We start from the raw sequence: 72,089 nt of genomic DNA, 5'->3' as shown, positions 1-72,089 counted from the left end.
ACCAGACCAGTCCCCATGCTGCCAGTCACAGAAACCAAGATTGGGGGCCAGTTGAATGGGGGTTATTTGGGATTAATCTGTCTGGGCCATAGCTCCCAATGGTGTACATGGGGGGCTGAGTGTGTGGTGGACAGGGTTGGGCAGGGCTGTAGCACCCATGCTTTGCATAAGAGACAGGGCTGAAGTACAAGAAAATAAAAATAAAGAAAAAAAGTTGTGTGCCCCCCAAGTGAGATACATTTGGTCTGCAGATTGGCTGGGAGGCCTTTTGGGTCTTAACCAGACTTGCCTACAGGCCTGGGGTTTGGATCTGTGTCTGACTTGTGTTATCTTCAACAGGATGCTTAGCACAAGGCTACTCTGACCCTGTCTACGTATCTAGCCATCTAGCATGTTAGGCCAGCGATGCTGATACGGAAATAGTAGAAACATGCAAGTGCTTCTTGAGGCCTCCCAGCACATTTTCCAGCATCCATGCGGCCACATGGAGGCCGTCGATCGACCTGGATTCAGAGAGGGAGCACTGCAAGGTGAGAGAAGGCATGGGTGCAGGGAGGGCATTGGAACAGTTGCTGCAACCAATCCACCCTCTTGAAGGGCACACTTTGATATACTGTCAGTGCACTACTGTGGACACACGCAGATGACTGTTACATAAAGTCCTAAAGAAATCTGTGATCTTTCATTTTAAGATGTATGGTTATCCTGCTAGAAAGAAATACGCAACATTTATTTCAACATTTCTTGTTATTCTGCAGTAAGCCTAGCTTTGAAGAAAATTTATAAGATGCGCATTAGACCAATATTATTTATCACTGTGAAACATGGTTAGGGCTCAAATACTTTCACCTTAAAATAAATAAAAATAGATAGATAGATAGATAGATAGATAGATAGATAGATAGATAAGGGTTTACTGGGGCCAACGCCATGGCTAAGTCATTGCCTACAGTGATGGCATCCGGTATGGGTGTCAGATTAAATTCTAGCTGCTGCATTTCTGTTCCAGCTCCCTGCTAATGGCCTAGAATAACAATGGTGGATGGTCCAAGTCCTTGGGTTTAATTCAAAGGGTCTAGAAAACTTGACAACAGATTGTGGCCCTTGTAGATACTGAACCTCCAGCTTGAGTAGCAGACCATAGTGTTGAAGAGCAAAGGCCTTAAGTTAGATCAGCCCCACAAGGCTAGGCAGGTAAGTAGGAGTGAGGTGCCTATTGTTTCCAGAGGCCAGGGCCAAATGATGGGTCAGGAAGTTCAAGTTAGGCAGAAGTTAATAGGTAGCCTGCTTGCCAGGAGCCTGTGACATCACCTTGATACTAAAGCAAGACTCTGGCCCAGAGAGCAACATGGGATGTTCAGAACTTAAATGTTGGGTCAGGAAAACACTTGATTTCAGACAGCAATCCTGGGAAGAGAGAGAGGTCATCTTTTAGTGGGGTCACTTCCTCCCTCAAACACACACAAACTCTTGTCTTGTTTCTTAATGTCATGGGTCCACATACATCTTTGTTTATAGTTCCCAGAGAACCTCTCTCCAAGGAGATTTGTCAATGTGCCACCCTAGCACTGCTCTCCAGAAGTTCTGGTCGTGTGTCTTTGCACAGGTGTGTTTTGGTGACTTCATTCGACTTTCTGATGGGCAGCCAGGATCAATAATGATTCACGTCGACGCTCCCTTTCTCTCTAAATCCATCATGTGGGAATAAGAGCCTACTCTCCACATGCTCTGTCTTAAAATTCATAATTTTTCTAGTAATTTAATACATCTCACAGGTCAATATTAAAGCAAACATATTATCAGCAAAATATACAAATCCCATCCTTTCTGCTTGTCTTCTTCCCCGTAAGAATGAAAAGTGTATGTTTTTTTTTATGTTCATGGAGATGGTTTTTCTGTTCAACATTTGATCACATATTGCTATCACCCAGGAGAAGGGCTGCTTTGGGCCCTTGCTTGTCATTACCATGGCTAAGCTAATTAAAATTAAGGCTAATCTTGGTACTGCAATTAAATGGTGGGTCATACAAGGCTGAGTTGCTGTTGCCACATTGTACATTGTATAGCAGGAACAGCCCCAGGCAGGAAGCCAAAACTCTTAGGTCAAAATGCTAATGTGATGGTGTGATTACCTAAGGTGGCATTGCAGTCCCCCTCTCCATCAAATTCGTCTGTTGAAGTCCTAACCCTTGGCACCTTAGAAAGTGTCCTTCTTTGGAGAAAGAGAACTGAGAGAAGGTTGTACTGGGGTAGAGTGGGCCCATTCTCCAACATGACTGGTGCTTTTATAACAAAAAGAACTCTGGAGATGAACACGCGCAAAAGGAGATTGTCAGGTGAGACTGGAGTTGGACTTCCACGGGCCATGGGATAGATGGAGCTCCCAGGAGCTGGAGGATGCAAAGCGAGAGGCTTCACTACAGGTTTCTCAGGCAATGTGGTCTTACTGACACTTGACTTCTCCTGTCCGGAGCAGCAAGACAGCACTCACACCTTTCTGTCCTTGAAGACACTCAGCTGTGGCATGCTGTGCTTACTGCTGGCTGCTCACATTTGGCTCAGGTGTGCACTGACCCAACAGAGACTTGTTTGTTACTTGATGGTGGATCTGCGACTTGGAAGTCACTCGAGTCGGAGCAGCTCTTCTCTGCTACTTGGTGGCTCCTCTGTTATGCAAAGGCATGCGGGATGCAGTGAATGTTGATAGGACCCTGCTCAGGTCTTTAACAGATGAGGAACTTATTCTCCAGCTGCCATGCACAGTGTCTGTGTTAGCAAAGGACTGCCCCAGCTAAACAGGATTCTTTCACCATCTGTGCCATCTGTGCCTTCCCTCTGTCTCTCATTCTCGAGCTGTAAGAGCATTGGTCCCTGCCATTTGTGCTTTAGAGCTTCTTCAGGGGTCAGGCTGAAGCTAGAGTCGAGCTGAGACTGTACCTTTGCCCAGCTCCTTCCCCTGCCCTCTTGTCTTTGAGAGCCCGTAAATCTATCTTAGGATGTGTTACTGGGGTATTTCACTGTCAAGCCTAGATATTGCGGTCCTTTTTCCTGGATATACTGGAAAGAGCATGCGATCCAATCTAGCTGAGAAGTCGAAGAGGAAGGGAGAAGTGGTTCAGGGTAGCGCCCTGGTTAAATGAGGCCAGATGCTCAGGTGTGCAAACATGAGTCCCGGAGGTGGTAGAGTTCACCCAGGTACTGGCTCTCTTTCATTTGCTGCCTTATGGTTTCACCAGCCAACAATCACATCTGTCTCTGTGGTCATTAGGGGCGTACTGACCTTGTTCCCGTCATCATCTTCTCATTGATTCCATACTGAACTTTCCAAACTGGGGCCAGGTGGTGAGAAAGCTTGTGAAAGACACCCTTTCCCAATCAGGTGAGTGATGGGAGCCTGTCTGGCCAAGGTTTGCTCCTTCAGAAATGGCCTTGTCTGCCCTTTGCTTTTGGCATTGGCACTTGCCAGCAAGACCCACTCAACTTGACAAAGGAGCCCTTGGTGACCACCTTACCTCAGGTGAACTTCAGAAGAGAAAGGGCAGAGGAGGTAGGGCTGGTGACTCAGCTCTACTGGGAGCGTGTATGAAAAGAGAAGTAGAATATTTGGGACTTCACAAAGATGGTAGGAAGTTCGAGGGCCCACCGAGATGGCTCAGTGGCTAAATCATCACCTTGCATGCACTGGGATCCCATGTGGACTCTGGTTCATTTTCCGGCTGCTCCACTTCCCTTCCAGCTCCCTGCTTGTGGCCTGGGAAAGAGGTAGAGGACGGCCCCAGGCCTTGGGATCCTACACTCACATGGGAGACCCGGAGGAAGTTTCTGACTCTTGGCTTTGGAAAGGCTCAGCTTTGGCCATTGTGACCTCTTGGGGAGTGAACCAGTGCATGGAAGATGTTTCTTTCTCTCTGCCTTTTCTCTCTGTAAATGTGTATTTCCAAAAAAAAGTAAAATAAATATTGTTTTTAAAAAACAAAATTTGAGGAAAACTATCTGGAATACAGTTTTCTTGAGCATATTTTCTTTTTAGAGTTTCTTTTCACCAGTAACTTGCCTATTCACCATTAGATGGGCCTGATGAGTGAACAATTATTTATGTTTAAGTTTTATGTAAGTAATATAACATAGCTTAAACATTGTATTAATTATTAATGTTGCAAAAACTTAAGTCTCACTTTTACTTTGTTCCCAGTCAGTTCTCCTCTTTTTTTCTTATGTAATATGTATTTTTTATTTATTTGAAAGATAGAGCTACAGACAGGGGCACGTGTGCATGCGCGTGCGCACACACACACACACACACACATCTTCCATTCTCTGCTATACTTTCTCAATTGCCACAACAACCAGGCTAGTCCAGGCCAAAGCCAGGAGCCAGGAACACTCTCTGGCCTTCTACAAGAGTGGCAGAGGCCCAGGTACTTGGGGGTGTCATTCATTGCTGGGACATGTTAGCTGGGAGATGGACTGGAGGTGGAGCAGCTACCACTTGAACCAATGCGTTGATATGGGATGCCAACTTCCCAGACAGCAGCAGTTTAACTCACTGCACTACAGCACTGGCTCCTTAGATCCTCTGTGGGCTTGGCAGCTTTCTTAGTTCATCACTGTCCTTTTCAGGATTGGATATTCCATATATTTATAACTATGAAGATGCGTACTGTGCATCTTGTGTGTCATCACCCAAGTGCTAGTCTTAGGTGTTCTAGTTCTGCTTCTGGCTTTTTTCATTGACATTGTTCTTTGTATACATTCCATATTAGTGATTGAGAGCGCTCTGTTACATTTTTTTTTTTTTTTTTTTACAGTTGAACATTAGTTTGCAGTATAAATGTACCAGATTTAGTTCATCAGGATCCTGTTAGTGAACTGTTAGCTTATCTCTGACTTTCGGCTGGAGGGGATTTCATGGTTACATCACAAAAGTGAGAGTGCACCTACGAGCTGCAAGACTAAGAATTGCAGGCCAAAGGCTGGCATGCTGGTGATGTGGGTTAAGCCATCCATTGTAATGCAAGCATCCCATACCAAGTGCTGGTTCTGTCCCAGCTACTCAGGTTTGGATCCAGCTCACTGCTAATGTGTCTGAGAAGGCAGTAGACGATGATCCAAGGACTTTGGCCCCCCTCCCACCTTAGGTTTTTATGCTAGGACTCTTCTTTCTCTGATGAATTTTTGTTTGTTCCTTTGTGTCTGTTGACATTCCCTCCTTCTGTATCACCAGCTGGGTTAGAAATTCTTTGTAGGTGTTTCCTGGTACTGTCTCCTGACCCTGTCCCTGCCCAGGCCTGGATGGGGCAGCTTTTTGGCAAGTGAATTAATGGATGTAACGTCTCTTTCTCTTTGTCCCAGTCTCTCTTAAATAAATAAATCCTTAAAAGAAGAAAATTGCTGGACGAAAAGAGATGTGTATTTTAATTTGGACATGTAAAGCAGACTCTCCTCCATGGAGGTAAGGTGATTTGCAATCCCACCTGCTTGTGTGTGAAAACAGCAGGAGTGGACTAGCTATGACACGCTGTTTTTGTAAACAGAATTTTATGAGAACACATTGTGCCTGTTTACATAGTGGCTATGGCTGCTTTCAAACAGCAGCCTTCAGTAGATATGACAATGAGCACGTGGCCCATAGAGCCCCAAAATATTCACTGTCTGTTTCTCTACAGAGAACAGTTGCTCTTTTTCGTTAGTTATTTTTATTGAAAGGCAGATTTGCAGAGAGGAGGCACAGAGAGAAAGATCTTCTGTCCGCTGGTTCACTCCCTAAGTGGCTGTAACAGTTTGAGCTGAGCAAATCTGAAGCCAGGAGCCAGGAGGGTCTTCTGGGTCTCCCACACAGGTGCAGGATATTCACAGTGGCCAAGATAGGCACGTCACTTACATATCTTTGATGGAAAACAAATGATGTATATGTATACGCTTAATACAACTGTAGTGTCTGAAAGTGGGATGTTTGGAAGATGAATGAATTCCATTAGGTTTCTAGGGTGGAGTCACATTATAAAGCGAGACCACATGGGGAATAAGGGTACTTCCTGTTTCTACTCCGGGCTCACCATGCAATCCTTCCTCCAGTGTCTACCATCCTCATCAGATGCCAGACCAGAGGAGCCACTCAACCTTGGACTGCGAACCTCCCAAACTGTGAGCCAAAACAAAGCTTCCTTCAGCTCCTTCCTGTCTTTTTTTTTCTTAAATAATGATATAAACTCAACCTCAACACAAGAAAGAGGTCTTAGCATTTTACCACAACATGTATGGACCTTGGGGGAAATAAGTCAGACACAGAAATGAAAAAAATGACGAATTACTTTTGCTGACAGATTTTTGTGCTATATATATATATATCACAGAGAGACAGAAAATACAGGAGTCAGGGATGGGATGGGGACCTGGGACAGGCATTGGGGAAATGCAGGTCCAAGGTAGGCATAATCAACATTCCTAGAGATCTTATATACAGTAGGGCTAGAGTTTATAAGATTGATTTGTATTAGATTTAAAACCAAGCATATTTTGCTTTTTTCTTGTCACCAAATAACTATATGAGATGATAGGTTAATTTGCTTCATTTCAGCAGGTATGTTACAATCATGTTAACCTTAAAAATACACAGTAAAATTAATCTAAAGTTTTTTGGTTTGTTTTGTTTTTTAAGAAAAAACAGGCCCAGAATGATGGCCTAAATTCTCCCCTTGCATTCACCAGAATCTCCTATAAGTGTTAGTTCATGTCCTGGCTGCTCCACTTCCCATACAGCTCCCTGCTTGTGGCCTGGGAAAGCAGTCAAGGACGGCCCAAAGCCTTGGGACCCTGTACCCATGTGGGAGACCCTGGGGAGGATCCTGGTTCCTAGCTCCTGGCTTTGAATCTGCTCAGCTCCGGCCATTGTGGCCACTCGGGGAGTGAACCAACCGATCACAGAGCTTTCTCTTTGTCTCTCATTTCTTTGTAAATCTGCCTTTTAATGAAGGAATGAATAAATCTTAAAAAAATAAATAAAAAAAGAAAAGTTTGCTGATTCCTGATCTTAAGCCTGTCAACACAGTGAAATAAAAGTTTTAGATCCTTGCCAAGTTGATGTAAGAAAATTGAATAATGTTGAAATTTGAAAATTCTATAAAGCAAAAGGTCTTGGTGCAGATTTTTTTTCTATTTATTTTCTATTTATTTTTGCAAATATCACATGTATGATTTTTTACTGCTTTGTTTTTTGGAAATCAGCTGTTTTTCAGTGACATAAGTGAAGAATACATTCATCAACGTATTGGGTTTTTGACTGTCTTGTTGGTCATTGGTATGCAACAATGTTTGTTCTGATATAATTGAATATATCCATCTTTTGTCATTCCAGGTTTTCTGTTACGTTTATAAATATATACTCACTATTCTTTTAGTCTACATGCTTGGTCTTTTGAGCTTCATTGTCTTTCTGATAGAATGAGGGCCCAATGCTGCTTTTTGCCCACAGGACACTAAGTTGTCTGAAGTCCCTAAATATGGAGTGGCTCATCCTGGGAAAACTGATTTGATACATTATTTTTGTCATCAACTATATTTTCTTTTTATTTGCTTCCATTTCTGAATGTTAATTCCTTTCACTTGATCAGCACTCTTTTAAAGATTCCTGCTTTCCAACATGTTTGAGATAGATGGCTCCTTCCCTTTAAACAAAAAATTAATGATGAATTCTATGCCAATTCTTTCCTGCTTAATTTTGCCATGTGATCATAAGAATGAGCTTGTATGCCTTTAAAATGGACTCTGGCATTCCCTCTATTTCTCTGTCCTGAGAACCGACTCATATCTGTGTTAGTCAGCTAGATTGCTGGAGGTGTGTTGAGTCATCCCAGCTCACACCCCTGAGCCAGGCAGGCTCCAGGTGACTCTCCTGCTCTCTCTGAGTGTAGGAATAAGTACATCCGCTCACAACAATACCTGGCTGACTGGCACATTGGGCAAAAATGGCCCTGGCAATCTGCCAGTTAGGGAGGGAGAAGAAACGCTTTTTCTATACACTACTAAGGTTTCGAGGTAGTTTTGCACAGTACTACTGTAGCAATAGATGACTGATGAAAGAGATGGGGATCACATAGTAAGACACTGATCCAGAGATGACAAGCGGGCACAGGCTGGACTCCCAGGGCGCAGTACTATGCATAGGCCAAGGTGGAGGGAATTCAGAAAATAGTTTTACTTTCAGTTATTTCTTCTACATGCTAACATTTGCATCACAATGTCTTCCCTGCAACAAGTGACATTTAATACATATATAGGCAGTGGTCTTTTACAAATAACTTTTTAGAGTGAAAGTTGTTTAAAAACTTTTAATAAATGCTTTACCATGACATGATTAACTTTTCAAAAATGAAATGGTATCAGAAATCTGTGGAAGGGCAGCTAGTATGCAGTTCGAGGGGGTCCCCACAGACTGTGGAAAAAATAAATATCTTTAACAGGATACAAATGACTTGTTTATCCTCTGTTCCCATTTTAATCATGAGAATAGTGAGGAAGTAGCTGGGCCTCTTTCAGAGAGTGCAAAGCGCCTCTTCCCCCCCCCCCCCGAAGCACTTCTTTTTCCCCCAAAGCGCCCTCTTTTCCCCCAAAGCTGCCTTTAGCAAGATACAAGCACTGTTCCCATTCCTCTGAGCTTCCAGTTCCACCATGAGAAAGCAAGGAGATGGTGAGTTCACCCTTCTGTGCTTTCAGCTGATCATGAGAACAGAAAGAAGCTACCAATCCCACCCTCTGATTGTCAGTTGCTGTTCAATTTTGGTATATCCCAAATTGTGCTGAGAAAGCTCTCAGGTTGTCAGGTCTGTCTCTCTTAAAGGCCTCTCTCCTTACTGCTGCAAGAGGTTTCTTACTTCATGTTTTGCTCACTGGAAAAAAAAATCTTCATGGAGTCCACAGCCTGATGATGTGCAGGCATGTATAGACAAACACATGGTATTACAGAACATTTACAGGAGCTAAACAAGGTGTCTGGAGACTTGATTCCAGATGCAGTAAGTTGTTCTGAAACTAAGCAAGACCAACCACACCAGGAAAATATGTACTGAGTTCTGATGAAAAATCAGAAAACTCATCTATACTACTGGCTGCAACCAAGACGGACTATGACCCATTGTTGACCAAACCCATGGATTCTATGTTTTCTGTCTCCTTTGTTGTTTATTATCACCACAGGACTGAGTGATAATGGATGGAATGAGCAGATTCATTATGGCCCCCACCACGTGATCATCACCACATTGATGCAGAGAAGCCCAGTGACTTTGAAAGTCAAATGTTGAAGATGGCAGAGCAAGGCTGTGCAAGGAGTCTTGGTCTCTGATTGACTGGAACCCGGTATGTTTCAGAATCATACTGCTTTCCAAGCAGGGACACCCACTGTGCATTTAGCATTGGCAGGACACCAATTTGCATTATCTTTGAGCCATTGTGTAGAATGGCATTTGTTGGTTACAGCAGAAAATGCTGCATTCTCTAATATATTGCCTTATGGAAATTATACTACAATCTCTTGTGCTGTCTGACATTTCTGGAACAAGCTTTTGTTACAGGTTATTATTTTAGAGGACGCAGTCCCGTGTCCCTGCCCCTGCCTTAATGACATCTGGGGGATTATCAAGCCATATTTTAACAACCTATGTTATTTAAATAAATTATAACGCATAAACAGAAAATGGAGAAGTGTTCTACAAGTAGAAAGGTCGCTTTGGATGAACTTCGTTTGAAAGGATCCTCAAAATGCATGAGTCATGAACAGCATATTGGTAGAAAGGGATTGTTAAAGCAAAGAGGAAGAAGAGGGGATCTCTTTGGGGGTCACTATTGCTGACATAATACAGTAATTAACACAGTCACCCAGCAGAAGTGCTCAAGGAGATAAACTCCTTGATGCTTGTATTTCGTATCTAGCGCCTGCCTGGAGTTCTCACAGAAGCTATCATGCACAGTTCCTCTAGCTCAGAGTGTCCCCCATCAAACTGTGTTCCTGATTTCAATCCCAGTACCTTCATCCACATCTGAAAGCCCCATGTGAAGTCGCAGCAGGTGGAGATGACACTCTGGGAGACTAGCAGATCAATTGCTTTCTCATCCTTCCATCTATCACCTCACAGTCCTGGGAGGCATTCTTAAGATTTCTCAGGAGGTTCTAGTAGAATCAGTCCCAATTACATACAGCAGCAACTGAAAACAAACAAACAGTTCTAATCATTTGAAAGGCAGAATGAAAGACTGAAGACAAAGAGATCTGCTTACTGGTTCTGGCTCCAAATGGCCACCGCAGCCATAGTTAAGTCTGGACTAGGCCCAAGCCAGGAGTCTGCAACTCCTGGGTCTCCCATGTGAGTGGCAGGGACTAGAGCAGTGGTACTGTTTTCCACTGCATTCCCAGGCAGATTAGTAGGGAACTAGATTGGAAGTAGAACAGTGGGGACTTGATATGGATGCTGGCCATCACAGGTGGTAACTTAGCTTACTGTGCGACTATTCCAGTCCCCAGCAACAACTTTGATAGATTTCCTTCCTGCATCCCTCCTTTGTTCGCATTATTCCCTCCCACATCCTGAAATCACTTCCCCAATAAACTACCTAAACTCAACTCTTTGTTTCAAGATTTGTCCTATAGCAAACCAAACTAAGTTACTCTAAGCAAGAATTTTTTTTAAGTCCTTTTCATCTCCTGAACAATAAATCCAATTGCATTTTTTGCCTTTGGAACTGTATTTTTAATTTTATTGGAAGAACATAATGGATTCTATTATAGTCATTAGCTCTCTGGAATGTCTGAGATGTTGTGACATGTTAAATCACTGCCATTGAAATGCTGCTTAACATTGAACACACACATGCACACACACATGATTCGTGTCTATTTTGAGCAAACACCTACTGAACACCTGCTAAACACCAGGCACTGGGTTTGGCATAGGAATTCACTTTCTGCTCATTCTGCCTTACAATATTTCATTCATTGTGCTGCTGAAGCCTGGAAATATTCTTTCCAAGAGGGTGTGGCATGTCTCTGGAAAATGTAAACTTTTGAGTGTCAACCTTTGCAAACACTATTTTATGTATTTAGGTATTTATCCTGCCTAGTAAGATGTGTATCTTATCTATTTCTTGGTATGCTTTTGTAAAACTACTCTTGATTTCAGTCATAGTCATAAGTGATAACAGGACGTGTCTTAGGTCTTTAAAAGATTAACTGGAAAAGTGTCATGTACATGGTAGGTACTCAAAGTTATGATTGCATTATTAAAGGGCTCATGAGGATTAGTTAAGAATCAAAGCTCTTTGGATGAGTACACGGCATTCAAACTCATTTATACCACGGTTAAACAGAAATTCTCTCCCAGAATCCCTTGATCTGCCTTTTAGCTTCTTCATTTTTGACAACACACTATTATGGACTACAAGAGAGGTCCTGGTGTCTTCAGCTTAAGCACACACAATCTCTGCGCACTCTCTCTATGCCCTGAAACCTTCCCTGCTGTCAACTCCATTTCCTTTCTTTTGGAGTCTACTTTCATCTGCGTGTTGCCTGATTTGTCTGTAATCTGTGCATGTATATTGATGGTGCTTTAACCTTAGTACAGAATTTGTAGTGGTGGGAATTGAAGGCCTTTTCGTGTTCCTGTGAATTAGATGTTTTAGGGAAAAATAGTCTTTTAAGTGTCTTCAAGTCTCAGCTTGTTTTGAGCCAACTGCTTGTGAACCTGTTAAGAGCTGAGAGAAGGTTGAATTACAGGTCTTGGATGTTAAGACTGACCAATTCTTGCAATTAGTCTGCCAGACATGATTAACACCCATGAACAGATTCTGACTTATTTAGAAAATAAGTTAGGTAATGAGAACCATAATTTAAATCAAATCCATGGATAACTGAAAATTATTTTTTACTATGAGATCCTGCCTTCTTGTGTCCCTGTCTACTGTGTGACATGTGGAGGCCTAGCAGAAGCAAATATCCTTTGACAGAGGTTCTGGAGAGTGAGCATTAATTGTAAATGATAGTTTCTCATTATTTATTCATTGGCTGAATAAATACTTACTAAAGGAAGGTTTGGGGGAATGAACTGAGCTGTAGACTGTAGAGGACAGAGAGATTTAAGGTGGCCTGTGTTTTTATTTATTTATTTATTGGAGTACATTTTAGATAGTACAACTCCATGTACTCATTCCTGATGCTTAACTCATTGGGAAATAGATGCAGAATTCAGTGTACGATAACACACATCAGCGTGTGACTGATCAGTCTGCACTGGGGGACGTGGCTGCACTGCGGTTGTAATCTAGCTTCGTACGATCATCTGCCCTCTTACCCGCAGTTACAGGTGCAGAAGCCCTGTTATGGAGAACTTACTCTCCAGGGAGGAGCATGTACAAAAAAGGGAACTGATGCAGAAGAGAGATCTCAGATGGGATCAGACATCTTTCAACCTTACCGACGGTGCAAGATAATCTGAGAAAACAAAACTCTCTCCAACACCTCTCTCCAACTAGGCTCCTCTCTTTTTAGAGTAAAAAGCAGAGATGGGACAATGCGATTTTCCTATACCACAAGGCAGCTGGTGGTATAGACAGTCTGACCTTCCGCTCTGAGAAGAGGATAATGACTTTGTAACACAAAATCGTCCAGACTTACTGGTGTGTTCATAGAGATAGCTCAAAGAAAACACAACTTGCACGGACTTCACTTTGATCTATTTTTGTTTTTTTAATGATCCAACAAGCTTTTTCAGTGTCAAAGATCTGCTAGCTCTGACTGACACATTTATCAACGCATATTTATGAGCAGTTTCAAATGTGTTGCTGTGGAAAACAATTCTTCAAAAAAGGGTTGGTGATTTGCTCCATGTGTGGTTATGAGAAATGTGCAAAAGAACTAATGAAAAAATGCATAGTCAAATAAAGGGGTAAGTCATGAAAAATTATTTTTCAACCTTCAGTTGGATACTGTGAGTCTTCACTTTCTAGAGGGAGGAGAAAATAACAAGTATTTATTGATCTTATTTATTAATGGAAAACATCCTGAGCATTAAATGTGGAAATTGCACCTTTGGAACAAACAGGAGCACTGTGAAACACACTTGGAAAAGTGGTAAATTGGGATTCAGAGCAGGCAGCATTTCTTTGGTCTAAGCAGTCAGCAAAAGCTTTGTATTGATCGTGGATCTTCACTGGGGACTGGCAAATGGGAGAATCTAGCAATAAAGCAAGGAGATATTCTAGATAGATAAATAATATTGGCCCAGAGTTATTACAGGGAGAATGAAATGATTAAAACATGTTTTAAAAATAGAAGGGATAAATGTCTCTGTGTTTAAGGTGTATTTTACAAATTTTGTGTTTATTAATTGTTTTTTTTTTTATCAAGAAAGCAGTTTGTAGAAATCCGAAAATTCCAAAAAGCAAAAAGAAGGAAATGCATAATGGGGTTCCAGCTCCTAAAAGAAATATCTTGGCAATTTAAAGTTTTGATGCATTGTTAAAGAGAGACGAAAGAAGCAAGTACAGTCGAAATGTATGCAGGAAGGACAGATTTCAGTGAGTCCACACAAAAGTGTTTTCTGGGGACTCTACAACTGTGCTGGTCTTGACTTTCAGAGTGGTGTTCACCTTCCATGACAGTGACCCGAGAAGCGGTGGCCCTGGTGTTTTCTGCACAAGAATGTCAGGGTGTGCCCCTGACCCTACTTCTGTTGGTTTCTGCCACCTGCTTGTGACTCCTGGATGTCACTTGAGTCAATGTAATTTTGCGTGTTTAGGCTTAACTGCTTAGTGTCATGACCATTTTGGAAAATCTTAAAAAAAAAAAAAAAATAAAACAACCTAGGAAATCCTTGCTGAAGCTAAGGTTTGCTAACTAGTATCTGAGGAATGGAACTTTCTCGTCTGCTTTGGGATTTTAATTACGTGGAGGTGATGGGTGCATTCAAATTACCTGTCTCTTCCTTGAGCAAGCCACCAGGAGGGCAAACCACAGATAGTTGCCTTGGGAACCCAAACACAGCACACCTGCTCCCGAGGGAGTGTGTCTGGCGTCAACCTGGCACCGGAAGCGTTCACTCATTGTGGACACACCCAGCTCAAGTGGAGGTAAAGCCATCAGCGCTCTGCTTTTGACTTTACTGTTCTTTTGGTAACTGAGTATTTCCATAACGTGATTATTCATAGAGGTTTCCAGATGTTTTCTGTGGGTATGCACAATGGATGCTAAACTTTTTCTTGATTCTTGGAAATTTTGAAAATTCTAGCCCTGGTGCATGTAGGCAACATTCTGCCTTCATAATTTTGATAATCAGAATAAAATAAAATGATATTTATTCAATTTCTATTAGATATCAAGCTCTGTGCTAGATGTCTTATGCTTCTGTTTTAACCTTCACAATAAACTCTTGGTAAGACATTGCTTGCATTTTATTGTTGAAGAAACAGATTATGAAACGTTTAGTCATTTGCTATCTTAGTGCACTTTGTGTTGCTAAAGAAGGGTATCTACAACTCTGCAGTTTATAAAAACCGAGGTTTATTTCTTGAGTTTTGGGATCTGAGAAGCCTATGTTTGGTGAGGGCCTTCTTGCTGCATTATTCCATGGCAGACAGTGGACAGGCCAGAGAGCATGAACATGAACACAAGAGTGTTCATCCACACTTTGAGGATGCTACTCTGATAGATTAAACACTTGTTAGGGCTCAACTGCCTAACTGTTGCATTGGAGGTTACATTTCTTAATATGTGCACACTGGTGGAGGGACATATTTTAACATATGCCAAACAGCCTGAAGTATAATGAGGGACTGAAGACTAAGTTTTTGTTTGTTTGTTTTGTTTTGCTAAAGCTTTATCTAGTCTTCCACATGACATGTGACTCATCAGCTGCCGGAGGCTAGTCATAACACATTTAAAACTTTCCAAGTTTCCTTTCTAGCTTACAAACCAAACTCTTTCTGTAGCATGTGTTAAGTCGAGGCTATTATAAATGTATGAGCCTAATATTGCACGAGTTTTTAGAGGGATGCTTAGAATTCGAGGTTTCTCAAGAAGAATCTGATCCAGTCACTTGGTGAGATTTCTTGGTGAGGATGCCAGCATTGTGGCATCCACAGGCACCAAGATCATTGAGTGATGACCCCAGTTTGCCACCTCACTTGGTCTATTCAGATGCTTACACTGGATCTCCATAACTGATCCAAATCTGAACACTTCAACCTGGAGTTGAAAATGCACCACACCATGCTCTCACTTTATCTTTGACTCAATTTCTGGTCACTGCCCAGTAGCCTCTCTCCATCCTGAACAGGTAGGCTTCCCGTGGCTCCTGCAGACACTGCTCCTCAGATCTCTTCTCTGCACATCTGTATTTGCTCCACCCCTCCAGGACCAGGAGAGCTTTCCTCACAGATGCTGTTTTCTGGGAAACTCCATTTTGAACAATGACCCCAGAGTGTGAGGCCTTGTGAGAGTTAAGCCCTCAAACTGCAAAGGAGAGGAATTGAAAGGGAGCGCTTACTATTTATTCCAGTCTCCATTGGAGCAGTCCTTCTTTTTCTGTTTGATAGACAGGGATCTCTTTCAAAAAAGTTTCACATTTTCCATTTTGGTTGTATTGTAAGCATCACATAGGGGCGTTTACAATGGGGCTTCTGAAGATCAGATTTCAAACTGAAGTGTTGACTCAGCTTAAAAACACCCTACAGGTGACCTGCCTATTAAAATCAGAGTGCTAATTTATTAATTCGGATTGGGAAATAAAACATTAAGAGGACTGGAATGTCTTAGTCGACCTACCTAGGCCCTGCTCCCTGGAAAGCCAAACTGTGCCCTGGGTGTTTTGAATGTGGAAATAGAACCAGAGGTCATACGAACCTAGTCCTATTTCTAAGTTAAGATAAATCCAGAGTTTCAATTGGTGGTTCTCAAACCTTCATATGCTTCACTTTGATTTGGGTACCACCTTCAGAGCTGACAATTTGTATGTATTTAGGAATAAGAATTTCCAACATTTCCAAGAAGTTCCCAGGTGGTATCCATACGGCTGGTTTGAGATATTCAATTTGAGAACCACTGCTTTCAATCATAGGACGCCATTGTGCACATGTGCAGAAGGTTGATATCATTAACAACTTTGAGATTATTTTTTTGTGTGACCTTACTAATTCATAATTCCTTTGCCTTTTTTTCAAACCTCTGTGAAAGCATGAATGCAGTGGATTAATATTACAGTTGCATCTTCGATCTGCATTTCTGGAATTACTCCCAGTCCACCCAGCTTACTAACAGTGTAAATGTCCTCTGATCCTTTTGTCAAACATCGCAGCTATTTGGTTTTTTTTTTTCCTTTCTTTATCCAACATATCATGTGGGAGCTAACTCACTCTGATTTTAATAATTTTTATAGGAAGCCATATTTCTTTTGGAGCAGAAAACCTTCATGCTTATTGCCGTTCATAGTTCTTTGATTCCATTTTTCCATCATATCCAGTATTCAGTGAATGTGAACAATGGGACTCTTCTTCTGGCTGTTTTTGTTATGAGGTAAGAAAGCAAAAGACACTTGGTTTTAATTTATCACCAATAGAGATTTCCTGCCTAAAAGTTTAACAAGATCATGAGTCACAGTGTCATGGACATATGAAAATAAGCTGTGACCCACGGCCTGAGAAGAACTGGACCTAAGCTAATGAGGACCAAGTGATGTGAGTACACAGCACAAACACAGTCGTTGATGCTTTCTGTGTTTCTCCTATTATCGTTCAGGCTCCCGGAGGAGCTGGCTCTCAGGGGCTCCAAGAAGCCTTGAACTATGGGATTCATTGTGTGAATGTGACATTCAGGGCAGTGGAATACATATAGATGCTGACTACACTTGGAAATGGAACCCTTATTCAAAATATCTGAGAATTTTGTTTTTCAGTTTAGTGGCTCTTAAAGTATTCCTCATGACCAATCTGAAATATTTATAATATACTCATCTGGCATATGATTTTTGGTGACTATGCAAGGTCTTCAGTATCCGTAGATAATCTAAGACAGGTATCTATCTAGGACCTTCTGACCTTTCATCTCCTGGGCTTAACTGGCTTGCCACAGTATATTGCGATAAGGAGGTTGGTAGACTCTACAGCAATCTTTCAGTTTAGAGGTTCCAATCACTGACGTTTGTTTCAAGGCTGGATAATAAAGAAGCTATTATTATCCCATTATTTCTTTGTGGGACCAGAGGGACTCTAATGTTTGCTCCTGGGCTCTTTACAAAGAAGACAACAGGAAAAATATATTTTTAAATCAGTTTCCCCCTGCCCCCAACACATAACCAAGTTCCATCTTTGAGAAGAAAAGCATTTTTTTGAAGCCATGAATTAGGATTAAATTATACATCTTCAATCCCCCTTTGGTAACTTGTATAAGTCCAACATAAAATGGTTCCTGGAATTCTTCTAAGAGAAAATATGACTCTCAATAGAAGCTTATTTTAAAGTCTAGGTTATAAAAACCAGAGCATTGGGCATGGCATAAAGCAGCAGCCCTGAAATCTATAATTATGTCATCTTGCTTTATTGCCTCACTTCTTGCCTCAGAACTTTTACAGATAAAATCACATAGACGGTACAATGTTTCTGGTGTTCTGCACCTCCACATCCCACTCTAAGCAGGAGTCTTGCTACCTTAATCTTTTATCACATCTTTGTGCATGGCTCTATTAGTTCTTAATTTATATGAAATTAAGACAGGTTGACCATCTGGGCAGGAAGTGGGAGGCAGGAAGAGAGTGCAGATTTAAGGCCTTAAGCTTTAAGATTATTGGGCCCAACTGATGTCTTAGTGGCTAAGTCCTTACCTTGGAAGTGCCAGGATCCTGTATGGCCTCTGGTTTGTGTCCTGACTGCTCCATCTCCTGTCCAACTCCTTGCTTGTGGCCTGGGAAGTAGTGGAGGATGACCCCCAAAGCCCTGGGAGCCTGCACCCATGCAGGGGGAACTGGAGGAGCCTCTTAGTTTTGGATCGGTTCAGTTCTGGCTGTTGTGGCCACTGGGGGAGTGAACCAGTGAATGAAGGATCTTTCTCTCCTTCCCTCTATAATTCTGCCTTTTCAATAAATAAATAAATATATGTACATATTTACATATATGTATATTAAAGAAGAGTATTTGACTTGTCTTAGATGTTTGAGGAAATATCTTCTTATAATTTCAGGTCCTTTTGTCTACCACTAAAACTGAACTAATTTGATAAATGACAGTGTTATTTATGAGATCTGTTTTGCTATTTTTTCCCCATATTTTCAGTCTCCATGGTGTAAGTAGAAGAATCACCAGCTTTGAGTTTCTGATGATTTCAAATTGGATTGTAAAAAGAAAGGACAATTTATATGTGTGTATAAGCTGTATATTCCAAATGATGTGGTTCTCATCCCTCCAAGTGGCAGTGCTAAATTTGCAAGTTCTTCAGCAGTTCTTCCATTAAGAGGTAGAATTTGTTTCTCTACCTCTTGAATCTGGGTGAGCTTGTGACTTCTTTGATCTACAGAGTACAGAATTCATACATCTGGGAGAGCTCACAAGCAATTTCTGTTTGGCTTGCCAGGGGTCTGTTTGCTCCTACCCTAACCTGCACCCCCGAGGCAGCTGCTCTGTGAGGAAGCCCATTTCATAGCTGTGTGTATGATACTGTTTAAACCTCATCTAGGAGGTGTGATGAGTTTAGGGTCATCTTCAAGATTACTGGGTTTCTCACGAACTGAAGGCTAAAATGAGGAAATTTTTTGAATTTAAGGAAAAAACCATTCTCTCTACTTTCACATGAAAAAGGCATTTTAGAATTATCAGAGAATTAATTTCGATTATGTGGGCAGTGTGGTAATGGGCTGGTTCTAATTTGAATTTGGGAAAAAGAAGTAGAGCCAAGTACCTAGACGGCTCAGTTTTGGCTGACATATTGATATTGACATCTGGGTTTTGTTGGCTGCTGCCTTTGAAAACAGGGCTCTAGAATAAATCACTTTCAGGAAAGCTACCTTGACATTGTACAATTGAAATGCTGAGGACAGGTTTGTACAATATCTTTTGAACACTCTCAACTAAGTATCTGCGTTATGATCTGTTGTGATGAGGCGGCATGATAGCTTTAATGTGGGGAAGTCCAAATAACTCAAGGTTACCGTACGTAGGTATGGCCCTATCCCACAATTTTGGGAAATCGTATGAAAATTCTCATTCAGTTGACTGGGAGTTACCCTAGCCTGCGCTGCGCATTTGGTCTCACTGATGGCTCTCTCACTGGTTACTCCAGATGCCTGGTACTTACTTGCTGAAGATGCAAAGGGAAGGGACTATGCACCATGGCCACTAACATATTTCTCTGCAAGGGTAGCCGATCTTCCAACTTCTTCACTATAGATGACTTTTGTCTGTTTTTAAACATGATATTCATGGAATAGTTTCATTTTTCTTTTTCCATTGCTGAGTGGAACTATCCATTTCCCTGCTGTGTTTTTTATTTTTGTTTTATTTTTTGTAGTTAAGAATAAAGCTGCTATGAACAATCCTGTCTTCTTTTTTGATGGTCAGAAGTACATGAATTGTTGGGAGTTAGGGTCATTGGCCTTAAAGGAAATGTTCATTTTCCAAAATGGAGAAATCAATTGCATCTGTATTATACGTGATATTTCGGGATAAAATATTATGAAGTCTTGTTAAAAATGCACATTTTTCATTTCATATACCTTGGCTAGAGTCTAAGAATCTAAAGATTTTATTTATTTTTATTGGAAAGTCAGATATACAGAGAGGAGGAGAGACAGAGAGGAAGATCTTCTGTCCGATGATTCACTCCCCAAGTGTCAACAATGGCAGGAGCTGTGCCGATCCGAAGCCAGGAGCCAGGAGCTTCTTCCAGGTCTCCCACATGGTGCGGAGTCCCAAGACTATGGGCCATCCTCGACTGCTTTCCCAAGCCACAATCAGGGAGCTGGATGGGAAGCAGGGCTGTCAGGATTAGAACCAGTGCCCATATGGGATCCCAATGTGTGCAAGGCGAGTACCTTTAGCCACGAGGCCGCCGCACCGGGCCCTGACATCTGTATTTTTTAAGTTCTCAGTGGTTGTCAAGGCTACTAGTTTGTGGGCCACACTAGCTTCTAGACTGATGTTATGTATGTTCTTTTCTAGTATTTTTGACTTATAAAAGCTTTTGGGGAGGTTAGCATTATGGCACAGTGGGTTCAGCTGCCTCCTGTCATGCCGGAGTCTAATATAAGCAGCACATCAAGTCCTGGCGGCTCCACTTCTGATTCAGTTTCTTGCTGATACATTTGGGAAGGCAGCAGAAGAGGGCCCAAGTGCTTGGACCTCTACCACGCATGTGGAACACCAAGCTGGAATTTTAGACTCTGGGTTTTGGTCTCGCCAAGTCACAGGGGTTGCAGCAATTTGGGGAATGATGGAAGATTCCTCCTACCTCAAACTTTCCTTTTGCTTCTTTAACTCGTTTTCAAATAACCAAAATAATTATTTCTAAAAATGTCTGTTTGAAATATTTGCTCTTTATCATAATTTTATTACATACATTTTAACAAGTCTTTATTTAAAAACTCAAAATATCTTCCTTTAACCATTTCCTTGATTTCTTTAACCATTCTTTTCTTTCCAGGATACAGTATGTGTCCAGTTTTCTGAAGGTATTAAGTGTGGCTTTTTTGGTAGTTTTCTTCCATATCCTGTATTTTTTCTGCCTACTTCTCAGAATTCCTCTAATAAGACATTTTCTCAGTTTTCTGGTGACTCTGGGATGTTTATTCATATTTAAGTGCAGCTCTAAGAGGTTGATTGATGTTTTCACCTGTAGATGGGAGTGGGGCATATTAACTGGCTAGTAAAATCCACTGAGGGCATCAGTGGGCTGCCTTTGCCAACGTGGAGCCCCTAAACCATCTCTCTCGGTGTGATTTTGCAGGCTGTTCCCGTTCTCCATAGATGGATTCCAGGATCCTGTCCCGAGGCTGGGAGCAGTGCTGTTAGTGTCCATACCGGCTGTCTGGGGTTCTGTGAGTAGAGCGGGCACACAGCTTCAGGGTAGATGCTTGCTTCCGGGTGTTTATCTGAAAAACCAGCTCCTCTCCTGGTTTATCTGCTCGGATGTCTGTGTCATCAGAGCATGGCCTTCTGCCTCTTCAGGGAATGTAACCAGGAAGCTGGCTCACTTCGTTGACCTGCCTGAGGGTGGGCTTCAGAGATGGGACAAACTTCCGGCCTTCCATAGAAAATGCAAGTCCCTATCTCCTGCATTTGGACTTGCATCTGAACATAACCTTCCGTGTCAGCACAAGTGCTAGGCCTGTGGGGGCTACAAAGGGCAAGTTGCTTCCCTTCTCTCTGACATCCTTTCTTTGCAAGCATTTAGTTGTGATTTTCTCGGCTCTGTAAGTCAGTTATCACTTTCATCTGCTTCTGTCTTATAACAATCTGTTGAAAAATTTTCATGAGTATTTGTCCCTTTGGATTTATCAGTTTAAAAATTCCATTTCTGCTGTTTTGGCAGGAATGAAAGTCTTACCTGTTTTCTATTTGCTTTCCTACACCTCGCCCATATTCTGAGGCCCATAACACAGACTTCTCTTAACCTGAATAGTCCAAGCTACCTGTCCCCTAAGAAGTCATGACAAAAGGCCGTGAGCTCCGTAGTATCCAAGGGCCACAGGAGGCACTTCTGGAATACTCCTTTTCCATGGGGCTCCTCTGCGAGGCACTCAGTTTTGTTTATTGGTGCTTTGCTAGCTGCGGGCCCATGAAGGAAAGCTATTCACACCAGTCCAGTGGGCAGAGCTCTTGGGAAAGCCCTGGGCTTTCACCTTACCACTGGTGTCTGTGAGTCATGAGCTTGGAGCGTGGCCATGTCATCATTTAGGATGATGGAAACTTACAAACAGTTGAATTTTCCAGCCGGTGTTCTATTTCCTATGCTTTTATTCCTAGTGATGTTCACAATAATTCACATCAAGTCTTGCTCAACAGGAATCCCGCCCTTCCTGCCTTTTGTTTTGACTTCTATATTCAGCCTTCTTTCTAGGATTAAGATACAGATTAAGGAAGGGTGGCTTTGTCTACTTTGCTGTTCACTGAAATTCACAATGAGTCAATGAGATACTAATTGTGACATGCTTTTTTTTTTTTTTTTCTGTCAGGGGTGGTGGTGGTGGTTTCTGAGATCCTAGACCGTATTTTTAGATGATTTCAAAGTTTAAGAAAAGTGACTGACACACTTGAGGTTTTCTGTCTCCAACCAGCAAAACTTTCTCTTTAATCAAATTTAAAGTGTACAGTCAAAACAAAAGGAGCTTTGGGCTTCAGTGTTGTTTCCATTTCATTCAAGTTAATTATGTTCTTTTGACCCGGAAAGACATACAGTAAAAGTCCATAAGGAAAGAGAGAAAATGTCATCCTCAATTGTATGGGCCCTGGAGATGTTACGTTAGAGGCATTTAAAATATTCCTTACTTGAGAGAGAGAGAGAGAGAGAGAGAGAGAGAGTTCATCCGCTGTTTCACTCATCAAATACCTGCAAAGGTTGATTCTTGGCTACAAACAAAATCAGGAGCCAGGAACCCAATCCAGGTCTCCTAGGAGAGAGTGGTAGAGACTCATTCATTGGAACCATTACTGCTGCCTCCCATAGTCTGAATTAGAGGACTCCGGATCAAGCGCTGGGGTTGGGTCCTGAATCCAGGCTGAGTGTCAAGAGCTGGGGCTGTGGGTGTATTAATCTGTAGGCGAAACGTCAGGGCCTGGTAGATTTTTTTTTTTTAATTGCAACACTCTCATGTGGGCGGTGTGGATGACTTAACGTAGTGGAAAAGCAGGGCTGAGAAGCAATGTTCAAACATACAATTAGTTCCACTGACAACTCTATTTCTTTCCAGTTATGTAAATTTTTTTCTGATTCTTCATTTGTCAAACTTCACAAATGTTAGATACAAATGTAAAGGCAAAGTAGGGGAAATGAACTTATGAAGCACATGAAACTAATACTGAGTTGTTCAGGACATTTAAATGTTAATTTATGGGCAAGTGCTGGCACAGCAAGGAAGATGCTGCTTGGAATACCTGCATCCCAGCTTGGAATGCCTGAGTTTGAGTCAGGACTCAGCTTTTTGCGAATGCACACTCGGAGAGGCAGCAGGTGTTGGCTCAAGTAATAGCGGTCCTGTGATCTATGTGAGATACTCAGACTGAGTCCCAAGTGCCTTCCTCTGTCCCAGCCAGTTCACAATTGTTGTGGACATTTAGGACGCAAATCAGAGGATGGAAGACTTTTTTTCTGTCTCTGTCTTTCTTTCTTTCAAATAAATTTTTAAAAAGAAATCTTAAGAATTAACTGAGATATCCCACTAATTTCTAATATCAAAATGTTACTCAACATTTAAAAACTTGTAATTTGAAATAAGAGCATTTTGTAAAGCACTATGAATACTAGCCATTATGAAGAATTGGAATGTTCATTTTTTAAAAAATTACTTACTTTTATTGGAAAGGCAGATATACAAATAGGAGGAGTGACAGAGAGGAAGATCTTCCATCCTCCGACTTACTTCCTAAGTGGCCGCAATGGTTGGAGCTGAACCGAACCAAAGCCAGGAACCAGGAGCCTCTTCTGGTTCTTCAATGTGGGTGCAGGGTATAAGGCCTTGGGCTGTCCTCAGCTGCCTTCCCAAGTCACAAGCAGGGAGCTGGATGGGAAGCAGTGCTGCTGGGATTAGAACTAGGATCCCAGTGTGTGGACGGCGAGGACTTTAGCCACTGGGCGATTGCACTGGGCCGAGACTGCTCAAATTTTGAGACCTAATTATTACAACAAAGGGCCAAAAATAACATATAGGATGGTAGATGTGGGATTGTCCTACTCCAGCCCTGGAAAGGATAATCTGTAAGGTTCTGTGTTTCATCCTTCAGGAGGACAGCCTGCAGGATCATTTCACACAAATGTTCAGAAATTCCTGTGTGGAACTGCACTCCAGTTGCAATCAAGAGGAATTCAATCAATCATATACCCCTTACTGATTTTTTTCCCTTGTGTATCCATTGGTCTCTGTTCTTCCACTCTAGCTTCCTAAATTGTTCTTTTAAATAAATGTTCAGTAGCCAGTAGCTCATTTCTGAATCTGTTTTTGAAGGTGCTTAGTCAAAGATGCTATTAAAAGACAACTCTAGGCAGGATGATGGACAAAGATGGAGTTCAGGAAATAGGGAATGCTGGAGGAAGTCAAGAACAAAGTCAAGGATTAGTGGGAGGTTGCAACTGAATTTGGCTCAAAACACGAAATTTGAGGTGTCGCTGAGATGATTATGTAGTGGAAAGACTGAGCTGGGGAAAACTGGAGACTTTGAAACATCAGCTTAAAATTCAAGGAAGAGAATGAACTCAAGTAAGTGACGAGGCGGTTCAGAGAGGAGAGGTGGCTAGAACCATGGACGACTCTAATATCTTAAGGCTGAACAGAACAAAAACATTTGTGTTGTGTTCACTATTACTTTTGTTAGCTGTTAGGGAATGTATAGCACATAGTAATGACCAGTAACTGTCCATAGAGTAGACCAGAAGAGACTGAAGACGTGGCCAGAAGGCTGGAGAGCTAGGAGAACTGGCTATTTCTTATCACAATGGGGAAACAATCAAAAAGCTGGAAACTGAGCTGGGTCAAGCTAAGACAAGTATTCAAGAACTAACAGACACTATTAAAAGGCCAAATATAAAAGTTATAGGAGTTCCAGAAGGTGTAGAAAGAGAAGCTGAGTTTAAAAATGTATTCAATGAAATATTAAAGGAAAATTTCCCTAATCTAGAGAAAGAATTAGGGAAGAACATCTAGGAGGGGCACAGAACTTCCAACAATTGAAATACAGAGGAATGGCAATTAAATTCACAGATGACCTCTCACACGAAACTCTACAAGCCAGAACAGAATGGAGTGACATAATCCTGATTCTAAAAGCAAAAAAATTGTCTGTCCAGAATAATGTATACAGCAAAGCTTTTCTTTGTCTTTGAAAATGAAATAAAATTCTTCCACAGTAAATACAAGTTAAAAGAATAAGCCTCTTCTAAACCTGCCCTACAAATGATCCTTAAAGATGTTCTCTTGGGCCCGGAGGCGTGGCCTAGCAGCTTAAGTCCTCGCCTTGAAAGTCCCAGGATCCCATATGGGCGCCGGTTCTAGTCCCAGCAGCTCCACTTCCCATCCAGCTCCCTGCTTGTGGCCTGGGAAAGCAGTCAAGGACGGCCCAAAGCTTTGGGACCCTGCACCCGCGTGGGAGACCCGGAAGAGGTTCCTGGTTCCCGGCATTCGATTGGCGCAGACCGGCCCGTTGTGGCTCACTTGGGGAGTGAAACATCGGATGGAAGATCTTCCTCTCTGTCTCTCCTCCTCTCTGTATATCCGGCTTTCCAATAATAATAAAATCTTAAAAAAAAAAAAAAAAGATGTTCTCTTGACAGTTAAGAGGAATAGCACCTACCAAAACCAAAAGCAAATGTGAACAACATCTCAGTAAAATAACAGAAGACTAAACCAATGAACATCCCATTGTCGAATGACAGGAAAAAATTATCACTTATTTTTTTTTTTTTTAAAAATCAAGTGTCCCAGGCCACAATCAGGGAGCTGGATGGGAAGTGGAGCTGCCGGGATTAGAACCAGCGCCCATATGGGATTCCGGGGCTTTCAAGGGGAGGACTTTAGCCGCTAGGCCACGCCTCCGAGCCCTTATCACTTATTTATGTTAACCCTGGATGTGGATGGCTTGGACTCATTGGTCAAACGTCATAGATTAGTAGACTGGATTAAAAAAACAGAACTCATTTATTTGTTGACTACAGGAGTTACATCTAGCCAACAAAGATTAGTGGAAACTATATCTCATGAATTTTGAGGTTTTTATTTTTAGTTTCAATTCTTCAAAACACCTTTTTTCTCATTAAATTCTTCACTGACTCATAGATCATATAGTAGGATCATTTTCTTCAAAAAGGCTTTTGATCTCCCTTTTCTTTTCCTTAGTGACACATTGGTAATTCAGTACCATGTTGTTTAACATCATGGCGTTGTAAGTTTCAATTATTTTTTTCCTGTTGTTGATTTTGTTTTGTGGCTTTTCACTTGGGGGGGGATGTACAGTGACTTTGTAATGGAGAGTGACGTGTCTAAATTTGAGGATATAGTGCAGTGTGTATCCCTACTTCTAGATTGAGGATGGATACCCAGTGAAACTGTTGGATGTGTCTTGACAATTGGATGCTGAACACTCTGTCATTGTCCATGCCCTCAATAATGGACTTATGGCCGTTTATGAGGAACTATGCTGTTGTAATGATTTGGCAGAACTTGGGGGTGGGGAGGAATTTGGGGAAGGGACAGGGGAAATCCTAGGGCCTATGGAACTGTATCATAAAATGATAATAATAATTAAAAAATGAAAAACAAACGCTGGCAAAAATGTGGAGAAAGAACACTTAAATAAAATTGGCAGAAATGTAAATTAGTGTAGCCACTGTGGAACAAATAGTTTGGAGAGTTCCTGAAAAATTATAAGAGGACTTGCCATATGATTTAAAAATGGCACTACTGGGTTTTTACCCCAAAGACTTGAGCACCATGAGTGAAAGATGAAGCTGCACCAACACACTTTTAGCAGCATTGTTCACGATTCCCAAAGTCTCGGATCTATCAAGGTTTCTATCATAAGATGAAGGAGATTTGGCATATATACACAATGGAATATTATTGAGCCACAAAGAGAACAAAATTCTACCATTTGCAGCAAAATGAGGTCTACTGGAGGATATAATATAATAAGCCAGTTCCAGGAAGACAGATACCATCACTGTAAATATGGTTTGTTAAAGCTTTGTTTTATACCTTTATCAACCCAGTGGTAAAGACTGCTTCCTGGTCTTTTGGCTAAGACCAAGTGTAAGACTATTAGCTAATGGGCCCAGATCAATGTCTCAATGACTAAATCTTCACCTTGTAAGGGCTGGCATCCCATATGAGCACCACTTCATGTCCTGGTGGCTCTGCTTCCCATCCAGCTCCCTGCCTGTGGCTTGAGAAAGCAGTTGAGAATTGTCTAAAGCTTTGGGACCCTATGCCCATGTGGGAGAACTTGGTGGAAGTTCCTGGTTCCTGGCTTCTGATTAGCTCAACATGACCCTGCGGCTGCTTGGGGAGTGAATCAGCAGATGGAAGATCTTTATCTCTGTATCTCTTTCTCTCTGTAAATCTGCCTGCCTTTCCAATAAAAACAAATAAATCTTTGAAAAAAAATGTTATTCTAAAATAGTTTTGGTGATTTGTGATTATATTAAAATTTCCTACATATGGATGAAATGATCATATTTCTTCTCAGTTTTTGTTTATGGCCAATGTCTGCATTCCCACTAAACTAAGATCTTTTGGCTTTTTTTAACATGTTAAACTTCTTGCTCAGTGAAGTATTATGCCTTTTACTGTACTGTGGTGTTAGGAGTATGTTATCTCAAATTCTAAAAAAACCAAAAAAAGAAAAAAGAAGTATGGATGGGAAGGAGAGGGAAGTGTGGGAGGAGGGGAATGCCAATGTGTTCTTAGAACTGTATCAGATCTGTTGAATATGTAAAATTAAAATAAATAAATGAACAAACAAAGAAATAAAACCAATGGTTTTCTACTTTGTTGCAGGATAGCAGTGATAGAATCTTCCAACAGTTTGGGGAATGAGTATCTTCATTATTTTAGAAGTAGAAAGGACATGATGCTTGATGTTGTAATTTAGTTGACTAAATGAGGAAACAATGACATTATCATCTAAACTGCATGTTTACATTACAAACTTCAAAAGCAATAATGGTGGCATCAACATTTCAGATTCTCTTCTGTTAATGCCTATTTCTAGGCATTATAAGAATTACCTATTCACCTAGTTTTAAAAGCTCATCTGGAAAATAAAAGCAATTAATTTAGGCCTTTAATAGAAAAAAAAATCTGTCATTAATATTCAAGATTGTTTCTCCTCACTGCGAATTCAAGAAGGTCCAGTTTGCCTCCCAAGGACCACACTTGTTCAAATGCAGGCTTTCCTTTACTCTGGAGTGATGGAGTAAGGATTGGACTGGGAGCCTATTTACTAACTTGTCATTGTAGACACCCTCCTTAACCTTCCCATGCCTCTGTTACCTGCTTAGATTAAATCCTGGCGTTTTAATGTGGAGACTACAGTGTGTGAGAAGCTTCATGGATGAGAGGCATTACACAAAGGCACACAAACACACACACACACACACACACACACACACACACACATTCCTCATTCATGTCTGTGTCTAGAGTTTTTACAAGATCCTGGGTATATTTGCAAAGAAGATTCCACAGTTTTTCCCAGCTTTTCAAAGGCCACGTGACCCCTAAGGGATTAGGAATCACCGACTTGAAAACCTGTTCTTTATTTTTTATTAAAGATTTATTTATTTGTATTGGGAAGGCAGGTTTATAGAGAGAAGGAGGGACAGAAAAAAAAATCTTCTGTGTGCTCATTCACTCCTCAAGTGGCTGCAACGTCCAGAGCTGAGCCAATCAGAAACCCGGAAGCAGGAGCTTTTTGTGGGTCTGCCACACAGGTGCAGGGTCCCAAGGCTTTGGGCCATCCTAGACTGCTTTCCCAAGCCACAAGCACGGAGCTGGATGGGAAGTGGAGCAGTTGGGACATGAACTGGCACCTTTATGGAATCCCAGAGTGTGCAAGGAGAGGACTTTAGCTGCTAGGCTACTGTGCTGGGCCCTCATGCTATTCACTTTTAAAGATGATTTATTTAACAGACAGAGTTACAGAGAAGGAGAGTGGGAGAGTGAGACGAAAGTTCTTTCATTACCGACCCAATCACCAAACACCCATCGTGGCCAGGGCTGGTCCAGGGCTGAAGCTAAGAGCCAGTAACACCACCGGGGTCTCCCATGGGTGCCAGGGGCCCAAGGACCTGGGCTATCTTTTACTGTTTTCCCAGGCACATTAGCAGGGAGCTAGATCCAAAGTGGAGCAGCCAGGACTTGGATTGATGCTCATCTGGAATGCTGGTGCTGCAGGCAATGACTTCACCTCTTGTATCACAGTGTCAGCCTCAAACAATCTATTTCTATAAGTCTTTCCCAGGCCAGGATTTTGTAAAAAAAAAAAAAGTAATTTGTTAATGAGCTTTGCTTTGTTCCTTGGCTTTGACAGATCTGGTCTGGGTGCTAATTGCTCATTTCTAATCTGTGAAGAGATGTGTTCCCAAGTAAGTGAGATACAGAGGCAGTCTTAAGTGATAGCTAATTATCAAAAAGGAGAGAATTGTCAACGAATATTCAAAAACCATCCATTTAAAAAATAAATATGAAGGAACAACCAGAAATAATGGCTACCCTGTTTCAGCTTCTTCTATTACTATTGCTTTTGGCTTCTATATCCCTTCAACTGTTCAGCTCTTCCTACAGGTTTTGCACCCACAAGGATACGTAGGTATGGTGTACATGTTTGTGAATTGGTATAAAAAACAAGGAGACATTGGATTGGAGCTAATGTATTGATGCCTATAATGACCAAGACACAGTGTTTTGGATTAAGAGGCAGTGAAGGAGAAAACAGGCTCGTGGTGTTGAGGATGGCTGATTTCCAACACATCCCACCAAACCCCTTGTACACTCTGCAGAACAGTTCGTCTGAGACAAGTGTCTCATTTTTCATCTACCTTACCTTCTAGTTCTGATAGCTGACTATACCTACCATGGCCAATCAAGTGTAACTCAGACCAGGAGTTATCCCTTGGTCACACAACTCCTGGGAAAAAGTTAAAACACATGCCAATCCAGAACCCACCACAGACTCAGCAGTTACACATACAGTCCACAGACCACATAGCTGTTGCCCAGTTTGAATCTGGATTCTGTAAGGTGCTAAAATACAAGTTTGCAATTTTCTGTTCAAGTTATATATGTCATCATTTATACCATATTTATAAGGAACTCGGTCTTTGCTTCCTCATCTACCCAGGATGGGTGGCTGGTGCTTTGCACACACTTGTTGGGGCAGTGTCTCATGTGTAGGGTGACTGGCAGGTGAGCCACAGGAAAGGTAGCGGCCCCACGGTCTCAGGAGCCCTCAGAAGAGTCCCACTAGGAAGGGACATGTGGGGCTACTCAGCAGGGCAGGGAGTATGAGACCCGGAGGTGCGATTTCAGAGTCTTCCTCAGCCCCTGGGCTCCACCTGCTGCCCCAGGCCTCAGGATTCCTACCTTCTCAACTTGCTTTAGCCCTGAAATGACTCAGGAACAGATATGGAGGGTGGTGGCCAGTGAGGAAGGACAGAGAGGCAAGAAGGCAGGAGAGTTGGTTGGGGTGGGCGCCAGTTGTCCAGTCCAGGTCCTGGGGTGGCAGGAGCCAGGAGGGACTTGGTTCTGAGCTGCCCTGCCATGTTCCTCTCCCCAGCTGGCAGCAATCCCAGTGAGGCACTCATTCAGGCTTGGGAGCCTGGGGGCCTTTTTCGATCCCCTCCCAGGCCCAGGCTCAGAATACCTCAGAGTGGTGCCTGAGCTGGGGCCTGCTGGGTACCCTGAGGGGTAAGGTCCCCTGTTGTCCCCACTGCCCTTACATGCACAGTCCAAAAAAGCACGGCCGTTTGCCACCTGCCATCTTGTGATGCTTCAACGGGCTTTTGCTGGGCCCCAAGCCGCGTTACTGCCCGACACCCGCTCCCTGTTGGGCTCCCCAACACACACCACGCCCTACTTCTCTCAGCCCTTAGCACCTTGGGTAACGGGCGGTGAGTACCCCAGGGTCTGAGGGGATGGACCCAGAAAGCAGCCCCTGGTTACTGAGGAGGGCATGTGTGACACCTTGCAGCTCACCTCTCAGTGAGGGGGCAGCCACACGCCCTGCTGACCCGCGGACAGGTCCCTTGCACTCCCCAGCCCGGCCTTGAGGCCCCCGGTATTGGCCAACCTGCATCCTGGAGAGAGCGCCAGGCAGCGGGATCCCGCGCGCCTCCTGCCGCTGCAGCTCCAGCCGCCTTCCGGAGGAGGGCGTGGCCAGATGGTGTGCGCAGGCCCCGTGTTAGTGTGGGGCTCGGAGCAGGGGCTAGGAATCCAAGGCCATCGCCCTCCCCACCCCAACAATCCCTTCGCCTTCCTCACAGGCACCCCTGCAGGCCACTTCTCCCAGCACCCTGCCGTAAGGAGACCTGGAAAGGTAGGAAGCGGTAGGCTTATGCGCCGAGGCAGAATGGGGCTGGGGTCTGTGCTGCTTGCCCACTACACTCCTGAAGTTGAGGTTCAGGCCCACCGCCTGTGGGGGTGGCCGACCGGGGGGCTGACCTGCAGCTGGGTCATGGTCGTTCACGTTGAAGTGGACCTGACCCCAAAGTGCCTTCTCCCTGCCACCGCCCCAGCCTTCTGTCAGCTATGGGGTAGGGCCCATCACTTTCAAGCCGTGGAAGGCTCAGACCTGCTCCCCCCCCCCCCCCCCCCCCCGACTTGAAGATCCTAGCTGCTTCCTAACGGGGTGGAGCAGGTGGAGCAGATCCGAACGTTCCTGGGACCTCGATGGTTCCGGGAGGTGGGGGGGAAGCAGGGACCGCACAGAGTGTGAGGGCCAGGCTCGGGGGTAGTCCCCCTCACGGCCAGGGAGACATTTTTATCCCAGTGTTGTGGTCAGCTCTGTGAGCATTCCGTGTTGGCTTCGTCTGGACCAGTGATATTTGCTGCCTGTTCCCCTGAAAACAGCAGGGTCTCTGGGACATGGCGTCTTGGGCGGTGTGGCCTTCAGTGTCCTCAGTGTTGACCGCACAGATCTGGGGTCCCACAGACCAGGGTGGGTGGTCCTCGGACACCAGAATTTGGCAGGAGTGGGAGTGAGGACCTCAGATTTGGAGGACTCCTTCCAGAAGCCGCGAGGGATTGGCAGAGAAATCCTGGCGTGACTGACTCCAGACCCATGCCGTCTGGGTTCACATCCAGGTGCCCTCTATCTCCCAGCAAGTTGCTCAACTTGTCTGACCCTGCCTTACTTTCCTTGGGGAAGCGGATGAGCTGAGTTGAGGCCAGGCTGTCATGTTTCTGGGCCTGTTGTGGGGTGTGTGTGACCTCATGTTACACAGCAGCTGGGGCAAGATCCAGCTATGTACCCCGGAGCAGTAAAAACTTTCAGAGGCCGCCAGAACGACTAACTTGCCCTTGCAGGTGGAAGTGCAGCAGAGAAACCCCATTGGGAGGAATGCAGGATTTTCTCCATTTGTTTGAATGAAGTGATCATTCTATGTACCCACACATTTCCAATTTCCATCACTCCTCGTTCCTTCCCGTGCCTCTTGTGTTGCTGGATAATATTTGCCTTTGGCCAGAACAACTTAATTTAGTGGAATTTGATTTAATATCTGCTGGTGACAAATTCTAATCGTGGTTGTCTGGAGATGTATTTATTTGGCCTTTGCATTGATGGTTTATTTTTTCTGAATATGTAAGTTTAGTCTTAGGTTTATCTTTTCACATGTCAAATTGTTTATTCCATTGTTTATGGGTTCCATTGTTTCTGCTAGGGCTGTTGTTTCTGTTGTGGTGCAGTGGAATAAACAGCTGCCTGCATCCAGACTTGTCATATGGGAGCCCTGGTTGGAATGCTGGCTGCTCTGCTTTCAATCCCAATTCCTGCTGAAGCTCATGGAAGTCAGCAGATGACCCAAGTACTTGGGACTCTGCATCCCTGAGGGAGACCTGGGGGAGTTCTGGGCTCCTGGTTTTGTCCTGGCCCAACCCATCATTATTCTCATTATTCTCTCTAACTTTGTCTTTTAGGCAAATAAAAATCTGAAAAAAAAAAGGGCCAGATAAAAATTTCATTTCTGTTTATTTTGTCACTGATTTCTGAGCCTTTGGGGGGGAATGTTTATTCATGCTGTAAGTATTCCTTGTATTTCCTGCAAGAAGGAGGAAAATGCAAAATACACAAATAAGTGCGAATGTATACAAGCATATTTGTTGGTTTTACTTCCCTATGAGTTTCTGCCAAGCTTCACACGACCCAATCTTGTTTAGCTGTGTAATATTTCTTGGAGTTTGAGATTCCTGGTTTTCTAAATGAGGAAGATGGAGAATACAGGGCTTACTAGAGAGCTGTTGAGTGGACAGTGGAATCCTGCAACTGACTTAGTTTTTCAGACACTGAAACTTTTCTTCTCCCAACATAGAGCACCGATCAAGTCTCTGTTGTTGCCGTAGGTTACATGGAGTGATGTTCATTTTTGCATTTTGTGGGGCTGACGTGGAGAACCAGGCAGACCAGGACAGAATGCGTGCAGGCTGCCTTGGTGACCATATTAGGCCTGAGAAAGAAAAGACGCAAACCTACATGATGCAGCTGATGTCAAACTTGGTCCCATGTGTTTGTATCCTGGAGTCCTGGCATTAACCATGTAAACTAACCTGCGTGAACCAGTGTTTCTCAGTTGTTTTTATTAGGGGGAAAAAGATGAAAGAGTGCTATAGAAGCAGGGAGAGAAGAAAGTAATTCAGAGCCTCGTGGCTGGCCTAGCACGGTATGCTGCTTCTTGGGATGGCCCAGAATGGTCCATGTGCAGAGTAGAGGATCAGTTTCTTTGTCTGCCCATTGTCTGGTACAGCTTCCTAAAAGCTGAATCACTTATGATGTATAATTACACTTTGTGCAGTGAGAAAGTTATTTGTTTGTCTTGTGATTTGAATGCATTTAGCAGAATGACAAGGAAACATGGAAAGTGGAGTTTTGTTTAAGTGGTTTCAGCCAACATTCTGTGCTCATATTCACATCTGTATCTGTTCTTTCTATCGGCACACTCAGGGGTTCCTGTTCTTACCTTAGAAGTGCATTGTATTTGTCGAGATCAGAACCCAGCGTCATCTGGAAAGACACTTTAAGAAACAACAAATGGACTGTTTGCCTAGCACCTGTATTCCTGTTACTGCTTCCCAAATCCAAATGGTTGTTTGCTATCAAGGATTGTTATTTAAGGAAGTTCTCTTGTTTTCTTTCTCTTCTATGAAACTTGGTTTTCTCTTTCTTTTGCTTTCTTTTGTTACCAGCTGAAATTCTTGAAACCAGCTGCTTCAGAATGTGGATCTGCTGCGTGGTTACAGTTCACGCAGGAGTTGAATCATGTCAGAGTTTTAAATACTTTTGCTGTTTCTTGCTGCTTATCACAGTTCTCAGTTACTGCATGGACTCAGGATGGGAGGCACGTTTAGGTATCAGAAAGTGATTTTATTTCTGAGACATGACCACAATATGCAATATGAGCAAAAATTGCCTAATGTTTCTTTTCTTAAAATGTACCTATTTATTTTGAATGACAAAGTTATGAGTTGCAGAGACAGAGAGAGAGTAAGAAAGCTTCTGTCTGCTGGTTTACAGCCCACATGGCCACAACAGCCATGGTAGCGCAAGGCTTAAGCCAGGAGCTTCATCCAGGCCTCCTATGTGGAACAGAGTGCAAAGCACTTGGTTCTGCTGCTTTCCCAGGAATATTTTTCAGGGAGATGGATCAGAAACGGAGCAGCCAAGACACACCTAAGCTCATGAATCCTAGTGTTGCACGTGGAGGCTTATCTGCCGTGTCACACACACAGCATTGACTCTATTCGTTTTTTATTTGAGATTTTATTTAAAATGCTATTACACACATGGAGAGGGAGAGACAGAGAGAGAGAATGAATGATCTAATTCACTGACTCACTTCCCAGGTACCTCCAACAGCCAGTGCAGGGAGGGCCAGACTGAAACCAGGAGACTGGAATTCAGTCCACACCTCCCATATTAGTGGCTTGAGCCATTAGTTTCTGCCTCCAAGGGTGTGCATTAGCCAAAATTTGGAATTGAGAATTGAGCTGATGCTGGAACCAGGCAGTCTGATATAGAATGTGGGAGTCCCATCGTCTCAAGTGCGCATTCTCCCCAGATTGCTTAATATTTGAGTGGGACACCATATTAAGCTGTGGATCACTCTTATAGAAACATATAAATTTATGCAAAGAATTGTGAAAACTTTTCAACCTAATATATATTTTGTGGCTTTATGGGCATAAAATATTATATTTTAAAGTAAGAGGCAATAGTTAGAAATATTTGTGTGTATGACATGTGTGTATACATTCTTACACATAATATATTGATGAAAACTCTAAAGTCATTTAAAGAATTTTTTTAGTTCTGCCCTTGCAAAGCCAGAGCCACTAGTGCTTTGCTCTTTTCCCTGAGCTCTGGGGCCTGGGGCCTCACGCTGGGGACTATAGGAGCAGACCTGTTTTTGTCTTAAGGGCTGGTGGGGAGGGGGAGAAAAAGGCTCCAGGCTGGTAAGGTATGCCCGTGGGCCATGCTTGGGATCTTGCATTTGTGTCCCATTGAGTGGAGAGATAAGGTTCCAGACATGCATGAATGGCAGAGGACTGGGTCTGGGAAACCATCCATGATCTTGGGTCTCTGGTGGGCAGGCAGAGCTCTAGGTCAGCATGCCACCCCATCAGAAGACCGGGCATTGGAAGATTGGGCTGGGGAACCCATGTGCTCCCCAGCACAGGGGCTGTGCATTGCTCCGGCAAGGGGGAATGGGGAAAGGAGGGAGGAAGAGCACTGAGGGAGAATGTTGCAGGTGAGGAATGAATCCTGGGGTCCTTAGGGGATTTCCACCAACAAGGCCACTATACTTGCAGGTAAGTGAGGGGGCTGAGGCTGAGTGTTTTGGAAGTGGGAAACCAGAGGACCTTTCTGGGTCAGACTGATGCACCTGCCCAAGTGGTAATCCTAAGTTGGGCAGGTTGGTGTTGACCATCACTGACCACCACCTACCACACAAAGGCTTAGGGTTCAGGGTCTACCTGGCAGGGCTAGATCACAGTACCTGCCAGTGCGTATTGGGATAAGGGATAGATCACGTTAGGCTGGACCGTGACACTAACCAGCACATGAGAGAACTGGGTGCGGGAGTAGATTCTACGGGGGATATGTGGGACCACCCCTTTGGATCTGTAATTTTTGCTGGTTTACTTAAGAGCTGGACATTGTGATGAGATAAGTAATCATGACCATAGGTACTGGCGTTGGGAGCAGGCTGGGCTGGTCCAGGCTGCAGCAGCAGTCACACCCAAGAATGGGGTATGGGACAGGCCGGGCTGGAATATCCACCAGCACTCATATGAGGACTGGAGTGGAGGGGGCAGACTGTGCCAGGTAAGGACCTAGCAACCTGGCACATGTGAGATCTGACTTTGGGAGTGGGTCTGATGGGGGATCTTGGGAAACTCCCCTGGTGGTGAGCATGTGATTTAGGCCTAGGTGTTGGTTGGGCCGGGCAAGGTAGATCCGCCTGTTAGTAAGTGTGTGGTGGGTTCTGGAGGGTGGTGGACTGGGCCAGGGCAGCCATAGCTCACTGGTAAGTGCAGGGGCCAGGCTGGAGTGTGGGTCATGCTGGGCTAGCCTGTCACACCTACCGGTTTGCATGAGTCAGGGATGGGAGTAGACTAGGCAAGGTTAGGCTGCACCACATGCCAGCAAGAGTTGAAATGGAGGCAGGCTGTGACAGGCCAGGCTGAAGCATTTGATGCTAAAGGCCAGGGTGGGGAATGGGGTATGCTGAGCTGGATCAGAGCAACCACTGGCATGTGCAAGACCTGTGTCTGGGAACAGGTTTGGTTGGGGAGCTAAGGTTCCTTGCCAAGTTGGGTTGTGGTTCCCACTGGTGAGCATGAGGGCAGGAATGGGAGCAGCTCTCTGGGCTGGAGGTGGCTGCAGTGTCTCTTGGCATGGGTTTGGACTGGGTCTGGGGTGTGCCATACTGGGCTAGACTCTAGCACCTGCTGGTGCTCATGAGAGCCAGGGAGGGTGTAGGATACACTGAGCTAGGTCTCAGTATGTGCCGAACCACACAAGAGCTGTGTCTAGGTGTGGGCCAGGTGTGGCTGGGCTGTAACACCCAACAGTAAGAACCGGAATGGGTATGGGCTGGTTGGGCAAGGTCACTGTTCTTGCCAGGACAATTGGTAGACTAAGTCAGTCTGGACCACGGACCAACCAGTGCAAGAGATCTGCCACTGGGAGGAGGCCTGATAGAGGAGCTTGGGGAACTCTTGTGTTAGGATGTAGTACCTGCAGGTGAACACAAGAACAAAGGCTGGGAGCAGCCCAGACCAGGCCAGGTTATGGTACCTGCCGGCATTTGTGTGAGTCAGGTCTGCGTGGAGTGGGGGGGGGGGGGTCTGGCTGGGCCAGTTCATAACTCACTGGTAGATCTGAGAATGAAGATGGGGTGCAAGACAAGCTGGGTTGAGCTGCAATATGAGCCAGTTCACTTTAGGTCGGTTCTGGGGGTGGCTGGGCTGCCAGCACACATGAGACCAGCACACATGAGACCCATGAGTGGGGATGCGAGCCTGGTAGGGAGGCTGCAATTTTCTCCCCTGCTGGGCTACTGCTCCCACTGTTGAGCATGAGAGCTGGGATTGGTGTCAGACCAAGCCAGGCAGGGCTACAATACCCATTGGGCTGCGTGCTAACTGGGTTGGGGAAGAGCCAGTCTGGACTAACCAACTGTATCCACTGCTGCAGGCATGAGCTGGAGTAAGTGCATGCTGGTTGGGCTTTGCCACAGCAACAGCAAATCCTGTCAAGCTAAACTACAGAACAACCTGGAGAGTGCAAAATAGGGGACTGGGAGTGGGTTTAATAGGGAAGCTGTGGGCATCTCTCTGGTGAGTTGCAATTCATAGCGGTGAGCGTGAGAGCCAGGGCTGGTGGTGTGGCCTGGCTAGATAGCTGATGGCACCTGTCAACATGAGTGTGGGCTGGATAGTGGGGTCATTCGGTTAAGCTAGGCTTCAATGCCCATTGAAGTGTATAAGAGCTGAATTGGATGTGGGACAAACTGGGCCAGTCTACTGCACATGCTAGCAGGCACAGGAACCATGGCTGCAGCGGGCCTGGTAAGGTTTATTGGCAGTTGTTTCAATTAGGCTGCAGTTCCCGCTGGTGTATGAAGGGCTGTGTGTGTGGTTGTCAGGGTTGGGCTGGGACGCAGTACCCATTGGTTTACATGGGAGAAGGACTGGACACAGATCTGGCCCAGCAATTGCAACTACCAGTGTGTACATCAACTAATCTTTAGCCCCTCCCATCCTAATCCATTATGTAAATATCATAAAAAATAAATTTTTAAAAAGAAAGAAAATGGATTTTTTAGCCTTCAGTCCTGCCGGTTTATCATAGTGAATTCCTTTTTTTTTTTTTTTTTTTAAAAAAAGATTTATTTATTTTCATTGTAAAGTCAGATAAAAGAGAGAAGAGACAGAAAGATCCTCCATCTGTTGGTTGACTCCCCAAGTGGCAGCAATGGCCAGAACTTCGCTGATCTGAAGCTCAGCTGGTCTCTGAAGCTCTTCTTGGTCTCTCACACTGGTGCAGGGTGTCAGGGCTTTGGGCCATCCTAGACTGCTTTCCCAGGCCACAGGCAGGGAACTGGTTGGGAAGTGGAGCAGTCGAGATACGAACCAGTGTCTATTTGGGTGCATGCTACTTGAACACTTTAGCTACTAGGCTACTGGCCCATCATAGTAAATTTCATCATAGCTGCCTCATCCATGACTTCTGTCCGATTTACCTTTGGGTTTAAGTTTGGACTCTCCTTTCCTTGATGCATCAGTTTCTATTCTTGGAGAAGATCTTCCACTTAGAGAAGTTTTGGTAGCTAGCAGTCTTGGCAACACACAGTCTTGGCAACGTCCTAAGTGGACCAGTCGAATCAGGAGGCTGGTGGGTATGCCTGTACTGTGGTAGAAGGGTATAACATAGAAGACTGTCAGTTAAGAAAAATGTACGCTAAGGAAGCAATTCCTATACGTCCGTACGAAAGGGTTGTAGTCTTGGAAGGTGAACTCACCACCTACAATGGCATGAATTTAGAAAGGTTTCACTCAGTGTCAGTGCCTTTATTTTTATGTCACCATTATGTAGACCGTCATAGCTACATGTAGAAAAAAATGAAGTTGAAAAAGATCATGGATAAATGGAAGCTAAATTTTGTGAGAGGAAGGAAAAAAAATTGGGACAAAAAAATTAGAGGATGATAAAACTGAAGTGGAATTTTGAGACAATAAGGGACATGATGTATGCAGCACTGTGCTTGGTGTAAATACTTGATAATTGAGTGTCACTGTTTCACTGTGGTTGTAATTATAGCCATGGATTTGAACACAGAAATGTACCTGAGACATCAGGGTAACGTCTTCATATTTTGTCACTGAAGTTTTTCAAAGTATTTTTGTAAAATCAGAATTATTAAAATCACTTAGAGAAACTGTCTAGCTTTCCAACTTACACTAAATAATGATTCCTATGTGGATCTCTTAAATAAGTAGATGGATACACCAACTAATAAAACACAATAATGCTTCTCTGTTAGGATAAAGAGAATATCTTAGAAAACCAGTGAAATTTATCTCTACCATATTTGTCTTTTTTTTTTTTAAGATTTATTTACTTTTATTACAAAATCAGATATACAGAGAGGAGGAGAGACAGAGAGGAAGATCTTCCATCTGATGATTCACTCCCCAAGTGAGCGCAATGGCTGGTGCTGTGCTGATCCGAAGCCGGGAACCAGGAACCTCTTCCGGGTCTCCCATGCGTGTGCAGGGTCCCAATGCATTGGGCCGTCCTCGACTGCTTTCTCAGGCTACAAGCAAGGAGTTGGATGGGAAGTGGAGCTGCCGGGATTAGAACCGGCGCCCATATGGGATTCCGGGGCGTTCAAGGTGAGGACTTTAGCTGCTAGGCACGGCGCCAGGCCCTACCATGTTTGTCTTAAAAATAGGTTTTTCAGGATTACTTGATATTATAGAAATCTAGAATTTTTTTCATATTCTTATTTTTATAGAGTCTTATTTTTAACTAAAAACAACAGAAAGGTTGTATGTATTTTAGGGTTACTATATGATCTTTTGATGCATGCATATGTTGCACAGTGATCAAATTATGATGCTGCATGTCACCTCAAAATTTATTATTTCTCTGAGAAAAAGAACATTCTGTATCTACTCTGTCAGCTTTCTTGAAATACACAGTGTGTGATTACTAAGAAGCTACTCTTCTATGCAGTATAATACCAGAGTGTTACTCTTAACTAGGAAACTGTAGCTATCCTTCGAGTTTTGAAAAATTTTCCAAAGTATGAGGTTTTTTTTCCCCCTTATTAATAGTTCCATAATTCTAAGCTATGGGGACATGGTATAAGCATGTGAAAAAAAACACAAGTGCACAGTTATGAGAATTATGTCTGTCTTTAAGGAAAAAGGCGTTCTAATATTAAGTAAAAGGCATCAGTGTGGAAGAAAACAATATGACCTCTTGTGCAGCGAGTCAAAACAAGGCTTGATGCAGTGACAGGCTCTAACACGACAAAGCCCACCTGGCTCAAGTTCACATGTCTGTAGAAACAGAGAAAGGCAGTTAACTCTGCAAGTGCCACTCAGCTAAATCAAAGAGCTTGAGTTCTGAGGATGAGAAACAATGGTGAAAAGGGGGACAGGAAGCAAAGAAAAATGAGAAATAAGGAGAAAGGAGGAATAAGATCAAAAGAGGGTGAAGCAGAAAATGATGATGGAAAAGATGAAGAAATAAATACAAGGAAGCAAGAGAGGGATGAGGAAGATGAAAATGGGATATGGAAATAGCAGTTACAGCTCTAGAAGGGTTGTGGGAACAACCTATCCCTGTCTGAGCTGGGAGGTGTGGAAGGAAAAGGCTTTGGAAAGCCTGTGGTACCTTGCACTTCTGTACTCAAAACCTGGGGTTTCTTGCCTTATCGCCTTATCTCCTCCCTTCCCCAAGATACAGAAAGAAAGAGGAAGAGAGAGAATGTGGAAACAATGGTCTTACCGCTTTCCTGTAGCTCTTGACCCTTTGCATCCTAATCAGCTATGTAAAGATCATCATCATCATCATCATAAACAAACAACAACAACAACAAAACCCTGGAGAGTGATTTCTTAGAAGGAGAACATGGAGAATGAGTGGAAGACAGCAGGGAAGTAAGATCGCCAGTACATTGGTTCTATTAATTGCTTATTACATCCTGCAGAGGAAGGCACAGTGCATTTTGGGTATTCACCCCATATAGTTCTGTTGAGCATCTGGACTTCAAGGGTCTGTAACTGTAGGTGTGCTTGGGTTCCTGGGACAGAAGCCACACACCAGAAGGTGCGTTCTTTGACGGAGTGATGAAGTCATTGCCAACCAAGCATGGAGTGCAGGAGAACATTCTGGTTCAGCTGTGTTATTGCTCTTAACTCTGTCTACTTACGTAGAGCCTGCATTGGCCATTGTGGCTGTTCACAGAGGTCAGCTTCCTGCGGTGCAGAGCTGGGTGGAGGTGGCAGCATCATGCATCTGGTAGGGCAGAGGGCACATATGCAGGTCATATTTTCCTTGAGCAATACTCATGTTATAGGAACTCACGTTTATTCCAACAATCAAAAGCATTACCTAAACTATTGTAAGAATGATTTTCATTTGAGAGAGATGAAGAGAGGGAGGTAGGAGAAAGGAAGGGGAGGAGAAAGAAGAAGGGAGAGAGAGAATGTATAGAGACTATAAGGGAAAAAGAACATGGTCCCAGTTTCTGGTTCACCCCCACAAATGCTTGTTACAAGCTGAAGCTGGGAGCTGGGAACTCAGTCTAGCTGTCGTCCCACGTGGATGGCAGGGCCCAGTGACCTGAACCGTGCGTGACCTGCAAGGTGGCAGGGTGTACATTAGTTGGAAGCTGAGCTCTGCAGCACAGTCAGGGTTTGAATTCAATTACTCTGATATGGGACATGGGGATCTCAGGCATTGTTTAGTTAGTTATGTGAAATGCCCACTTTCAAAATGACACATTCATTGTGATGCGGAAAGAACCCATAGTTATTGAGAAAGAGAGAGAGACGGGGAGAGATGGAGAGAGGGGGAAAAAGAGAGAGAGAGAGAGGAGAGAGAGATTTTCTATATTAATTGGATAAGTATTTTTGGATATGATGTAATCTCAGCCTTTTTGCGTAAAGACATAAAAGCACTTTAAAGGCCTATTCCTGTACCTAATTATTTTGATAGTTTAAATAACCACTATCCATTTTTTCTAAAATATATATATATATATGTGTGTGTGTGTGTGTGTGTGTGTGTGTGTGTGTATGAGCTCAAAGACTTGCCCGTCCTTATTTGTCTGCTCAGAAGTGGATGTAGTAGAGTTCTTACTTTAAGAAATATTGTTTGATTGCACTTTTTGCTGTCCGCTTGGCTTCTCTCCAATCTAAGCAGACACAAGGATTTCTGCAGTCGCTTGTTTGCTCCTGGTGTGTCCATGCTGAACATGACAACAGTTGTTACGTAAGTAAACCATAGAGGGTCTGATTTCTCACTTGATCTTGTGTATTATTTCTGCTCCTTTGTGTTAGCTCTTCTGCACCTGTGTTTGAGTTAACTCTCCGCTCTGAGGACATTTAGGGGATGGTCAGAATATTTAAAAAGCAGCGAGTAAACAGATCTTGTAATTAGTTGATTGCCTGTGTAGCCAGACAGAAGAACTTGTTGTGTTGTTACAGGAGCTCAAAGTAAACACTCCCCTTTTGAGAACCTAATAAGTGTCTACCTTTTCAGGCCTGACCTGGTCATTTGGCATTAGAGACCACGAGGTCATGCCCAAGACAAAAAGCTTCCTCTAGAACCTTTGTTGGAGGTATTTGGTTTTGAATGGGGCAAATATAAGCTGGTGGATTTAGGAAGTGAGAGAAGACTTGAGGGATAGCTTGGATAGGAAGGAGGAGGGGGTGTCAATTGTCAATTGAGATGGGAAGCCCGCTTCCACTAGCTAAAACAAAGAAGGAGAGAAGGGAAGAAAGGCTGGATAAAGAGGGAAGGTCAGAGAAAGAGAGCAAGCCAGAAATTCTGGTGTAAATGGAATCAGTGGAATAAACATTTATGTTTTTCCCTTGACACTTGGCTGTCACCATCTTCAGTAACTCTTGTTCAGTGCTCCACTGCTTCACTTTACTTATCATGGTGGTGCAACAACTTGCATGATCGTTGCTTTGTTTCTTATCTTTGCTTTCTAGACTGTGCTTCCAATAGAAGTTTCTTTAAGAATGGATATATTTAGCATTTGCACTATGGCTATTGAGTATTGAAACATGACTAAGTTTGACTGAAACTTTCATTTAATTTAGATCAAAATAGCCATGCATTGCTAGTTGTTGCTAGTTGTTGCTTGACTGGATGCCAGAGTTCTCTTCTATACTCTTTGAGAAGGCAGAGACCACACAGCCTTCCTCTGCTGGCACAAGTAACAGTAGGGGATTGGGAAGCATTCGCTACTGGTAGGAGAGAGGGGAGGAGGGGAGAAAGCCATGGAGGAGAGTGGTGGTGGGTGGAGGAATCTGACAAGCAGGTGGATGGATGGCTGGGAATCTGGAAGGATGGAGCTTTCTCCTGGGTAGCAGAAAGGATTTCTGCTGTGTGCAAGAAACCTGGAAGCACAAGTACAGATCAACTGCGCTTTTGGAGTCCTGAATCCCGGTGTAAACATTTTGTAACCCGGTTTCCTTGGAGTCTGCACGTTCTCTGAGCTTCTGGGTGTGATCCAGCTGAGCGGTGCTGGACTCTGAGCAGATGTCTCAAGTCATTCCCAGCAGTTTGGTGGCTTCCCTGGGGCGTTCCCTGCGATGTTGACAGGTCAGGAATGTAACGGCGGCTCTGCACTTCCTAAGCTGTGGGACATCATCCACTATTCATCTCTTCGCACGTCAGTTCTACCTGTGTAAGCTTGTAGTGGATCCAGGAGCTCCTTGCTAAGCACCCTCGCAGTCTGGGGTTGTAAGTGGGTACCAGGGTAGTTGCTGGCCTTTAAGGAGTCAGGGTCAGGGTCATTGTACATAACTTTATTTCTAAAAGGACATTTGTTAGCTTACCAGCCTGTAGGGCTTTAGATACAGCTCTCAGCCAGGTATTACTTAAACCTGACAAGCTGGTGAGAATGTCATTACTCGAAAAAAAGGAATTTGTGATGACTAAAGCTTGCAGTGGCATTTCTGCTACGAACAGCAGCTAAAACTCTTTTAGAAGCGTTGGCTTGACTGTGTAAATAAACACTGACTCATTGATGTTGTTGTAACTGCTGTGTTCAATATTTACAAGGCCACATTTAGAGACCTTTGTTACAAATGTAGAACCTCAAAGGGAATGAGTCATTCATTTTATCTCTTAGAAAGATAATTTTTGTCCTATAAAAGATAATCTGCTAATTAAATTTTATAGTCAAATCAATACCCCTTAATAGTAGTTTGTACGCAGCAGGAAACAGACACAGAGAAGAGTCATGTTCAGTTATATCACTTCATTGTACTATGATGTTTATTTAATATTTTTTCTATGTATGTTTCTTCTATATATAATCATTGAAATTATGTAGCACAAGTATATGCAATATGTATTTCTTGCTTATATTTTAATGACAAATTATAAAATGTCTCAGACCCCTAGAAAAGTATACAAATAACTTATCCTACATTACGTATATAGTGGCAAGACAACGGAGACAAATCTTCCTTATTTCAGAATCTTTTTGCTTTTATATAATAAAATTCTGTTAATACCACACCAAATTTGTTGGTATTGTTAGTATTATATTTTCACATTTGGTTTTCGTTATCGGTAATGGATAGTGCTTCAATATTTTATGGAAAGAAAACAGTAAATACTATTTTGTGATAAAAATAGTGCAAAAGCAAGCTGTACATCCCTGGTTACAGAATCATGAAGCTCATGAAGATTGTAGATCAGAACTGTAGCAGTAACTTGTGCAAATGAATTAAAAGCAGAGACCTAGGACATAATAAACAATTTGTCATTATCTGACACGATTATTTTTGGCATTTTGATCCACTATTCAAAAAGTAAAAATCGCATTTACTGCTCAGCCTAAAATTGCTCTGTCCTCAGAATCTAAAAATGTGTGGCTAGGTTCACTCTTTTTGGTATTACTCTGTATGTATAAAACATGAGTGGTTGCTACTGTCTACAACTTGTATTTTCAGTTGATTGTAAAGTTTTTGAAGTATATCCATGTTGGTACACAAGTATACACTGAATTCATACCAATTTTTAATGTTATGTAACATTCCATTTTATTAATTATTCAGTTCTCTATTTGTAATAAAATTGTCACAATTTTTACTACTGTGACAATTTTTCCATAAACAGCCTTCACACATTTATTTGTGAATTCATGTGAAGATTATTTAGATTTACAGACTGTATGGTAGGAATGTCTTTGTACTTCAGTGTAATAGATATTGACCAGACAGCCTCCCAGACAGTTGAAATATGTATGAAGTCTTGTTTCGTTGTATTTTCCCAAACAGTTGGTACTTTGAGCCTGTTGCACATGATTGCTTTAATGGACTTTGGTGAAATGATATCTTCCGTTTGCTGGTTCACTCCTAAAATGGCCACAGGAATCAGAGAGCTAAGCCATTCCAAAGCTAGGAGCTTCCTCTGGGTCTCCAGTGTGACTTGGACCATCTTCCTCTGCTTTCCCAAGAGAGCTGGTTCAGAATTGGGGCTGCTGGGACGTGCTGGTGCCCGTATGTGGTGCTGGCACTGCACACTGAGAAGTAGTGTGCTACTCTACAATACCACCCCATGAACTTTAACCTTTATCTGCTTTTCCAATATTATTTAAAGATAGGAGGAAAGCAATGGCAGTCCAAGCTGAAGCTGGGGCCTCATTGCACTCCTAATCTTGAGGGAGGCACAGTGAGACCAGAAGTTGAATCCTAGGATTGGATAATTTCTTTTTTTAAAGATTTATTTATTTATTTCATTGCAAATTCAGATATACAGAGAGAAGAAGAGACAGAGAGGAAGATCTTCCATCCGTTGGTTCACTTCCCAAATGGCCACAATGGTCAGAGCTGAGCTGATCTGAAGCCAGCAGCCAGGTGCTTTTTCTGGGTCTCTCACATGGGTTCAGGGTCCCAAGGTTTTGGGCCATCCTCTACTGGTTTCCCAGGACACAAACTGGGAACTGGATGGGAAGTGGAGCAGCTGGGACATGAACTGGCACCCATATGGGATCCTGGTGCATATAAGGTGAGTGCTTCAGCCCTAGGCTACTCTACTGGGCACAGGTTGGATAGTTTTAGCCCTTGCTTACGGTTGGGGGCTGAAATTTGTCTACACGTGTGAAAATGGTGCAAGAAGAAAACTTTAAGGATGAGATTAACTTTTACAGCTAAAACTTTTGGAGAAAGAGATCTTCTGGAGAAGAGATAGGAGAGAGAGAGAAACTGCCTTCCCGTCTGGAAGTGGCTAAAGCTTTTGCTAATTCAGAAAACGTATTTAGTAGAATGGGGCAACTCAAGTTTCTAAGAGATGGCACAATTCTTGATGTCGTAGACTGTAGGGGGTGCCACACCAAGGGCATCAGCTGAGAGGGGAGGCCAGGCTCCCCGAGGACACCGGCCCCTCTGAGTCCAGGCCTTTTTCTGTTTCAGCACCAAGACTCTCAATGTTCCAGGAACAGCACCGATCTTGGCCAAATCAGGATGATTGGGGACACTCACATCTCCATGCTCACCAAAGAAAACAGAACATGAAAACGGTGAAGCACCAAGCAAGGATTTGGTATCGTCAGGATGCAAAGGGAAAGACGCTGACATTGTGTTAGAGGAAACTCACTTGAAAATATGATATGAACATGTGTAAAAAACCAGGACAGTTTATCACATCTTTTCATCTATGTCACTGTTGAAGGGTTCTGAACACAGAGGCTAATTGAACATGTTTTCAGACATCCTGAGAGTGGAGACACACTCTTAAACCTTCTGTGACAACCGATGTTGTGGCACAGCCGATTAAGCTGCTGCTCGTGATCCTGGCATCCCACATTAGAATGCTGGTTTGATTCCTGGCTGCTCTGTCTGCAGTCCAACTTCCTGCTAACGTGACTTGGAAGGCAGTGAATGGTGGCCCAGGTACTTGGGCCTCTGCCACTCACGTGAGAGATCAAGATGAAATTGCTCATTCCTGGCTTTGATTTGGCCTAGACTTGGCTCTTGAGGGCTTTTGGGAAGTGAAATTCCCTCCTGTCTCTGTGTTGTTCTGTCTTTCAAACAATGTTTTAAATAAGAAAAAATTTAAAAGTAACTCTTGTATTGGTAAATATTACTGCAATTACTAATTGCTTTTAATGCTTGAACTAAAATTCTTGAGAAAGAAAAAGACAAGGAAGAAGGGAAAGAGGATTGAAGGAAGAGCTGCCTGGGCTACTGGGCTACTAACGTGATGTCATGGAAACCTCAGACAGCTATGTGCTTTGCGTCAGAAAAATTCTTTAAACCTTGAATGCTTGGCCATTCTCATTTTCTTCTAAGTAGAGAGATTTTTTGGAGATGGCAGGCCAATTATCAGCTATTTCCCAGTCAGGGTGGGAAAGGAGAGAGGGAAAGATTTTGGACAATTTTTAAAAAGACATTTACCTGTTTATTTGAAAGACAGAGTTACAGAGGGTAGGCGGGGGGGGGGGGAGGGAGGTTGTCATTTTTATTCGCTTCCTAAATGACTCCTGTGTCCAGGGCTGGGTCAGGCTGATTCCAGGAGCCAGCAGTTCCTTCAGATTCCCCAGGCGGATGCACTGGTTTATCAGACACATGAGCAGGGAGCTGGATTGGAAACAGAGCAGTCAGGGTGCAAACTGGGATCCGCATGGCAGGTCAGTGCTGTGGGAAGTGGCCTAACTCATTGCACACAATATATTTTGAGATTTTTAGACAACTTTAAGACTAAAGGCGTTTTAGTGAATGTAAAATTTCTAGAAAGGACAGCACACATATTAATATGTTAGAACATGATGCAATATGAAAGTCTGATATAGCTTATTTATTACTTGGGAGTATCCAAACTTTTTGCTTTTTGTTTCCTCCAGTGTAAATACTTGGGAATGGCTATAGTGCTTTTCTTCAAAGAACTTAAGAAATGGAAGTTCAGAAGAGGTAGGTCAATGTTGTGACAGAGGCGCTCATTGATTTCCAACATACTTCCATGTATTTTGGTCTCAGCGCCATCTTTAAGCTGCTTTGTGCGTTAAACAAGAAGCTTCCATAGGAATTGACTGAACAAGGGCTTAAGTTGTTCTTTTTTCCTTCTTTGCCTTCTGAACGCAGTTGAATACATGTAGTGTCTGTTTCTTAATCTCCAACTGCCAAAAGAAATATATTCCTTACAAAATAAGTTTCAGACCACAGAACTTGGATTTCAAGATCTTTTTTTAAATTGCGAAGAAGTGGTAGTTTTGTGAGAAAAGTAGTAAGGAAAAAGGAAGAGACCAATTCAGGTGACATTTTGAAGGAGGCAATTGCTTTTGCCTAACAGTTTTGAACCTACATTGATAAGTGTTTTCTGGCACGATGCATGATTTGCCTATGTGCTATCCTGAATATCTGCCAAAAAAAATCAAAGACATATGCAAAGAAATCAAGGAAAAACTATGAGTGCAGTAGGGCTTATTCACTCATTCATCATGGGTTTATAAACATGCACACAGATATGGATATGTAATGCCTGTCTGTTACATACAAGTGCACTCATAAAGTCTTTCTTTCTTTCTCTCTCTCTACTTCTTTCTTTCTTTCTTTCTTTCTTTCTTTCTTTCTTTCTTTCTTTCTTTCTGTCTGTCTGTCTGTCTGTAGGTGGTACTGTGTTGTCCTAACTTCTGTGGAGGATAAAATAAATAATATAAAGTCCCTAATCTCAAGAGCTTATTTTATGGTAGGGGAGAAAAGAACATGTCAGCATACTACTATTTAAACAAAAAAATGTTATGATGATACAATACAAGTGATGACACAGGCAGCATATGATTTGGAGTCAAACTAGCAATACTGCATAAATAAGCATACTTTTCAAAGCTACTGAAAAGAGGTAATAGGGGTTAGAGATATTTGAGGAAGTTACGAAGTAAGGAAAGGAATTAGCAGGGGACAATTGGTGAGAGAACATATGTGAGGCAGAAATGGCCTGTGTGTGTTTGGAAATGAGGCCTGAATCTGGCTGCAGTAGGTTTGAGTGGTGGGAACATGATTGGGAACATAAGTTGGGCACAGATGACCAGGAGTCATAAATGCTGGCTGATAAGTATTCTCAAATGTTTCTTGAGCAGCAAGCAACACAGCTTGCTGTGTTTGATTGTCAACTGAATATCCGGTGATGTGTAGAATATCAAAAGACAAGATCAGTTGTAATTGCCCAAATAAGAGCTTCAAAGAGTCTGAAATACAGATACCCCTGGAGAAGAGGGAGAGAATTAAGGGGAGAAAAAATGAGTTAAAACTATGAAATGAGGAGCAAAAATGGATTGAATCCAAGACAGCTCTGTGAAGTTTGTAAGGCCAGCTGAGATGCTTGGACCAGTTCGACTCAGTGACTAACATCCTAGTTACAAGCACTAGTCAAAAATATAGTTAGCAACATTGCATGGTAAAGTTCAGTTGCAAAGATTTCTTATGAATATGTGCACCAGGCAAGTGTGCCTTGGGTGCACTGAGTCAGAACTGACCCTTAGAAATCAGATATTTTGGGAAAGCTTCACACCGCTTTAAAATAGATTGGCAGGGAAGAATTTGATTACTTCTCTAAGTGCTTTTTTCAAAATCTGTCTTTCCAATATGACTTCCTGCAGTGATGGAAAGATTTTTCATCTCTAGTTGACAGCTTTTGAATGTTTGGACGTAACTAGTGCAACCGAAGGATTGATTTTTTAATTTTAATTAATGTCTTGTGGCTCCAATCCAGCATGCTTGATACTATGTGGACGTTCTATTAATTCGTGAACATGTTGGCTTTAGCTAATGTGATTGGAATCTGAACTTCCTTTGGCAGCAAAAATTATCACTTGAAAAATATTGTGAAGTCAACAAATATTTATCACCTTTCCTCCTGTGCTGTTGGTATTGGACATGTGGTGGTAACTGACCCGGAGGGAAACTGTGAAAAGAAAAATGACACAATTTTAAATTGAGATGGACTCAATCAGTATAATGCTTCAGCAAAGATTATTTCGGTGTTGTAACCCTAGTGTGGATGCTGTGGAGGTAGCAGATAAAGCTTGCCTTTGAGGCAGCATTTCAGCTGAAACATGAATTGTGAGCAGCAATTAGCTAAGGAAAGAGTAAGTTTGGGCTTATTTCTTACAGAGGCAAGACTTTACATGTTTGAGTATGCTGTGTCAAAGAAACTAAGGAATTCAAAGCACCTAAGCCCTAGGATGACTGTAGAACATTCATGACTATGTGTCCTAGGGAAGCAGAGTAGAGTCTATCTCAGGTTCAATGTGCTGTCTTGGGGTATCTTCTTTCTAATCAACTGCTTTTCATTGTATGAAGCAACCAGCCATAGACAAACAGGAATAAAAATATGGACGTTCGAGTGATGCCTCGAATCAGTTGTTCTCAATCTTCATTGCCTCTCTGTTGTACAATTACGCGAGCCGTCACTACGCTGTGGGACATTGCAGTGTGTCCCTGTAGGGGAGGTGGAGTGTACTTACCCACTCCCTGGCTGCAGGAGTCATGCATAGATGCCTTGCTTTTGCCAAAGGAATAGGGGTCATTGTGGCATGAGCACAGAATGTAAGGAAGTTGGCATGATTCGGCTGGTATGGCTTGGCATCTTGTATTTCTGCCATCCTCCATGAAGAGAACCTGTCCTTTGCACGCTGTTGCTAAATCTTGAAGTGGAAATTTAAACCCAACTAAGTACTGCTGATCTCAGATGATGTTTGTCGAAAGTTTCAAGAGTTCTTTTATTTGTGTTGCAGCAACATTGCAACAGAAGTCTAACTAACAATGCAGAGAGATGTTCTTTATTTTCACTAATTGATCGACTAATCATATAGCATAATAGTCACAGCTTGTGCCGGAATGTTTTGTCTTTGTTTCTTTTATTTGTTATAAGAACTTCAGGCATGGTCAGTAGATGAAGAAATTTGGGTTGAGTATGTGGTGATGGTCACTTGAGACAAGCAGCAGGTCATTTGTTTTTGTGTACTGGCCTTGGTTATTATCCTGACTTAGTCACTACTGAAAGCCTTGAGGATAAGGGGCGAGGGGAGAACATACATGACACGTGTTTCCCACACTAACAGTTAGCCTTCATTTAGCAAAGCCAGGCGATACATTAGGGTCGTGTTAGAGACAGAGCTCCTGTCTGATGTGTTTTGCAGCCTAGTAGGGGAAAAGGGCAATGAAACAGAAAAGTAAGGAAAGGAGTGATGAATACAATGGTGTAAAAGGACTGTTGGCATCACACAACTGTCATTCCGTCCAGACATTCTGATTCTTTTAAATATGATAACACAATGAGTTGTACGTTGTGAACTTTGCAGTTATTTTGTCTTCTGAATTTTTTTTTTGCAACATGATTTCAGAAGCTTCAAAACCTGAGTCCCTAGACCCTTCTCTGTATCCTCACATCTTTTTTTTTATTAAGTAGGTTAAATGTTTTTATATTCAGTTTTTGCACACTTTTTGGTGTACTGTAGTTCCCCTAAACTCGAGACTCATTGTGAGGTTGTTAGATTTTTACCTGTAGCTATTATTTCCAAAAAAGCAATGTGCAGCCTATCTTCTCCATTTTAAAAATTACTGATGGGGCCCGGAGGCATGGCCTAGCGGCTTAAGTCCTCGCCTTGAACGCCCCGGGATCCCATATGGGCGCCGGTTCTAATCCCGGCAGCTCTACTTTCCATCCAGCTCCCTGCTTGTGGCCTGGGAAAGCAGTTGAGGATGACCCAAAAAGCTTTGGGACCCTGCACCCATGTGGGAGACCTGGAAGAGGTTCCAGGTTCCCGGCATCGGATTGGCGCGCATTGGCCCGTTGCGGCTCACTTGGGGAGTGAATCATCGGACGGAAGATCTTCCTCTCTGTCTCTCCTCTGTATATCTGACTTTGTAATAAAAATAAATCTTTAAAAAAAAATTACTGATGTGATTCCATTTCATTGCCTGGATAGTTCTTTAATTCTCTGTGATATAATTGATGGGGAGTCTATCTCTCAGTCACATAAAGTTCTTGGGTCTTTGGTAATTTTCCTTTTTTTTTTTTTTTAATGTCAGCTACTCATACACTGTTCCTTAGAGTTTAGGGGGCTGAGCAAAGAAATTTTAAGGTTTTATATGAGTATGAAACTTTTATAAATGTTGACATAAAATTCTGTTGAAAGGAAATGAAATAAATAGCTAGTAATGTCCTACTGAATTCTAAGCTAATGATGGAAGACGGGAAACCTTTGAGGCCAAGTAAATTCCTAAGTATTTTTGGTGTTTGACAAGATTCCCTCAGGGGATCTCTGTTATCCCATTATCGACAGCACTAGGTGTAGATTTACTGAATTAGGAAGAAATGACCTACATCTTGGATTAATTTTTATGTGAAAACATCAGATTTTCCTTCTTCTTTAATCATTACATAAAGAAATGGCCTCAAGAGACTAGAACAGGCCCATTCATTATTTTAAGCACCACAGTTCAGTCTTTCTCTCTTTTTTTAAAGATTTACTTTATTTTTATTAGCAAGTCAGATATACAAAAATTATTCACTCCCCAAGTGGCTGCAACGGCTGGAGAGCCAGGACCCTCCTCCAAGTCTCCCATGCGGGTGCAGGGTTCCAAGGCTTTGGGCCGTCCTCAACTGCTTTCCCAGGCCACAAGCAGGGAGTTGGATGGGAAGTGGGGTGCTGGGATTAGAACTGGTGCCCACATGGGATCCTGGCACGTGTTTAAGGTGAGGACTTTAGCCACTAGGCTACCGTGCCGGGCCCTCAGTCTTTCTCTTACTCCCAGTTTGACAATTTCTTAGCTGGGGGTTTGTATCAATCCTATTCAAAGTGATTATCAATGTGATTCTTTTGAAATCTAATTTTTTTTTCATTTTCTGTTGTATTTAGGTTTCCTTTTATTTTGCTTTGTTTTAGATTAACTGCATATTTTTATGATTCTGCTTTATTTCCTTTATTGACTTATTTTTTATATTTTTTCATACATTTTTGTTGCCTTAGGATTTATAACATTTAAATTAATCTGACTATACCTTAAAATAGTATTAAAAATACTCTTTCAAATAAGTGTGAGAATGAATATATCTAAGTATATTCCCAATTCATTAGCATAATGACATGTTAATATTGACACATTTTACCTTTACATATGTTTTAAATACATATACATCATCACTATTTTTACACTGGGGATTTTTTTTTTTACAGCAATTACAAAAAAGAACATCAATGGTCTTACTTTCACTTTAGTTTATTTCCAGGGCTTTCCCATTCTCCATTTAGGTTAAAATTTTTAACTGATATCATTTTCTTCTGCCTTAACTCCCTTTAATATTTACTGTAGAGCATGTCAAAATGCAAAGTTTAGTTAGTTTTTGTTTTTCTGAGAAAGTTATTTTTTCTCCTTGAACGGGCATTTTTGCTGGGTATAGAATATTTGATTTTACAAGCTTCTGTTTTAACTCTTCAAAGGTACCATGCCATTGTCTTACTATTGCATGATGTCTGATGAGAAAATGTATTCTCATTCATTTGTAAATAGTGTGTCTTTTTCTTCAGGCCAAATTCAGGATTTTCTCTTTATATTTGGTTCTAAGTAATATAAATATGATTAACCTAGCAAATCATGTATGTTTGTGTACGTGTGTTCATGTATGAGTTTATATTTGTCTTTTTAGTCTTCGTTATTCACTTACTAAATGTCTAAATTGGCTGCGGCCAAAGCCAAGTACTTAGAAGCAGGTGGCATGAACCCAAGTATTTGGGTCATCGTGTCTGTATCTCAGGGTACGTATTAACAGGGATTTGGACTCAGGAGCCAGAGTTGGGTCCCAAACTCAGACACTTTGATGTGAGATGTGGATATCTTAACTGCTAGCTTGATGCCCACTGTGTTGAACTTTGCAAGCTCTTTCTGAAATCTTCCATGTGTGAGCCAAATGCCAGAATTGGAGATCTTACTGAATATAAATAAGATGGTCATGGAGGGGCGAGGGTGGGAGGCAGTAGCCTTTCAGCATATCACTATTTGTTGTAGAAGTTAATGCTCTATATGGTATAAGGATAAACAAGAAGAAAACGGAAGAGCGGAGAACAATTCCTGTATTGTTCTTTCCATGACAGGAACTTGATGCTGAGGCAGTTGGCCATCCGCAAGAAGAGAGAAAATAAAACTGTATCCCTCATGGCATGAATGTTTGCCCCCTTTATAGCCCATGGAACTTCCAAGCGGCTCTTTTATTCACAGTGATCTTGGACAGTGACAAATGTGGGGATTTTTATGCAGTAGGATAACGAGCTTCCCATGAGATGTTTATTGGAAAAGCCTCGTATGGAGACACTGATAGAAACTAACAGAAAGTAACAGGCTGATTCAGCAACTGAGCATTTGTTGTCACACACAGGGAGTATATAAATGCTGGAGTCAATTACTTGGTGATTCTAATATTTTGAAATCCTAGTCACTTCTAAGTACATTTCCTTTCCCTTCAGGAAAGCTTAAGAGGTGATGCTGTTGCTGGTTCTACAAATGAAATCTGGCAAAGCTTACAAGAACGTATGTAAACTATAATTAAATTCTTTACATGAAGCTATACAATTCACTGCTTTGAAAATAATACCCAGCTACAAAGCCATCACACATTCTTCTCCTAATAAATATTGACTGGAGTTGGAAGAGTGAATTTTTTTTTTCTGCCACGGTTGTTGAATTTAAGTGACAACCTTGTTCTGTGGCTGCTGATGATTTTTCAAAGCATGTAAGGGATTTTTAACCTGTCTAAGCTACATGGTAGATGTTAGAACCTCCTTCTGAGTAGAGAAACAAGCAGCTATGGTGTTGGGAGAAGGAGACAATTGTACAGAGATAGTAGAAACATGTAAGAGAGGAAGGACCACACCAAGACCGTGGCAACACTGGACAAGCCCTGTCTTTCTGAGTCCTGCCTGGCTGAGACTAGAATATTTTAATAAATTATCTAGAAAATAGAGCAGTAATGGGTAGGGAATGTATTTTTTTAAAGTTAAAAGTTGCACACACGAAGGATAAAATATATATAAAACTCTGTAATTTTTCATAGAACCCCAATAGACATGATATACACATTTATATTTTTAACCACATAAATCAGTAATACCCTTATGTATGATCTATAGAGACAATAGAACCATTAGGAGTGTTTTAAAATTACATCTGGGGCCCGGCATGATAGCCTAGTGGCTAAAGTCCTCACCTTGCACATGCCAGGATCTCATATGGGTACCGGTTCTAATCACGGTGGCCCTGCTTCCCATCCAGCTCCCTGCTTGTGGCCTGGGAAAACAGTGGAGGACAGCCCAAAGCCTAGGGACCCTGTACCAACTTGGGAGACCTAAAAGAGGCCCCTGGCTCCTGGTTTCAGATGAGTTCAGCTCTGGCCATTGCGACCACTTGGGGAGTGAATCATTGGATGGAACATCTTCCTCTCTATCTCTGCTCCTCTCTGTATATCTGACTTTCCAATAAAAACAAATATAGAAATCTTTAAAAATTTTACATCCGAATTTTAGTGGTAATCAGAAAATATAATCATAAAACTCTTCCCCACATTGAAGTTATAATGAAATTTATCCTTGCTTATTTTTGGGACTTGTATAACCTTGATGTTCTATTATAGACCCTTCATTTAATGATGGTTTATGTTTACATGTGATGTTACGCAGGGATTTAATCTTACCTATTTTTAATAGGAAACCAATTCCCCCAGTATGATTTACTAAAAATCCATCTTTGTCCTAATGATTTAAGATGCCAACTTAAGTAGGCATTAGATTTCTGTGGTTACCCATTTGGTCTACTTTGGAATTTTCTGTTCCATTGTCTATGGTATTTCTTCAAAATGTGTTCCAAAAATGCGCCATACAAGAATCTTTGAGAGTAGGTTTGGAAATCAGCATTTCCCAGCTGAGCTCCATGTCCACTGATTTATTCCTTTTCAACATCTCCATGAACTTTGACCACAGCTGATTATTAACATGTAAGAAAGGAGGCTGTCAGCAAGACAGAATGACAGATTGTGACCAGCAGTCATGGCAAGAGGAGAATGGCTGCTCTAAGACAGTTGATGTTCTGGCTTCAATTAGAAAAACATAAATCTGTTAACCTACTGTGACGTTTAGAACAATATGGTTCAGATATTCCTGTCTTCTCCTCTGAACTTCTCTTTTAAAATTATTTTGTTTGAAACAAACAGAGTTGGTTTGATGGAGGTTTACAGGGAGAAGGAGAGACGCAAAGAGATCTTCCAATCCTGGTTCACTCCCCCAATGGCTGCAATCGCCAGAGTTGAGTTCATGTGAAGTCAAGAGCCAGGAGCCTCCTCTGGGTCTCCCATGTGGGTGTAGGGACCCAGGGTCTAGATCCATCCTCCACTGCTTTCTCAGGGTGTTAGCAGAGCTGGATCAGGAAGTGGAGCAACTGGGACATGAACCAGTGCCCATATGGGATGCTGGCACAAAAGATGGAAGGTTAACCATGGTATTGGCCTCCTCTAAACCTGTGAGGATGTAGTGAGGGCTGGAGTTGAGGTGCAGCAGATTAGAGAGCAGCAGTGTTAGTGAGTGCTGGTTGGAGTGCTGGCTGTTTCATTCCAAACCAGGTCCCTGCTGCTGTGCCTGGGGAGGCAGTGGAAGATGGCCCTGCCATCCACATGGGAGACCCTGGTGGAGTTCTCAACTCCTGGTCCTGTTGTATTCTTGACCATTGCAGCCATTTGTAGAGTGAACTAGCAGATGGAACATCTCTCTCTCTCTCTGTGTAATTCTGCTTTTCAAATAAATACATAAATCTTTTAAAAACTAACAATGAGAAATTAAGCATAATAAAATTAAAAAAACCACTAAGTGTAGATGGGAGAGGAATGTAAGAAGAGATAAGGAAATTAAAAGTTTTACTGATTTTTGGAAGACAGAAGATTATTTGTCGATGTTGCTTATTACTATGCAACAGATTACTCCAGTGGAATAGACTTAAAAATAATAAATATTCATTCCTTCAGCTGAGTTCTGTGAGTTAGGAGTTTAAGATGAGCTTAGATGTGTGGCTCAGACTTGGAATGTCCCATAAGGATATAGACAAGACGCCACTTGGGAATTTACTGGAACTGGGAGTTCTATTTCCCAAATAACATCATGTATATGGCAGTCTGTTGGTTCTAGCAACAGCCAGAAGGCTCTGGAAATGAATTCAGCAACACTGTATTCTGTGAACTGTAAAATTGGTAAGTACTGAAAACTGAAAGGGGAACTACTGTCCTGTATCCGGGCAAGGCATGTGGTTCTAGGATGAGTAAAACAGATCTACTAACACCTCCAGCAGGGAGGAAGCGTGTCAACACATGGAAAATGAAAGCTGCCAGACGCAGTCATGGGGCCATATGATTCCATGCTTATGGAACACCCAGAGAAGTCCAATAGGATAGTGGCTGCCTAAGGCTGGAGTGAGTAAAATACTAACTGTAAATGTGCAGGGTTCATCTTACCAGGAAGATAACATGTCCTAAGCCTGATCTGTGGTGATGATCACAATATCTTGTCATTTTAAAATAATAGTTTATTTATTTTTTATTGCAAATGCAAATTTACAGAGACAAGAGACAGAATGTTCTTCCATCATCTGGTTCACTCCCCAGATGGCCACAATGGCTGGAGCTGAACCGATCCAAAGGTGGAAGCCAGGAGCCTCTTCTGGGTCTCCTACGTGGTTGCAGGGTCTCGAGGACTTGGGCCATCCTCCGCTGACCTTCCATGCCACAAGCAGGGAACTAGATGGAAAGTAGAGCAGGTATGACATGAACTGGTGCCCACGTGGGATGCCGGTGCTTGTAGGTGGAAGATTAACCTGGTGAGCTATTGCAACAGTTCCTCAGTACTTTGTAGTTACAAACAAATTATTAAATTTTGATTTGAAATGGCTGAATTTTTATAAAGTACATATTAATAATTTGCTTATGAATAAATTTGTTGAATGGAAACATAATAGCAAGTAATATCTTTAAAATACTACCAATAGTGGTGTATATAACATAAACATGAATTAGTAACTTTTTAAGAGAGAATTTGAGAGGTAGAATTATTTGTAATATCTTTTGAAACAATTTTATTTTTCTTGATTACAAGCATAATGCAAGAATAATACATGCACATTATGAAAATTTAAACATTTACATGTATAATGAAGGACATAAAATTTACATTTATTCTCCCTGTTCAAGATAATCATTATTGATATTTAATGTATGTGGTTCCAGTTTTTATTTTATTTTAAAATCCAACTTAAATTTGTAGACATTTATGTAATTTTCTTGAGGTGAATTGAGAACTTTCAGTTTTTTAAGTGTCTTATGAAATCATTATACATTATGTGATCTCGTGTATCAGTAAGCTAAGTAGAAATAAGAGTTGAACATGAACTTTGACAAAATGGAAGTGGTGAAAGGAATATAAAAGTGACTGTTTCAACAGAGCATTAAAGCAAATTTAATTGATGGATGAGAGTCGCGTAATTGAATTCCTTATCCGTCTCACATTACAACATGGCAAGGAAGCTTGCTCTTTCATCCAAGTCAGTCTTGTCATTTTCAAAGCTGGCACAATGGTGGCCTCAGAGTGAAAACAGGCAGCTCCTCACTTGCTGCCTCATTCTGAAATTGAGCTTCTTCTGTGGCCAGAAACGTGGGGAAGCCCTGAGGGCTTGGTGCCGTGCTTGGTGCTCCTCCTCCGAGGCACTGCATGGACTCATCCAGTACTCGTAGACTAGGACGTCTTTTGCTCTTGTTGTAGGTTGTCTTTCCAGGTAAACCAAGCTCTCACTACCTTTCTGCATTAGCTTCAGTTTAGAATACCCAGTGCTGTCAGATGGGGGAAGAACTGTTGTTTTTAGGAGTCATGAAAATAACATCATAATGTGTCTTTATGGGTGAAATATCTGGAGATTGCTATTTGAGAAAATACTAGTGCTTGTCATATATTTCCTTTAAATAAATCTGGCTTAACTAGCAGAAGTCCCTGTTTTCCGCACTTGTGTTTATTTTCAGTCACTCAAACTGACGTGTGCTGTCAATATCTTCTCCTGGTAAGTATGAGCAGGAGTATTTAAAGAAAGCAGTATTGTTTTATTTTGGGGTTAGCAATTTTCCAAGGCCCATTGGCAGAAGTGCTTAGTTCTAAAGAATTACATGTGTTTGCTTTGTTCTAAATATAGACGAAACAGAATGCAACAGAGCCTGAAGGCTTTAGACCAAAACATTTGGAATAATAATAATAATAAAAAAAAATCCAGGGAAGCTATATCTCCTGTCCAGAAATAAACAAGCAGGTTTCTGTTAACTGCAGGAAAAACAAACTGGTGGGGGTCAGGTTTTCTTCTTAAACCTTCGAGTCGTTTTTGAACTTTTTTCCTTGAAGTTTTTAAAACCAAACTGACCCTCCAATGCTAGTGCAAGTCTCTGCTCTGTCGGTCCATGGCACCCAGTGTGTGGTCCTGGTGGCTCACGGGCAAGGGCTGTGCTGTAATGGATGGGACTGCTCTGAAAGCACATGTCATTAGGACTGTTCTCTCTGAACTCTGCCCTTGAGAATAGTATTTTTTTTTTCCATGTCTCTGGCATAATGCCAAAGAGCTCCTAATGCAAATCTTTCTTGGCCTTTGGATTACATTGCCAGTGAGAAAGGGAGGTGCATATGTAACATGTGGTATTAATATTATTTTTATTTTACAGTGTTTCTGAAACTAGAAATTGTAGATCCCTGTGGCCTTAAAATATTTTTAAAAAATATGCAAATTCTGTATTAATATGGATTTCAAATTATGAGGATGATAAAGGCAAACTTATTATTGTGGGCATGTTGTGAATTCTTAAGGAGAGTCGTCTTCCATGTCGGTTTGCTAGCACTGTTGTGGAAGAACACCACAGCCTGCGTGGAGGACCATGTACTTCCAGCCTTAGCATTGTGGAGGCTGGAAGCCCACAGGCCACGTGGCAGCAGGCCTGGCGCCTGCTGGAGGCAGTGAAGGAGACTGTCCCTTGCCTTCCTGCTGGTTGCGGGCTTATTGCAAGTCTTGGTATTCCTTCACTTGCGGCTTCCAAGAATCTCTGCCTTCGTTTTCACACAGCATTCTCTCTCTCTCTCTCTCTCTCTGTCTCTCTCTTTCTTTTCCCCCAACCCCACCTTCCCTCTCTGTTTCTTTCTGTGTGTGAACTTCTTATAAAAACATCAACCGTATTGTATTGGGTAATTACCCTAATGAACTCATCTTGAACATCTGCAAGTAAGGTCATTTCTATGATTACTGGGAGTTAGGACTTCAACATCTTGTGCAGAAACAAAATTTAACCCAGAACAACTTTCAAATAAATATTACGAGCTAAAGTGTGTAACTGAGCTAAAGGAAAGCAGTGTTATTTTAGTTGTCCTGAATTCAAGATGAAAAATACAGGTATGATTAAAATGTTTATAATAATCATATATTGGTGCCCAAATGTCATATCAAGATACTCTATGAGAAATTTATTTTATAATAGCTATAACAAAGAACAACAATGGTATATGGTAGAAAAGACAAGGTATCCTCGGTAATTACAACTTAAAAGTCATATTTGTAAAATCTCTTGTTAAAAAGTAGCAGTTCACCTGGAATATGACTAACGACTGAGGTTTGACTACACATGACAGGTAGATAATCTGGTATATTAAAAGAGCTTGTGTTTTTCTTAAAGGAAAAGTTAGAGAGCATAATTGACTTACAATTTAGTTTCAGCAAAAACAGTTGTCATTCGTTGAAGACCTTGTATCAGTCATTACATACAATGCTAACCCGCCTTCTCATTCACCCAGCTTGTTTTAATCTTCATTCGATCAATGAAAAATATGAAATATTTTTATCTAAACTCAAGTGTATTCTCCCTGTACATTTTTATATACTTTCTGGCTTCAACTACAGCTTGTGTAAGCATGATGAACATTTCTCAGTCTATGTATCCTTGACTTGGAATGTTCAGAGCTCTTTTGCTCATTGATCATGCATCATCTCTCCTGCTCCTATAAAATCAAAGGACAATGGGAATGTCAGGTAATTCATAAAGTAGATGAGGGCCATTAATCTAGTTGGATATGTAAACTGGCTCTCTGACCAGCTAGGCTGGTGAGTCTTACGGAACCCTCTCCCTGGAGAGTAGGGCCTGTTGAGAAGCTCTGGCGAGCAATGGATCACACTAATAAGTTGGGTCACATCATGATTTCATGAATTTAACCAAAAACACAAGTGGTGTTGATATTTGCACTCCCTTCCCTATAGAGAGATGAAAGAAAGCGTTTAGTCTCTGCCTTGGAAATTATTAGCTGGTAGTTTGTTTTCAGATGTTTAAGGAAAGTTGCACTTGCTTTCAAAGCTTTCGGGTTCTCCACCGTGACACCACTGTTCCTTGGGCACATGCCACAGCCTCTATAAGTAGGCGAGTGGTAAGATTTATTCAACCAGAATTGCTCCTTGGAAAACTTAAGCAGGTCAAGTCTGACAGAAAAACTGGCCATTTTTAAAGAAGCTAATTTTTGAGAAGATTCAGTACTTACTGTTATTTATTGAACCATCCAGGTCCCTCTTCCCTGTGTCTAGTCTCATGCCATAAAATATTCCAAACTGTAAGGCAGGCTAGATGTAAATCAGGAATGAAATGGTGGTTAACTGGTACAGCCAGCTTGTTTCCATTTGAGGATAGTCCTTGATTGAAAAATGGGCTTTGCAGTGTCATTGCAAAGATTTTGTTTCATTTTGCGCTTTGACAAGTAGGTGCAAAGATCAGAAATTGCATATGCAATACAGTATTTCAATTGCACCACTCTCCACCTGGCAAATACAGTAAAGCTGTTTCGCATTGCTATTGGTGGTGCCTAGAAACAAGCATCTTGAAGGAACTAGTCTAATGTAACCTAGTAATTGTCTGCTCCAGGATAGGAAATTTAGGAAGACGGTTGATCATGTCAAAAGTTGCTTCATTCCACTAAAAGTATCATCAAAAAAACTGGATGTGGAGTTTAATCCTTACTTGTCTTTTCTTTCCTCTCTTTATTCTTCCCTTCCTTTTTGTTTCCTTGTTGTTTGTTTCAGTATTAATACAGGTGCTTATTTGTAATAATTTGATAGTATATTTAGTTTATAGGATATAATATTGATTTAAAGTTTCTAAGTAAGGGAAGCAAATATTTCTGGTTGTGGATTTCAAATGTTTCCTTTGCTGTCAGAAGAGAGGTGTTGCATGTATTTGAAATCACATACATCTTCAACACATATGGTGGTTAATGCATTTTTCAATCCATTAGTACCCCACAGTGTGAAATTCAACTATTTGAACAATGAAGGGAAATGTGACCAAAAATGTAATACCCCAGCATAGCTTAGTGATCTCGCATATTGAAGAATTTAAATCAAGACTGCAAATTGTCGCTATTAGGTATAAACCTACACCAAATATGAATTTTGGCAGTACAGCAGAGGCCATAGCTGCAACCTTGAAAACATTTTATAATGTTTAGTGTTCATGTATGTGTGTGTAAATCCGTGCTAGAAGATTTCTTTTTTTTTTAAAGATTTACTTATTTTTATTACAAAGTCAGATATACATAGAGAAGGAGAGACAGAGAGGAAGATCTTCCGTCCGATGATTCACTCCCCAAGTGACCGCAACAGGTGGAGCTGCACTGATCCGAAGCTGGGAACCAGGAACCTCTTCCGAGTCTCCCAGGCAGGTACAGGGTCCCAAAGCTTTGGGCCATCCTCAACTGCTTTCCCAGGCCACAGGCAGGGAGCTGGATGGGAAGTGGAACTGCCTGGCTTAGAACCGGCGACCATATGGGATCCCGGGGCGTTCAAGGCGAGGAGTTTAGCCGCTAGGCTACGCCGCCGGGTCCCGTGCTAGAAGATTTTTAATTGGTGATGAATTTGTCTAGGCAACTGGAGAATAAATCAAGCTTAAATAGAGAATAGATTTGGAAATCACAATTGCGTGGGTCCAACTAATTTTGGAGGGAAAGTCAATGAACTCCTTTGAACATCAGTCATCTCACATGTGTGACGGGGCTAAAATACCTAGGAGGGCAGTTACAAATAGTAAATGAAATTTAGCAGCCACACCATGAGCGCTCTTACTCTTCCTTTTATAATATTACTTTATACGTACTTTCCTCCTGAATTACATGAATAGATTTACTTAACTTGAATTTCTTTTTGTTTGAGGTTGCGTAATAAAAACTGAGTTACTTATTACAAATTCAGTAAGTATTTAGGAGGTATGATTGACTAATGGAGATTTTCAGGATTATGGTTACCCGCTTGCCCAGTTACACAGTATATAATAAAATACTGAAGCATTGGTTTTGCTTTGTTTTCTGTTGTGCTCTCAGGTGATTTGGGAAGTCATAGTAACCTGTAGGTTAAAAATAAGTGTCATGGAAGTAAAGTGACTATTCAGAAATGAACGTGAAAACTTCAAACAAAAATACATTTTATCAAATAGCCACTACTGAACCTGCTTGAAATATGTCTCAAGGCTATTGTGATCTTTATCATTGCATAGAAGACTAGTTTTCTAGTCTCTCTTCCTGGTTGGACTCTAATCTTTAGTCATTCATTCTACAACTCTTTGCAGTGTGTCTACCATGTTGTAGCAAAGTTACGATTCAGACAGCCTTCAAGTAGATTCAGATTTGCTGTTTAGCTGCTGACACTGTTAAATTAGGCTTGCATGGAAAATCATATGCTCAAAGTTAGTGAAACAGGGTTTCAGGAGGCCTAGCATACCCCAATCTGCTGCAGTTTATCTAGGTATTATCATCTCAAAAGACATTGGGTCACACTGCTGGACAACTGAACATTTTTCATAGGAGCGTATCTGACACTTTCTTTGTATCTCTTACAGAAACTCCAAACGTTTATCTTATGTTAGTTTTGAATTGTGAATTCTATGCTCTTTCCTGCACAGAAAAAAAGTCTCTGGGGAATCCTGAAGATATACAAATCCAGCTATCAAGCATTGAGATTTGATTAAATACTTTTAAAACTTTGAGTAGTGTAGTAAACATATTGCCATTTCCTCCTGACAAAACCTTACATGAGCAATGCAGATGTTCTGAAGCCTCTCCAGGGCGGTCTCCCGCAACAAAAGGGGGGTGTCCAAAACAGAGAAGGTTCTCACACCCTCTTGAACCCTCACAATGGAGGATGTCAAGGCTGGGTGAGTTTTTCCACCTTTATGTCTGTATCCATAACATAACCTGTCTGAGACATCTTTGTCTTCCTTACGTGCAGCAATGAGAAGCTTCATGTTAACAATTACCTGAATTTTCATTTTGAATTTAAATTGTCTAATAATGCCTTCTATAATATGTACAGGATAACCATTTCAAACAAGTCAAATCTCTCACTTTTATGACAACCCTCTAAGTAATCGGAGAGAACTTGTTTCAAGACCTCTTTCCATTCGATTAAAATCACAAAGTTTCTCATGTTCATCATTGTATCGTAACTGTGCTTCTGTTTCATGTTACAAAATCAAAGTCCATACTCAACCTATGAGTAGTATGGAATAAGACAGGGTTCAAGAGGGTGTGAGAACCTTCTCTGTTTTGGACACACCCCTTTTGTTGCAATCCACACACTTTGACAGCCATACAATTGCTTGACTCACAGTGAGTTTAGAGAAATCTATGATCTTTTAGTCTCATTCACCCTTGCTACCATCAACATGTGCAGCTTACATTTGCTTGTTTGGGACTACTTCCAGAAGTAGACATTGATCGAAGGAAATTTCATCGTCTAAGGTTTGACCCACTGTTCTAATTCATAGATGATGGCTTTCCTTGTATGCAGTATATTTTACCTCAGGCATTACTTGGACCAATATTTGTCTCATGAATCAGTAGGTAACTAATCATGGCTATAGAAAAGCAAGAATAACACTACACTGCCAATCAATCGGTGGGTCATTTATTAGCTTAGAAACTATGCCAATAAGAAGATGTTATCTATGGTGACTATGAAATATGCTTGACTTCAGTGTCTCCATTTGGTATGAAAGTCATAACAATTTTTTTCAAATTATGTACAAGGCAAAATTAGACAATATCCTAACAATGTACTTTACATGCCTTGTGGAGACCTCAGACAATGTATGACCTGAAAGCTGAGAAGTGGGTGGACATTTGAATCCCTGCATACTAGGTAGGGTGTGGGCCAGGCGGGTCTGGAAGGATAATCAGAGTTGTGTTAGAGTGGGGAAAGGGTGCACTGATATAATTGTGCCATGAAGTCCAAGGTTGATGTGGCAGGAACAGTAGGGTCATGTTACATGATGGCATGATGTAGACAGACTTCCAGAAACAAAGTTTTCCTCTAAGAGTGGTGACAGTAACTTCAGAAAGGGGGCCAGTGCACTTAGTGTCATACTAATACTAGCGTTGGTTTGTTCTTGAAAATACCTACTTTGGGAGTGGAGGGGGCTGTCATGCGGTGTCTCACGCCACTGTTTACAACACCAGCATCCCCTGTGCTGCGCTGCTCCGCTTCTGATCTTCCTCCTAGCTAACCTGTCTGGTAAAGCAACAGAAGGTGACCCAAATGATTCCTACCATCCACTTTGGAGACATGGCTGGATTGCCCTCGCTTCAGCCCTGCCCTGACCACTGTGTCCATTTTATGGAGTGAACCCACCAGTGGAGGGAATATCTCTTTTTCTCTGTCTCTCCCTCTCTCTCTGACTCTCTGCCTTAAAAAAATCAACAAAAATATGTTTTTAAAAGGAGCAGTGCTTTTCTGGCTATGTAATGCTGCAGTGCTCCTAAGTGAAGAAATTGCCCATGTCTTGCATGCTACTCCCTCTACTGTTGTATTCATCAGGTGTTATGTTACCCCAGGATCCAATAGAAAGATGCATTTTTCAAGCAGTGACAATTCCCAGGATGCTGAAAGGACAATATCCAGCTCTCTTCATAATTTTTTGAGAAGCATGCTCAATTCTTATTGGATCTGTTTTGTCCAGGGTTCCTTTTAATCTGCCCGGTATTGGCTGTTCTATTGGATCACTTTGAAATTCATGTATTCTAAAAACCTTAAACCTATAATTATGTATATGGTTTATTATGAGACAGTGAGTTGACATTCACTTTCTTGCCCTGACTTTGGAGGCAGAGACATCTGTTCTGACAGTGGAAGAAACTGTCAAGTGGTAACTGCTCATTAGGTTACCGGCACTATAACGCAATCCTCTTGGCATCCATCCCCGTGGACCACAGCTGACTGGCAGAGATCTGTCAGTTCCTCTGGCTATTGTTTCCTCACCCCTTCATGGTAGATCCTCAGTGAAAAGTGATTTCTTTGCGAGTTGTATTTTGCTAATGATACGTTTAATAGGGGAAGGAGTGGAAAACAGAGGGCATCAACGATCACAAATATCCACATCTGGCAGAGAACTGAAAGGAAAACGGACCACAGCTGCCTTTGACAGTTAATGTTATTAGAATGTTCAATGTGGAATTTCTATGTTAAATAAGAAACACTTGAAAGACACGGTCAGGATTAACAGGGGCTTAAATTGAAACCATGTTGGTTTGTAGGTAATGGAATGCTAGAGACAAACACTGCCTTTAATATAAAAAGCATTCTTTACCCCCAAATTATCCATGTGGCCCTGTTTGTGCCACTGGAATTTGATTAGGTTTGGCTTTTTCAGGAAGCCAGGAGGTAAGAAGAACCCATTTAATCTCTTGTTAAATGGCTTGTTCTTTGCCAAAACCTTTGGGTAACTTTGTTTATTAAAACGTTCTGGAGTTGAGGTCTGTTAACTCTCAGCTGCCCTGCCCAGATGCCTGCCTTCTGGCCCAGGCTGCAGTGTATTATCTGATTTGCTGAAGCCAGGGAGCCATGCCGTGGGGCACCTTGTTAAGAACTCAAGACCGTGGGTATCAGTTCATTGTTTGTCTACAGATCGTTAGCTGGGGCTCAGAATGCCCCATCTGGCAGTCCTGCAGTCAGTATCTGTTGTGTCAACACGTTGTAACTTTCTCAGGTGGAGTAGCTGGTTCTGATTCTGGTAAGGCACCCAGAAGCCTCAGTGTCGCTCACAGATAAAAACGCTGCGCCATGTTTTTAGGAGAGCTTATGTGGAGCAGCAGCCCTTTTTCTTTGTTACATGTACATCTTTGAACAGCCTCTGAAGCAAAGAATCAGTTATTCTTGATGAATCTTAACAAGCTGTCTCCAGGGAGTAGATTATTTTTTCTTTTTGGTGAATGTAGCTTTATTTTAGTTTTTAAATTTTTATTTAACATTTTGAATTTTGTGATACAATTCTGTAGAGCTGGGCATTCCCGCCCCCCCAATTCCCACCCCTGACTGATTTTACCTATATTATTCCAATAGCACAGTCCTTCATAAGGATTTATAATTCCAGCAGTCTGTTATTTAAGTGTGCCCCGACAATGCTGGTACAGACAATGTGAGACAGCCCAGCATCCTATTGTCTAGATATGTCCAGCAGTTTCACTGGGAGTCCATCTTTGATTTGGAAGTAGGGATGCATGTTGCATTGTGTCTTCACACCTGAATATTGTACTCTCTATTACTCCATCACTATACATTACAATTTGCATGATGGTTTCCTTATATTAGAGAGAACATACGGTAGTTGTCTTTGTGATTGACTTATTTCAGTGAGCATCATGGTCTCTAGTTGGGACCATCTAGTTGCAAATGGTATAATTTCATTCTTTTTAATGACTGAATAATATTCCGTGGAGTAGATGTACCACAGTCTCTTTAACCACTCCTCTTTGGATGGGCATCTGGACTGTTTTCATGTCTTTGCTCTTGTAGATTGTGCTGCTGTAAAGACAGGATTACAGATCGCTTCTCATGCAGTTTTCATTTCCTTTGAGTATATTCCTAGGAGCAGGATAGCTGGGTCATCTGGAAGGTTTATTTGCAATTCTCTAAGCACTCTCCATACTGATTTCTTTTCTTTTCTTTTTCTCTTTTTTTCTTTTTTAAAAATTATTATTATTTATTATTTTTAATTCATTAATTACATTGTATTATGTGACACAGTTTCATAGGTACTTGGGTTCTCCCCACCCCTCCCCAAACCCTCCCCCCCATGGTGGATTCCTCCACCTTGTTGCATAACCACAGCTCAAGTTCAGTTGAGATTCCCCCATTGCAAGCATATACCAAACATAGAGTCCAGCATCTTATTGTCCAGTCAAGTTCAACGGCTTCTTAGGTATACCCTTTCTGGTCTGAAGACAGAGCCAGCAGAGTATCATCCCAATCAATTGAAAGCTCCAACATGCACTCCTATGTTCATAGCAGCACAATCAGTAATTGCAAAAACATGGAAGCAACCAAAATGCCCATCAACAGAGGATTGGATAAGAAAGCTATGGTTCATCTACTCCACAGAATACTACTCAGCTATTAAAAAAAACAAAATGCAGTTCTTTGTGGCCAAATGGGACAAACTGGAAACCATAATGCTAAGGGAAATGAGCCAATCCCAAAAGGTTAAATACCACATGTTTGCCTTAATTTAAGATGATATGATGTTATGTATAACATGTTATGTTATGAATGTTATATGTTGTGTATAAACTAAAATTGAAATGTAAGTGAGGTGGTCACAGAAGGTGGCTAGGAACTCGCATTTATTTTTAACATATTGGTTACTCATTACTATGTCAATTAATTCCATAATGATGTAAATTTTTGCTGATGGTATGTTTTTTCTTTTTTTTGTAAGATTTATTTATTTTTTATTACAAAGTCAGATACACATAGAGGAGGAGAGACAGAGGGGAAGATCTTCCGTCCGATGATTCACTCCCCAAGTGAGCCGCAACGGCCGGTGCTGTGCCAATCTGAAGCTGGGAACCAGGAACTTCTTCCAGGTCTCCCACGCGGGTGTAGGGTCCAAAGCTTTGGGCCGTCCTCGACTGCTTTCCCAGGGCACAAGCAGGGAGTTGGATGGGAAGTGGAGCTGCCGGGATTAGAACTGGTGCCCATATGGGATCCTGGCGCGTTCAAGGCGAGGACTTTAGCCACTAGGCCACGGCACCAGGAATACAGATTTCTATAGTAGTTGTACTAGCCTGCACTCCCACCAGCAGTGAAGGATACCTTTTTCCCCATATCCGTGCCAGAAGGTGTTAGTAGAATTCTGAATGTGGTCCAACTACTCCGGAGTTAGGTGGAACCTCAATGTGGTTTTTGTTTGTGTCTCCCTGACAACTTGGGAGCCTGAGCATCTTTTCATATGTCTGTTTGCCATTTGAATCTGTTCTTTTGAAAAATGTCTGTTCATTTCATTTTTCCACAGGTTTTTTGTTTTGTTTTGTTTTGCCTTGCTTTTTTTTTATTCATTAATTACATTGTATTATGTGACACAGTTTCATAGGTACTGGGATTCTCCCCAACCCTCCCCAAACCCTCCCACCATGGTGGATTCCTCCACCTTGTTGCATAACCATAGTTCAAGTCCAGTTGAGATTCCCCCATTGGAAGCATATGCCAAACATAGAGTCTAGCATCTTATTGTCCAGTCAAGTTCAATGGCTTCTTAGGTATACCCTCTCTGGTTTGAAGACAGAGCCAGCAGAGTATCATCCCGATCAATTAAAAGCTCCAACACACCATCAGTAAAAATTTACATCATTATGGAATTAATTGACATAGTAATGAATAGCCAATATGTTAAAAATAAATGCAAGTTCTTAACCACCTTCTGTGACCACCTCATTGACATTTCAATTTTAGTTTATACACAACATATAACATACATAACATAACACGTTATACATAACATCATATCATCTTAAATTAAGGCAAACATGTGGTATTTAACCTTTTGGGATTGGCTCATTTCCCTTAGCATTATGGTTTCCAGTTTGTCCCATTTGGCCACAAAGAACTGCATTTTGTTTTTTTTTTTTCATAGCTGAGTAGTATTCCATGGAGTAGATGAACCATATTTGCTTTGCTTTTTACTGTCCCTGGGTTTCTGAAGCTCTTTGTAAATCCTGGATATTAGTCCCCTATCATTTGTGTAGTATGCAAAAACTTTCTCCCATTCTGTTGGTTGCTTCTTCACTTTGTTAATTGTTTCCTTTGCTGTGCAGAAGCTTTTTAGTTTGATGTAGTCCCATTTGTTCATTTTATCTTTGACTGAGTGTGCTTTTGGAGTCTTTTCTAATAAGTCTTTTCCAACTGCTATTTCTTGGAGAGTATTTCCTATGTTTTCCTTTAATAGTTTGATGGTTTCTGGGTGTAGATTTAAGTCCTTGATCCATTTAGAGCTGATTTTTGTATAAGGTGACAGGTGGTAGGTCTTGCTTTTTAATTCTGCAGGCTGCCATCCAGTTGTCCCAACAGCGTTTGTGAATAGACCAGGATTTTTGCCTAGATTGTTTTCAGTTTTCTTGTCAAAGATCAGTTGGCTATACATGTGTGGGCTCCCATCTGATGTTTCTATTCTGTTCCATTGACCTTCTTCTCTGTTTCTGTACCAATACCAGACTGTTTTGATGACCACTGCTTGGTAGCATGTCTTGAGGTCTGGAATTGTGATTTCTCCAGCTTGATTTTTATTCTTCAGGATAGCTTTGGCTATTTGTACTCTCTTGTGTTTCCAGATGAACTTTTTTATCTTCTTTTCTATTTTTGAGAAGAATGCTGTTGGGATTTTGATTGGGATTGCATTAAATCTGTATATTGCTTTTGGTAGTATGGACATTTTGATAATGTTGATCCTGCCAATCCAGGAACATGGCATGTTTCCACATTTTTCACAATCTTCTTCTATTTCCTTTTTGAATGTTTTGTAGTTTTCATCACAGAAGTCTTCCACATATTTAGTTAGCTTAATTCCTAGGTATTTAAGATTCCTCTCTGCTGTACTAAAGGGGACTGTTTTTCAGTTTTCTTTCTCAGCCATGGGATTATTTGCGTACACTAGTGCCATCGATTTGTGTTCATTAATTTTGTATCCTGCTATTCTGCCAAAGTCTCTTATGAGTTCCATTAGAATCTTGACTGAGTCTTTAGATTCTCCTATGTAGAGAATATTGTCATCTGAAAATACAGATCATTTCAGTTTCTCGTTTCCAATTTGGATTCCTTTAATTCCTTTTTGTTGTCTAATAGCATTTGCAAGGACTTCCAGTGCTATATTGAAGAGCAGTTGTGACAGTGGACATCCCTGTCTAGTTCCAAATTTTAGTGGAAAGGCTTCCAATCTTTTCCAATTTACTATGATGTTGGCATTGGGTTTTTTGTAAATTGCTTTTATTGTGTTGTAGAGTGTTCCTTCTATGCTTACCTTGCTTAGGGTTTTCAGCATAAAGTGGTGTTGTTTATCAAATGCCTTCCCTGCGTCTGTTGAGCGGATTGTATGGTTTTTATTTTTTAAATTTGTTTATGTGATGTATCACAATTATTGATTTGTGAATGTTGAACTATCCCTGCATGCCCGGGTTGAGTCCCACCTGGTCCCGGTGAATGATCTGCCTGGTGTACTGTTGGATCCTGTTGGCTAGTATTTTATTGAGGATCTTTGCATCTATGTTCATCAAGGATATTGGTCTGTAGTTTTCTTTTTCTGTTGTGTTTCTATCTGACTTTGCTATTGAGATGATATTGGCTTCATAGAAAGAGTTTGGAAGAATTGCCTCTTTCTGTTGTTTGGAAAAGCTTGTAGAGGATTTGGGTAAGTTCTTCTTGAAACGCTTGGTAGAATTCAGCAGTGAAGCCATCTGCTCCAGGACATTTCTTGGTTGGGAGGGCTTTAACTACTGAATCAATCTCAGTCCATGTTATAGTCCATTGTTGGTCAGAAGC

Source organism: Ochotona princeps, chromosome 22 (genome assembly GCF_030435755.1).
Source record: "Ochotona princeps isolate mOchPri1 chromosome 22, mOchPri1.hap1, whole genome shotgun sequence".
Taxonomy (NCBI): domain Eukaryota; kingdom Metazoa; phylum Chordata; class Mammalia; order Lagomorpha; family Ochotonidae; genus Ochotona; species Ochotona princeps.
This window is presented reverse-complemented; position numbering follows the sequence as displayed.